The following is a 71,826-nucleotide window of genomic DNA, read 5'->3' on the forward strand; positions in this document are numbered from 1 at the left end:
AACCACAAAAAATATGAAAAGATACTATTAAAGGCTGCAATTATTTGGTTTTGCAAGACATAGAAAATCTCATATGTTGTTCAGCAAGTGCTAGTTTAGATTCTTAGTCATCAAGGACATTACAGTCACAAGTGGTTAAACAGAACATAATTAGACCTCTTTGCTTATTACTTGAAGATACTTCACCTCTCATCCAAAAGGCTTTCTCAGTTCTGAACATGTCTTTAAGCATGGAGAGGCAACATTAAAAATATACAATTAAGTAAGAGGAGGTCTTTAAGACTGCCATTAAATTGCATCTGCATTTTTAAGATGCAGCTGCAAGGCAACATCTAAACAAAGCAGTTGGTTCCTGTTGTATTTTTTTCTCTTTTATGTGTGCACCACCAAGTGAAATCCAGTGTCATGTCAGAGCACTTTACAACGCAAACAGGCCAATTCATATCCACACATAGAATCCAATTATAATTCAAATAATTTTCTGATACAGTTAAATTATAAAGTAATATTCATGTTGGTCCTGTTAAACAACACAATCAAATTTAGTTTATGTAACACCAAGTGGTCTGTCTAAAGAAGTCCAGCTGATTGCATTGATTCATTGACTTTTTTAGAGATTCCTTATCCTACATAACCCTTGCACAAAAGCACTGGTAGCTCCTTCAATAACATTATCTGGGAAAGAAGCACAGATAAGTACTGAACCTGTTGTACTTTTTGTGAAAAAAAAAAAATCATGGATGGAATAGCTAATTGTGGCAATATCTTGGTCAAAAGGTTTATCCAGAAATGAGACATGATTAACAAAAGCACTGGCCCCAGATTACTTTGTATCAGCAAGACAAATAAAGAGAATAAAGCAAATAATTCTATCAGTGATTCTGTAAAAAAAAAAGAAACAGCTTACTTCAGAATGACTGAGCTGGGAGTCTAGCAAGGACAATTAAAGCGAGGACACAGCTTATGGCAATAATATTTGTGCCAGTGACTCCATCCAGGAAAAAGACACAGCTAAACTCAGAAGCAATAAACCACGTGTACTTTCTATGGAAAAGAGAAAACCTTAATGCACATAATTCATGGCAGCAATAGCTCTCTCAATGTCTTCCATACAGGAAAGATTTAAAACAAAACACAGAAGCAATGTGCCAATCACACCTTCTATAAAAAGCACAATTAGCGAGAGAGCGCAAAGTTAATGTCTGCGATAATGGCATTGCAACAATTATTTATTAATTGTTGAATAGCTGCTTTGGGCTGAAAGGAAACCAATTGTTTCACTTCAGTATATATCTATATTATTATTATGGGTTTGTTTTACCCAGAAAAAGATCATACATTTATTGTTCAAAATCAATTTGCAGGGGCTGCACAGTGGCACAGTTGGTAGAGCTGTTGCCTTGCAGCAACACGCACACTCACAGCTTAGGTGTGAGTGTGCGTGTGCATGGTTGTGTGTCCTGTCTGTTTCTGTGTTGCCCTGCAACAGACTGGCGACCTGTCCAGTGTGTACCCCGCCTCTTGGCCGGAACGTTAGCTGGAGATACAGTAGGCACCAGCACCCCTCCTGAACCCACTAAGGGACAAAGGTGTACAGAAAATGAATGGATGGATGAATCAATTTGCTGACAAAATCCCAGGATTATCACTTTTTTGTGTGTTTATAATATAATAGCAAAAGAACGAAAGCTATTTAACCTGCTTCATTTCATGTAACTTTTTAATATACTTTATTAGAAAATATATGAGGGAAAAACAATGTAATCAAGCTCAGTTTTGCTATATTAATGTGTATGGCGCTGTAAAACAAAAGGATTTTCCCCTTTTATATTTTGCATGGGACATTTTTGCCTAACGTCTTTCTTATTGTTAAATTGTGAATAATGACATGAACCATTAAGGCACTGGGACATGCAGTGCTTTAAGTGATCTGTGATTTTTCATGACTCATTGATGCACTCTTAAAGTAATTTTGGTCAATTGCATTAGGGTTCAGAACTTTTCCTCGTTTTCTTCCTTTTGAACGATGACTGTGGTTCCACAGTCATTCACAGTCATCCGCAATCTCAGTAAATTACTCTGTAACCCCTTTGAGGCACATCAATTTCAACTGATTTGTTTCTCATCTGTTCTTGAACTTGTTGATATCAGGGCATCATGTTGTTTTGAGATCTTTTAGCATGCTTCATGTAGTCATACTGACCAAATGTCTGACATTTTGTCAGGCAGTAATCATCCTAGACTATAACTATTGAAACTTACCTTAACATGGAACCATTTATGTAGGCTTGTGTGTATTGGGTGGAGAGCTTGGTTAGTTACCTTAAGTAATATCATCATTTGAAAACTTCACTGACTCAGTTGACTAGGCAAGATTGTAAGATAGTAAGCAACACAGATCAACAGCTCCGTTTGTATTTACTCTGCTTATATGATTTTAAAATGTGGTTGAGAATTTCAAACATAAGTAAGTGTTCTGTAATGGGGTAAATACTTTTTTTATATGGCATTTTACTGCTTTCATTTGTGCTCCTTTGTAAAGAAATTAAGTTAACAGTTTGAACGTATTCGACTACCACCTTATAAAGATACAGGTTAAAAACTAACAGCGAGGCTAAAAAGGTTAAAAAGTTGGTTTAAAGCACAAATACAAGGGAAATTAGAAAACCCTCACTGAAATTCCTAAGTAACAATATAATCTTGCACCTTAGAACTTAGAGATATTCAAAGTAAATCAACACATTATCAAAATCATAGCTCACCTCGTTCGGTTAATTATTAAAGTATGAATGATAAACGATTAAATGGAAGCTTACTTTCTTGTTGTTCAAGTGGACAACTTTTCTTTGCTCCTATTGGTTTGAATTTATGGACAGTTGGCTTGACCAATTACTCTCTCTTCTGGCCAAAGCTTTCGCCCAATCACCGTGGAGCTATGCAAATTACGAAAGAGTTGCAGCAGTTTACAGTGACAGCATTGGAGCTATTTACATGTTTCGTTTTCACTTTTATCCAAACGACTTTGGGGTTGTGATAGCGTGGACTCGTCGGGAAGAAATGTATCCGCTGCAACGCATAGAAAGTTAAAGCTTGTAGTATGTTAATGACGTGAAGTTGCCTTTTTGCCGGTAGTTAAGTCTTGGAGCTAAACGCTAACAGCTAGCTAGACGTTGTCACCGGTACAGGCGGACCTCTTTGTCTGACAGGGGAAGGCGTGCTCTTTTGTTAGCTTTTTTCCCCCTTTGTCCGCTCGGGATAGAGGAACTGACGGGTCAGGATTTCATAGGCGCCCGTATTTTGGGAGTATTTAGAAAATGCAGGTCGCGAAAAAATACTTTACAGAAGGCCTAATTCAGTTGACTATCTTGCTCAGTTTGGTTGGAGTTCGAGTAGACATCGACAGCTACCTTACCGGCTACTATCCGCCACTCACTGAGATCAACTTGGGTCCAAGCTCAGCCTACATTCAGACACCCTTTCACGTTTTGAGAGACACACTTGACGGATACGGAGTGCATCCAAAATGCCCCGAGCTGGACTACTTCTTCGCCAGTCGTCGTCTGCTGGATGAGGTGAGGAACCTCGGCTCGCCGCGGTTCCACACGCAGCTGAACGCGTGGCTGGTGCACCAAGTTTCCTCCACGGGGCCTTCCACCAGCGACAACCCTGACGCCAGCGTAGGGTTAGAAAGCACTGACAATGAACCTGCAGATGCCGGTGAGCACCTGCTTGCCAGAGACCAAGAAGTGCACTGCCAGCCCAACTCTGAGCTGGGACAGGGGCCTTGTGGTGCTGGAGCCTTCCTGAATGTAAGTAATGTCTTATTACGTTGGGGGAATTGTTATTAATCAACAACATGTTTTGGGATAGGCTGGCTAACTGACAACAAACAAAGGGATCAACAAGGACTTAAAAACTTATGCCGTGACTAACCAGTGCCTCAGAAAGGGGGAATATCCACCCATGTAGTCAATTATTTTTATGTTTCCTTGTAAACCAGGAAGGAAACAACAGAATGTGATAAATCGTTGGCATAAGGAATAGAGTACATTCCTTTTCATTTGTTTGAGGCACTTCCAAACCTAAAGTGCTTTTCTGGAGTATACATACAGTTGTCGTCTGTGTGAAAGTCAAGAACTTGGGGTTTGCAGAGAAAATCAAGGATTGGGTTTGTATTTTAGTTAGAATTTCTCAAAAAGAAAGCATGAAATCTCACATAATATTTTGACATGCCGTTTAGAAAGTTGCTGATGAACCAGGCAGGTCTTGTAGCGTCAAAACAATGTCAGCTCCACTCCAGAAGCTTAATCCTGCCCTCTTTTTATCCATTTCAACACCAGTTTCAGTGTATGTTTCAAATTGTTATGACTACCCAGTAGTCTCCAAGTCCAGCCATCTGAACCAAACTGTTTCATATGTTTGGGAGCAACCAGAAAACCACCAAGATTTAAACCTTTCATAAACTGGAAGATGCTGGGGGACCGTTGTATTTATAGTGAAATTAAACTCAAAAACACAGCATCAATTGTCAAGCATGGTAGTGGTAGCGACATGATTAGAGCATTTTCTGCTACCACTGGTCCTGATGCACAAAAAGAGGATGGAGTAAGAGAGAGAAGGACTACCTCTGAATTCTTCAACTTGACTTCAAACCAACAGATAAATGTTCGAAACATGGACAAAACTAAATGTAGAGTGATTCCTGAAAAACATGCTGCTTTTGGAGTGGGTGTGGCAAGATTATATTAAGCTTCTGGAAAGATCTGACCTTAACCCTAAAAGAGGATGGCTACGTACATTGAAACAGGCCAATTCAAAAACAATTCTGCTGCCTTTGCTGAGAAGAGTGGGCAAATATTGGCCAGAATTAGACAAAGTTAATAGAGGGTTACAAAAAGCAAATGGATTCTCTGCAAGTTGCTAACTTGCTAAACACATTTAACCAAATACAGGTGATGGTGCATGTATTTTTATACTTGGGATGGTTTATATAATCTTTGACCATGTTTAAACCAGAGACGATGCAGCATATATTCATAACCTTTTTATTCTTGTTTTTAAATTTTACTTCACTCCAGCATGGAAAGGTGACAAGTTCATGTGCTTCATCAAAAGTCCGATATTTATGATATTCACACTGATGAGTATTTTAATTTTAGCAAGGGGTTTGCGATTGCTAGATCTTCCTTGGTAATGCAACTAGTCTAGTTAGTTAGATACTCATTAAAGGAGATAACATGACAGTCAGGCATCAAAAGTATGCAGAAAACCTTAGGCTGCTCCTGTCAGTTCTCACTAGGTGTTTTTGCCTTTAGTTGGAATTTGATACCTCTAAATAACACAACCAAGATAAAAATCTTGTTTTTAGTTTTCTCATTTATCATTCTGGGTTTCTGTTTGAGCGCTACATTCTAAGAAAATAAAAGAAAAGCACTGAACATTCTCCTTGTAGTCTCCCTGCTGTTAGCACATATTAATCATTTATATTAAAAGCAGAGGTGACGTCACACTGTGTGTGAGAAAGCAGCTGCTATAAAACATTGCATCACTGGCATTTTAAAACAACTGAATATTTACAGAGCTGATGTTTTATGTTAGTAATTAGCATGGTTAGCATTACTAAAACGATAATCTCTGTTAGGGACTTGCGATGTTTCGGCATCAACATCGATATCGGCCAATAACTTTTCCAAAATTAACAAGTATTTATTTCCTCTTTTTTTGCCATTTGTGTTTCAGGAGGGGTTTGGGAGTGGGTTGGCCATGTGGTATTTGTTTGATCATGTGATAGTGATGCAGCAAAGCATTATGGGCTGTTTAACTGAAGAAAAGAAGCAATGTAAGCGATGTGATTGCTTCAAACATTGGTTATTGGCAGTAATGGCAGTATTGATATCAGATATTGATGTCTGCCCAAAATGTTCATATCGGTGCCTGTCGTAAAGAATGTTGCTCTTTACTTTGGAGAATGCTAGAAGGCGGCCAAACTTTCCCAATCCATCATGTTCCATGATCAACTTTTCTATACCCCAGTCGCCATCCTGTTTTCTACCAATGGTCTTAGTCTCTCGCATCATCAGCATTGAGTCATCTTCACTCAATTACAAACTCCTCTCTAAAGAGCGTAGTTGCCTTTCTGACTTGTTTGTTCTTAATATGGTGGAACATATAGAAGAAGGGATCTGATTTATGCGTTTCCAAACAGCTAATCAGTGCCAACCAGCTGATTTCTTAGTGCATCTCATAGATTTTCTTCTTTTTGTAACGCAGATAAAACTCTCAACCCTCATGTTTAATTCCTCCCCCCATTAATTACGCTTTTCTAGCTCTTTCTAGTAGAAACAGCTGCTTGGTGTAGGTTATGTTCTGGCAACAGTTGATGTTACAAACAGTGTCGCCTTTCTTCAGGGTTAATCACCAGCTGTGGACCTGGAGAGGTGAAGGAGTGAGGATCAGATCCGCACCCTGTTTGCTTACAATAGCCGTGGTCTACTCTTGAACATTGTCCCTCCCATAGAGTTCCCTTGGAACTGCTAAATGCAATGTTGATGTCTTTATTTCTTTTATTTTACCTCCAAAGCTTTTTAAATTAGCTTTTGCTCTCTACTGTGTAAAGAAGAACGCTTCAGCTGGGATTTTCATAGACTCCAGTCGGCAAGTGTCACAAAGCTATTTGAAGCAGAAGAAGTGACCGAGTAGGGAGTCAGCAAGTTCAGGCAGAGCAGAAATAGGCTGCTTTCTTTTTGCTTTTAGCAAGGACGCAGAAAGTTAAATAGTAATCATTATCCTTTTACATCCAATCCCACTGCACATGGAAAACAACTATAGTGTGTGTGTGTGTGTGTGTGTGTAACAGCTGGTAACTCACATCACTGGCAGTGTATCAGGTCATCGCTGCCCTAACTTTTACAACTGCCTATTAAAACAGACCTTGACATCGTTAGAACGTTACATAACACAAGAACCGCATTCTGCTGTGGCTAAAACGGGATCAGGGAACCTGGAAATGCTGTGACCTCTGGCGGCTTATTGGGTCGCAGCAAACAAGATGTTTGCGTCTCTCTTTTCGAACACAAAGTTCAAAGTTTACAATTTCCTCATTGCTAATCTCTCTATCTATACTTATTCTCCCTACCAGGAGGATGAAGTTAAGATTAAAGAAGAGGAGGAAGCAGTTCCACTTACTCACCTGGCTCACAGTTCAACTCTAGAACAAGAGGTATGACAGTTCCTTTGTGATTTTTAATGCACTTTTTATTTTTTTTGAGCATATACCTTACAGTTCTTGTCTTAGTTTAAGTTCCTCCAGCTCAGTATCGTGCTATGTTGGATGTACTTGTGTAAAAGACGTCATATGGCAGTAATCTTTGAACAGATGTTCTAATTTTGTACAGCATATTTAAGCATATTTGGACTTTAGTGCAAAATTTGCAGGACATTTTGCACTAAAGTCCTGCAAAATGTAAGGTAAAGTAACACCTTAAGGCAAAGAACTCTCATAAAATTGTATGGCATTAATAGGTTCATTTCACTGAAAACCAGTAACAATCCTAGATTTTGAGATTACATGTCTTGTGGTTTGCTCTGTTTCGCTTCATTGCCCACAGAGTTTACCCAGTTGTTCCAGTTTCTTTTAGTCTTCCAAACTTCTATTTTCACGTGATTCATAAACAGGAGCTTCTAGTTCATATAAAACTTAGCAAAAGAGCCTCTCCCATTTTCGCCTAATAGCACTGATTATGTTCATGTTGTTACCTAACGTAGGTGTGGGAGTGTTTCAGTTAGGAAAATGGGTCAGATTTCTCCGCTGTTCCTGTGCTTCCTGCCTGACTCATCTGCTTTGAGGCGACTCTGCTCACTTCCCGTTAAAACAGTACTGGACGTGTTGTCTAAGGCTCCTCTGAAACCCGCTGCAGGGCCCACGACAAAGTCGTAAAAAACAAGCAAATGCATACACATCTACAGGAAAATCATTTCCGTCTTGTTAAAGTGTTTTTACTTTAACCAAGAATCAAATGTAATGAGTCGGAAAAAAATACATTTGCTCAAAAGCACTACTAAAAACAATGTTCAGTAATTACATTGCACCACCATGGTTCCCCTGGTAAAGATATATAATTAAATTTTAAAGTCCAAACTTTTTTTTTATGTCAATTTTCAGTTTACAAAATCTCAAATATAAACTGAGCATATTCTATTATGTCAAAGTGTCAAGGAAAAGCTGACAAGCATGACTTTGTTTATTCCTGATGTATAATCTTATGACCAAAATGGACATAGGTGACTCATTATAAGGTCATAAATAAGAGGAAAGTAGACAAATGCTGATTTGAAAACGTCCGGAAAGTGCTACTTGAAAATAGCTGCTAGCCTAAACTTGCCCTCCAGGAAAGGCAATAATTAAAATGTTTAAAACAAGTGGAACTGTGACAAACAAGGATGGAAAAGGACCCAAGTAAATCTTTCTTTCACGCACAGAGAATAAGACATTGGGAGAGAAATTAAATAAAAAATATCCAACTGTTTCCTTATCACACATTTGATTCTATCCATACACCAGCAACTGCTTTCAGAGGCAGAGGAGGGACAATAGTTTTCTGCACTTTTGTCAAAAATGCAAATGTGTCGAAGTTGATAAATCCTACTTGAGTGTTTAACTGGAACAGGGTGGTTTGGTCAGATAACGCCATGATTAAGCCTTTCTGCAACGAACTGCAACAAAGGTACTGATTCAAACAAAGGGTGAATGTGCCTGTAAAGTATGATGGAAGATCTGTGATGCTGTGGGCATGGTTTTTCTCCAAAAGCCTTCTCTCAGTATGTCTTTTGTGATATGTTATAGAAGAAGACCAACTAGTTTTCTGTTGGCAAAAAGTACCATAATTGCTAATCCAGACAGCAGCAATTTTTGCTTCAAAAAAAAAAAATTTATTCAAAGGGATTTTACATCTACGGCAATGAAATATACCTCATTTGTGAAATTTGGTTTTTGTTTAGCCTTTCATGCCTGTTTTCCTTTTTTCTTTCAGAGTTTGCTTGAAGGCATCACTACGCTGCCTGAGCCGGTGCTTCACCATGTTCCTCCAGCTGCTGATATCGACTGGAACAATTTGCTTTCTGTTGCAGATCTTGATGTGAGTTTTCACAAAATACAAGTGCAAAACACAAGAGTTTGGTTTAAATTGATCTGTATGCTGTGGAAAGGAGTTTTAAAATTGAACAAGATTCCTGTGCAGTCCAGAAGAGAATGGAATTTGAATTGTGTATTTTCCAAATCTTGGTGTTTAGGGAAAAAAACAATTATATTTCCAGTGTTTTCTCTGTTGCTTAATCTCTCCATCCATCATTCAATTATCCCTCTGTTTTCCATCCATTTGTTCTATTTTGATTCGTTTTGTTTGACCTGAAAAGATGCAGGAACGCTGTGTAAACGACGTTGCTCTTTGCTCTTTCAAAACGCAGGATCTGGACTCTCTTGTCACCGATCGTCTCTCGGAGCTCGACTCGGACATCAGCAGCGCCATCAGCCAGGACGTCAGTTTGCATGATGCCATGGTGACCAGCGCCGGGGCGTTTGGACCGACAGACTCCCAGACGGTCAGCCAGCGGGATAGAAACCTCCTGCGACTGGAGTCCACAAACTCCTCGCTCTCTGACTCTTTGCCGGGCATGGCCGTGGGCCTCGCTGCGCTGCCCTTTGCCTCGGTGTGCAACTTAACTGGAAATCTGACATCGCAGAGCGCGCTCGGTAGCTGCCTAGATGAGGCTGTGTTTGAACAAATCAATCAGCTGGGTTTGGGCCTGGAGGCAATAGACAATCAGCTGAACTACCTCGAGTGCTTAGACTCTCGAGCGTTTGAGGACTTGGACTCCGATTCAGGACTCTCCTTGGAAAGCAGCTATGGATGTCCAGCCTCCCCTGGTTAGTAAAATTTTTTTTAGGTTACTAATATATTGCTAATATTTGTACCAACATTTATTTTATCCGCTCTCTTTTAGGTTCATCTGAGATGTCATCATCGACCAGCTCGTACTATGAAGAAGAGGGCGGCGCGACCGGCTACAGCAGCGAGGTGGACTCCAAGCCCCCTAAAGGCATACTGGACCACCGTGCCATGTGGCCACCTGTTGATCTGAGTGAGAGTGTGTGGCACGACCACAGCTACTCATCTCCCCCTCTCCTCAGCATGCCACCCCTAAGGCTGCCATGTAAAACCGAGGAGCTAGAGGAGGACGGCGGGTCCCGGCTGGAGGAACAGGAGCTGAGCCGCGACGAGCTGCGCGCCCGCGCCATGTTCATCCCCTTCTCCGTCCTGCAGATCGTCAACATGCCCGTGGAAGAGTTCATGGAGGTGCTGGACAGCCACAGCTTTTCCGCCGATCAGGTGACGCTCCTGAGGGACATCCGCAGGCGCGGGAAGAACAAGCTGGCGGCGCAAAACTGCCGCAAGCGTAAGCTGGACGCCATCACGGGGCTCCAGGAGGAGGTGGAGAGGCTGCAGGCCCAGAGAGACAGACTGCTGAGGGAAAAGCGGCTCACGGCCAAGACCATGGGCGCTGTGGCCCACCAGTTTAAGCAGCTGACCCGGGACGTCCTCTCTCGGGTGAGGGACGCGTCGGGGCGACCCCTGAACCCCGAGAGGTTTACCCTGCAGTGCGGTGCTAACGGGAGGGTTGCAGTTCAGCCCATCAGACAGCCCGCTGTCGCCACATCAGCTGGCAAAAAAACAGACAAGAGAAAGAAGGAGAAGAAGCAGTGAGATTGCTCACCGAGACTTGAGCTTTAGGGGGGTGTTTTGGATATTGCTGAACTTTACTAAACCTAGCATTGGGGTTTTACGTTTGTAAAGATTGCATTGGGAGCCTAAATTTTCACAAGCTGCAAAAACAAGAGAGACTCAGAGCATAAATTAATTAAAAAAAAAATATCTGTACTTATGGAAAAGAAAAGTAGCTTACACACTGGACTTTTGTTTGCTTGTTAAAGATGGGCAAAGCAGGGTTTAAGGGAACAGCTTAGCTGCTGGAAACAGCATCAATCTCTCTTTGTGCCTATTAAGATATGAACTCGGACATTTATTGCTAAGTATGGCAGATTCTGGTTAGAGCTCTAAGAAGAGGGTTGTTCTGTTTGTTTGCCTTGTACTTTGCCTATTTAGTAGAAGTAGGAGGGTAAAGATTGTATTTATAAATGGCTTGAGGTTCTTGAACTTGAAGTTCTTATATGCGTCATGAGACTTTTTTTTATATATATATATATATATAACTTAAAATGTAACTGATAAGAAAATTTAAATTCCACCAAATGTTTACAGCCAACATTTCAGACATCAGGGGGTAGGTAAGGTTAACCTTTTGAACTGAAATGGAAAAAATAATCAAGTAATTCTTTTCTACGATCTTTTTGATTACATAAAGCAAACCAATGATTAAAGAGGCCTTAATCTGCTTTTAAGAAAGTGTGATTTTTTTTTTTTGTTATGTTGGGTGTAAACATGTTTTAAGAGTTTTAAAGGTTTCTAGAACAAATAAAACATCTACATCAGTTGGAGATGAGGACACGTACGTTTGACCTTTTCAATTGCAACAATTTAAGTGCTGGCATAAAAATACTCAACCTCATCCCTAAAAAAAAAAACACGTCAATGTTGCTACAAGGTAAAAGAAAGTCTAAAATTGTCAACATCAACTTTTGGTCAAAAAACATAAAGTTTTGCTTTGACACATTTTACATATTACAGAAATAGTTGCTAGGGAATGCACTGATTAACATTCTGTGGAGGACTTTTAGATCTTTATTTGTACTTGCTGATACTGAATGCAGCTAATTCAAATTTCTCTTTAAGAATAGGCGAGACATATTCAAAGTTTGTTTTGTTTTTTTTCCCTCCAATGAATGTTCAACTATTAGCAGGGATGGAGTCAAAGAATATCCTTAGATTAGCGATTTCCAAAATACGAACAATACTTTAGGATCCACAACAGACTCGAACTCAAAAGGATGCAATAGATCAACCGTGTCTGTACTGTTTAATCTTCTGATTGTCTTCTGAAAGTCTGGCTCTTTCTTCCACCCTGAGTGAGCTGCAAATATGTCTCAAAATTGTATTAAATGCAGTTTATTTTTATAAATATCTGCTTACTTCACCGTCGTTCATCTGCAGTTTCAGGCACTTGTGCAGTAAATAGTTAACTTTGATTTGGTAACAGCATCCACACCCAAAAGTGTTTTTGCCAGTCATCCATCATGGTCTTATCTGTTAATTATTCATGTTGAAGTCGTTCTATTAAAAGGTTCTTCAGTTTATATTGTCACATAAGTGTGGAGGAGAAATGTATCATGTTTGGAGTAGTCTCTAATTTGGAAAATTGTCTTCCGTCAAAAATTCAGCTTTGTTGTTCTGAAGTTCTGTTAATATTAGATTTTACCTTATTTCTACTTTCTATTCTTTGATCAAACTGGTTTGGAGGAACCAAAAAGGGTGTTTTATTTTTTCTATTTCATGATCAGTGAGGTTGTGTCAAGTACTTACGAGGTGTTTTTGCACTCCTTCACTTTCCACTATATAGTATTTACCTTGGATCAAACACACTGACCCACTCTGGTAATGTTGTGGGCATTTTTTTTAACTCCGCTTGTCTGTCAGGAATCGTACCTGTTCTTTTCTACAAGTAATAAAGTGACCTATAAATAAGTACTGGGCACAACCCCACTTTAATTTATCATTTTGTCAAAGCCACGCAGCAAAATCACGAAATCTTGTCAATTATTTTTGGTCTAGTTTCTAGTGCAAATATCTGAAATGAAGCAAAACTATCTTATTAGTCACTTTTCAGCAGGATACAGGATCTTATTCTAAGTGAGCAATCCCTTAATATTGATGAAAAGGTACTTGTTTCATTGGCAGATTATTTCACATATAACATTGGGAAAATGTCTTGTTATAAGTGAAATAATCTGCCAATGGAACTAGAACTTTTTCATCAATATTAAGGGATAACCGAGTTAAAACAAGCTCTCATATCTTGCTGAAAAGTTACTTGCAAGTTAGTTTTGTCTTATTTCAGCTGTGCTAAGATATTTGCACTAGAAACTAGACCAAAATTGGCTAAGCTTTTGCGTTTTTGCAGTGCAACCAGACCAATTTTCTCCGTGCTCTTTATTATTGGGTGTTGATGTTGAGATTATCAGAGAACGAACTGAGATGTTGCCATTTATTGCATGAAAGTTGTTCTAGAAGACGCTAAAAAAAAAAAAAAGAAAAGTTGGAGTGCATAATGTCATTTGTTTTAAGTTGTGCTGTTTGTATGCCTTTTTTTTATAATTTGTTCTTTTTCTGAAAATCATATTTGCTAGACTTCAGAGTGATTGTTGAAAATAAGTGTGATTAAAAAGAAGAAAAACTTATTGTCTGATTGTTCTTAGCAAATCACAACAGCGATATACTTCAAAGTCAGTGCAACTGAAACTTTAAATACCAGCAACTGAAACCTTTTTAACGTTTTTTTAATTTTGGCAATAAAGGAGAAATACCCTGGACAGCTTGCTGGTGGGTCAGAGCAAGACCTGAGAAAGGCAGGACAAACGTGACTGCAATCAAGAGCAATGAGAAGAATGCAAAACCTGCACAAAGCTAACTTACTGTCCACTGATGTGACCTTTAAGTCTGACTGATATTGATCTATTTTGCAAAGAATAGGTTAAATTTCGAGGGACAAAGCTGGTAAAGTCAGATGTCAAAGAACTTTCAGCTGCAACCGGAGAAGCTGGTTTAACTAAGGGAGGAGAGTTGAATACAAATGAATGACCTAAATGTTGAAATTTTATTCATAAAAGTAAATATAAGAAGGAAATCGTGTAGAATTTTTTATCGAATCTCAAAAAGTCATTTGCTCTGTCTGCCTTATCCGACTAAAATGGAACGTCACAAAATGTTGAATGTTTTTCTACGTTTACTTTAATTTTTCCCCCACATAGAAGAAACACCTGTTTTCTAAAAACCTATAAAAGCTGCCGCTGTTAAAACTTGTCTCTTTCGGTTTTTAAACATACGTTAACCACGCAAAAAAAGAGAAAAGAAATAAACATAAAATGTTAATCCCAGTTCTGCTCAAAACAATAAAAAGTGGAGAACTCGAAAGGGGCTAAAATTCTCTCTTAGAAGGCGGAGCCTGAAAGCGAGCGTGTTTCCTTCCGGGTTGCCGTAGAGCAACTAAATCTGGCTTTTCGCGCTATAACTTGAGAGTTCGTTTAGTGGACCGCGTGTTTAGAAGATCTCCCCAAGTGGATAACTGGGTTTAAGGTCGGTGTGCATATTTCACTTATCTTCAAAAATAGCTCATATTCCCACTTTTCGTTTTAACTTGTCGCTTTACTAAAGCGAACTTACAGAATGCCTGCTGATTCTGTATGTTTGCATGTCTATTAATGACTCTTTAAGTGTTATTACTCAGCAAGGTTCGCTGCACTATTGTTGTATATTCGGCTAGCTAAAGAATAGACGTACCTTTTCGCAGGTACACTGTACTATCTTCCTTTGTGTGTTTTTAGCGCATCATTGCTATGATATTTATTGCATAGTATAGCAATGATTGAATTTTCCACTCGGATATAATGTTAAAGTTTATAACCTAACGGTAAATGTCAATTGGCGAAACGTGTAGCTAACTCAAGTTAGCACAGCGGCTTACCTTTGTAATGCTATCAAGAGTTCCCTGGCTAATGAGCTAACGCCGGATGCTAGCAAGTTTATTTCAACACGGAGAAGGCCTGACGATATCAACCAGATTTAGATTGTATTTGTTCCCCTTTTCAGCATCTGTGGCTGGCTACCAAAAAGCTAGTTGTTTTACATATATGTACATAAACGTATCAATCAAACCGACTTGATGCTAATAATGTGATGCTAATCCCTCCTCCTTGATTATAGAGCACAAAATGGGCAAGAAACAAAACACCAAAACTAAGAAGGAAGCGCAGACTCAGGAGGAGCCGGAGGAGTTTGTTGTGGAAAAAGTAATGGACCAGCGCATCGTCAATGGGAAAGTGGAGTTCTACCTGAAGTGGAAAGGATTTACTGAGTGAGTTTCCCCGTGACAACTTTCTCTTCTCTGGCTGAACTGAAAATGCTTTCCTGGTATGGGGTTGTGCTTGTACATTTGGATGCATGTTTGTGCTGTCGTTCTTTGGCCGTGGATGGATGAAGTTCGCTTTCAGGTTTCGGCACCTGTTCATGGAAGTTTGGAGTTGGGGGAAAAAAAAATGTCCTCCCCCTGCCTGTCTTTGTTCATTTAGTGCTGACAACACCTGGGAGCCTGAGGAGAACTTGGACTGCCCCGAGCTGATTTCAGCTTTTCTGGAGTCGCAGAAAAACATCAAGGAGAAGGCTATGGCTGTGAAGAGGAAAGCTTCCACAGAGAAGGGAGAAACTGATTCTGCAAAGAAAATTGAGGTTGGTTTAAAATAAAAATAGAAAATTCATTGTTTTAGCTGAGTTAGTGGTCATTGTGTAATGATCTACATTTATTGCTGGACTATGTGAAAGACTCATAACTTCATCATTACTATTTTCTTTTAAGATGTGAGTAGCAAGAAAATGTTCCATTCTCACGTTATGCTGTGGTTTTGTAGGCTGAGCAGCCACGTGGCTTTGCCAGAAACCTCAACCCAGAAAAAATAATTGGTGCCACGGATAGCAGTGGGGAGTTGATGTTCTTGATGAAATGGTAAGATATTAAGGATTCCTATAAATGTCAATAAGGACTGCTTGAAGACTTTTTTTTTTAGTTTTAATTTTTGCTCTCAAGCAAAGATGTTTGTATGGATGTAAAATGTTCAAATCTTCTAAAATACAATTGAGCTATTCTGAATCCAGGCTGTTTCCTGTAAGGGAGTGATGTCCAGAGTATTTCAAGAGCCAGAATTCTGCATGTTTTCATTCTTCCCTGGTTTATCGCACCTGAATCAAATGATGGTCCACTACTAGACCTCTGTAGAACATTGACATGCTGAGGAAATAGTTGAAAATATTTAGATGCTCAGAGATGCGAAAACTGACACTGGAGCAGGAAACTCCTTCTGCAAGGGATGACTGGTTATGATTTATATGGGGATCACTGTATTTCGTATATGTTGTAGAAAAGTTTTATTTTTCTTTAAATACGCTTTCCATTCAGTGCATCACAGTCCACTTTAGGCTTGGACATTTTCTAGATTCCTTAAAGGGTAACTTATTACTAGGCCTGTCACGATAGCAAATTTTGCTGAACGATTAATTGTCTCAAAAAATTATTGCGATAAACGATAATATTGTTTGAAGATCTTTTTACACTGATTTAATGAAAATGACGTAATAATGCATGTGATTTCCTGCCAAAGATAGATACACTTTATTTTCAAAAGAATATTTAACACTTGAGCTGATAAACAAAATAAACAAAACAACCAAAAACAAAAATAAAATGGATTCTCAGTCTCCATTAACAAAAAACGCACTTGAAAAAAAACTAAACACCATAAAGCCAAAGTCGAAATAAATACTGCATTCAATGAAAAGAGTGCAGATTATGAAGTCTGTATATTATGTTGCCCTTCAGTAATAATTAGATTTCAATAGAGAAAATGGGCACATCGACTACCTGATGCAATAGTTCACACTACATGATTTTTTGCTGCTATTTTTCCCCTTACGACAATCTTAAAACGTTGGTCTTTCTAAGATTGTGTGGTGTGTTACGGTAGATCTTCGTTGCAGCTCCGATCTAAATCAGGGGTTTTCCCCGACTGGGAGCTTTAACTCCACCTGTTGAATGTGACAGGTAGCCAATCCTCCGAGCTTTCTGAGGGGAAATTATGGAGGGGAATCCCAAACAGCTGACACGGCACAACCCGAAGTCCAGCGGACATTGGAGATGATATGTGGAAACAACATTAATGTTTATTCAACATGCAAAGAATATAGAAATGACAAGGGGAGGAGTTGGAGCGAAATTGCTACCGCAGTTGATAAACCCGGTAACTTTTCAGCTGTTCTTCGTTAACGTGACGTAAATAGGTTCTAATGATTTTCATTCAGTCAGGACTTTACGCTGACACTAGCCACATGCATTGCAGGTAGATTGTAGTAAAGCATTGATTAATGCCCGGTTTTAAAATTAGTTAACTGAACTTGTAGCCATTATTTTGTGCTCATTGTTGGACACCACATGGCAGGAACGAACCCGATCGAACCGTTATACCTAGGATTTCTGTCAGCTAATGTGAGGTCTGTCAGGTTTTGAAAATGGGCCTTTTTCCATTCAGTGTCATTAACAGAAAGAGAAAAAGGCCGGAAGAGACGATAATGCCCATTACTAAAATGACGTTGATAGTTTTAATTTATCATATGATTAATTGGTTTATCGCGACAGGCCTACGCAGCTCTTTTGTGTAGTGCTAAATCTGAAGCAACAAATCATGCCAGCCAGTGTACAATTATATTTTCTCAGTGTTTACCTTTTTCTTTCTTTCACTTTGTTTTTGTTTTTCCTATAAATATCAAAACGTTTTTGGGTTTTTTTTCAGTGCTTATGAGAATTGTTTTGCTAATGCAACCATTTACGATTAATAAGTGTGAAATAGTACAAACACAGTTCAAGATGCTTTAGATTAATTCTTGATAACAAACATCAAGCTTCCTTCTAAATTTGATTTCTAGCCTTGAAAAATCATCTGCAGTAAGAGCTCTAAAGTGTTATTGCGTGATATTAGTGACTTTTGTTAACTGTGTGACAAAGAATTGTATCTGTCTCTGCTTTTATTATTAGTGGAAATTTTCTCCACTGACTAACTTTAATGTTTTGGGGTTTTTTTCTCTCTCCTTATCTGCTTTCTCAGGAAAGACTCAGATGAAGCAGATTTAGTCCCAGCCCGCGAGGCTAACACACGCTGCCCTCAGGTCGTCATAGCTTTTTATGAGGAGCGACTGACATGGCATTCATGTCCAGAGGATGAAGCTCAATAATTCTTCCCTCTGGTTTCTACTGTTTATGTTTTGTATTTTTTTTTTTCTCTCTCTCCATAAAACCTGGACTCCTCCTCCTGGTCTGCCTCTTAATTTTAGCTACTTTTAGACTGTTTTGTAGAGTTTTCTACATTTGTACTTTGTTTGGCAGCAGAGGAGAGCTTTATGGCTGTGTGAAGTAACCGAGCAGCTGATGTGTGCGACAGAGTTCATCCAAATGTCATGTTGCGACGGAGCTACCTTGCATCTCATGCCTGCTCTCAAATGTTTTTTCTGACTACTTGAAAAATGTTAAAAGCTGTTAGTTGAGCTTGTTTTTGTTGTTGTTTTATCCTGCAAGTTGTTCTGAAATTCCATTTTGTTTATGGGGTGTAAATACTATCCCAGGCTCCAATTAAAACTTTTATGTACATATTTATAGCTCTGTTTATTTTTGACCCCTTCTATCTATGCATACATGACAAGAAAATAAATTGCCAATCTTTATGCCTTTTTGTAATTTCCTCTAGTTGTGACCTTTTCTTACAGGGCAGCTTGTGTGTATTAAATCCAAACCGGCATTAAGAGGCGTAAGAGATGAACTTTAGACTTTTGAGCATATTGTTGGGCCTTCTGTGGCAACACCTTGTGTAATGTTGTGCAAACTTTTATAACTTTGCATTAAGGCCAGTTAAAACTCCATCACTTTTACAGTCTTTTTGGGATTCTTGTGGTGTTCTTAAATTAGGTAATTTCTTACTAAGACTTTGTGCTTTTACTGCTAAAGAAACACATTAGATCATTTGAAAACAACCTGAGTTCAGAAAGGGGTATTTAAGTGACTTGGAATGTGACATGGTTAAATGCGCAAGGTGTACTGGCGTAAGCATTTGACCCACTAAAATGTTTTCAAAGCTTTTAACATAACCACCTTGATTTAAAAAAAAACGAACAAAGAAAATGGCATTATATTGGGGGACATGAAACTGAATTGATGAGTTATAGTAGCTCAAATAACCCCATCATAACAATCAAGGTATTTGGAATACCTTTTCTAAGAGCATTTAGCATTGAAATGTTGAAGCAGATGTCCCATAGCAGTCCTACTGGGTAAAAACAGGAAGCTGAGGCTACGACTGTAGCATTCACATGATAGTCAGAATTTGATTTTTTTTTTTTAAAAGGGGGGGGATTTGATTACTTTGGGCTTTTTAGCACCAATTGAATACTGTTTAAATGACAGCCTACTTAATTTTCCCTGTCCATTCCTTTATGATTGTAGTGTACTCATTTGTTGACAGCAGTTTCCTCCAATCACTTTATCACAGAGCTCAAATCGTCTAAACTTGTTTTTTTTTCTTTTTTTAGTTTACTTCAAAGGACTTCAGGGTTACCAGATCTCTTCCAATAGTGTATCTCTTAAAATGTGTCTTGAGTTGTAGATTCATGTCATAAGTGTGTAACCTGACAAATCTAACAATCAAGATGGATCAAAGTCTGGACATTTGGGATTTTACCACTTTTTTGCATCTGGATCACACTAGAACTGCTCCAGTCCCTAAAATACAACTCATAGACTCTTCAAACTTGGACTAGATTATTCTGCTCCAATAGCAGAATATTTAGAACCATGTTTGTGATTTGTGAAAATTAAAAAAAGGGTGATTTAGAATAGAATAGATAGAATAGAATAGATAGCATTTATTGTCATTGAACAGAATTCAACGAAATTTCCATTGCAGCTCCATTTCACCACGTTTTTTTATCTTGGTCACACAAGAACTGCTCTAATTTCAAATCTACAACACCTGGACTCTTCAAACCTAGATGAAATTATTCTCAACTAATAGCAGAATATTTAAAATATTTAAAATCCCATGTTTGGGATTCGTGAAACTTTTTTTCTGATTTGTGAAACTTCACTTAACAGACCGCTGCAGACGATCTTTCCTTCCAACAGCCATCACCATAATAACGTTTTGAAGAATTAATGAGTTACACCAACATTTAATTTTCCATTGGGATTAATAAAGTGGTTTTGAATTAGAATTGAATTTGAATTTAAAAAAAAAACACCATGGAACAAGTGTGAATAGTAATCTAAACTTTAGTGAAGTTTCACAAATCACGTAAGAGTTTCACAAATCCCAAACATGGACTAAAATATTCTGCTATTAGAGCAGAATAATCTAGTCCAGGTTTTGAAGTGTCTAGGACTCTAGGTGTTGTGGTTTTGGAATTAGAGCAGTTCTAATATGAGCTAGATGCAAAAAAAGAGTAAAAAATTGCATGTTTTGAAGTTTCACAAATCAGAACAAGGTTTCACAAATCCCAAACACGGTTCTAAATATTCTGCTATTAAAGCAGAATAATCCAGTCCAGGTTTGAAGAGTCTAGGTGTTGTAGTTTTTAAACTAGAGTCGATTAAAGATGCGGAAGGTAGTGAAAAATTAGGTGGAATCGCCCTTTAGCCATTTCCCGAATCGGAAACCAACTTCAGCTTCGTTCCCACCAGGCTGATTACGGGACAAATGGGTGTGCTGGTGTACAAATTATCCCCTCCTATCGACAGAGGTCGTCACTACTTTTCCCCATATCCCCGGCTTGTGGGAAATAAAAGTTCAGAGAAAAGGAAAGTGGTTTGTTGATTCTCTGAAGCATCGTGTGCTTCAGAGAAGCAGGTCTCACCGAGCTGTTAGTGGTTAACAGCCGAGCTGCAGTCCAGGCGGGGCAGAGCTGCAAGCCAGAGCCCTGAGCCACCTGGGTCCCGGTTGTTCACAAACACCGGATTAAGTCTCTGAAATTGAAGAGAACGAAGGTAGGAATTGTTTAACTGCATAAGGTCTATGTAATTTCGAATTTTGAACTCTGAAATATTAATATTTTGTTTTATCAACTCCGAATAATCGGCTTATACCGCGAGGCGCTGAGTCTTTAATTAGTTTTAACTGGCAGGTTTGACTCAGGACCCTATATCTTGAAGCAGTGCAACGTTTATATCTTACATTGACTTTAGTTTTGGTTGTGGTCTTCTGACTAAAATTTAAATTGGATAGTCTAATCAACTGTTTGTTCCTTTATTTACTTATTTATTTTTTTTATATAAATTAATCAAATTCTTGAAGAAAATTCTGATCTGGATGTGTTGCCAAAATGTTTGACTGTACACATGAAGTTGTTGCAAACGTGTATTAATAATTAATTTGGTAAATCCCTCTGATTCCTCAACCTGCTTATGCAACATGGTTAAGTTTTATGTTTTAATAGCTCGGTTACTGTGGTAAAGCAACTTCTGATTTACTTTGCAAAACGAGTACTACTAAAGATGTCCGATGTAACAGTGGTACTTGTACAAAGTCTGAAACCATGGCTTTAGAGGGGGACAATGTTTTGCAGTCTGAAGATGGATAGTCTTTTCTTGTCCTTAGTCAACTTCTGTTTTTTCTTTCAAATTGGACTTCCTGTTAAGAGATTCAGTGTTTTCATAACTATAGCACATAAAAATGACGCCGGAGTCTTCTAGGTTTTAATTGGGTTGTAATTTTGAATATTGCAAGGTTAGCTCTGTTTTTTTGTTTGTTTGGTTTTTTTTTTAAATTAAACTCAAATGGCATCAAAATAAATGTTCCTGGTTTGTCACCGTTATGCAAGACAATCGACTGTCCCAACAAAGAGCTGTTTTTCCTCAACGTGAAGAAATTGTGCCATGAACTGACAATTAACTCAACATGAGGACAGTAATGCTGTCCTGCAGAAAGATTACTGGATCGGTTTGTGACTTCATGCGGTAGTTTTGCAGAGCACATCTACAGATTAGACATGGACTGACAATGTTTGGTTCTATTGATCAGTTCTGCTTGAGGCATGCCTCAAGTAATGTGTCTAAAAACACATGTTGGCAATGTGCAGAGGCCTGTATATGTGACTGGCCATGTGATGGGAGCAGTTGTGCAACAAATAGACCCACACACCCCGTCCTTAAGGGGTAGGCTACTCTTGGAGATATTCAAAGATCTTTAAAGTGAGTCTCTAAAGGGATTTAGTTTATCCTAGGAACGTGAAGCTAATGGCTTGGTCAAGATGAGATAAGTGGACTTCTGTCTATAGCTCCGTTCTCAAACATCACTTCACTCCTTCTTCCAACGCTAGGTTCACATTTGGATTAGTTTAAACCAAAGCCCTCGATTATTTACACAGCAAAAGGAGGTGGCTGGGAAGTGACTTTCATGTGTGAAACCCATACTGGATGTTTCTTTAGAGTAACTGCTGGATATTAAAGTAAAAAAAAAAAATTGTATAAAGTGTTTTGAAGGAATGTTATTACTGGTCTTCTACTTGGAAGAAAAGTTGGATTTGCAATATAATTTTTTTTTTTTTACCTTCTATACAGAACTTGTACCAGTAATGGACAGTATTCTGGATAATTTCTCAAAAACTGTAAGTATTCAAATGTATTCTTCAAATCTTCAGAATCAGATTGAACTGAAGTACTGAAAATGGCCCCAGATGAAACCCCCCTATACCACCCTCTTTTTTTTTTTTTCCTTTCTTTTTTTTTTAACTTGGTGAGAAATTTGGATTCTCATTTTCCCACTGACTTTTTCAGGAATTTGTTAGCGTTTGTGTTCGAGATCCTAGACTCCACAAAGTTGACCCTTGGCACACTCATGTCGACTACGAGATCTGTTTACAAGCAAGTGTTTTTGACATAATATTGACCTGTGCTTTATTTTTGTCAGTAAGCCTGTTCGATCAGATAAGTGAACAAATATTTCTCTTTCAGACCAACAGCATGTGTTTTCGAAAGAACACTTCCTATGTGAGACGGCGTTACAGTGATTTCGTTTGGCTGCGTCACTGTCTGAAGGGGAATGCTCTGATCATGTACGTTTAAACTGAAGAATCTTGTATAAACTTGTATAAACTTCTAGATGCATGTAAAAATATTTCGTTTTCTGTGCAGAGAATTGCCCAAGTTGCCACCCTGGAATCCCTTCTTTAGTTTGAAGAACACAGAGCAAGTATCCAAAAGAATGAAGGGCCTGCAGGAGTTTCTAGAAAAGTTAGTAGTTCTATAAAAGTATTGTTTTTTTATGCTAACTGAGATGTTTCAATGCAGTTTTCTTTTTCCAGTGTTTTTCAGAGTCCCTTATTGTTATCAGATAGTCGGCTCCATCTTTTCCTCCAGTCAGAACTCGGTATCAGAAGGATTGAAAGGTGTGCTCTTGGTAAGACCAGGTACACTGTAGCTGAAGCTATTCAACAGTCCAGAAGCAGTTCAGAGGACAAGAGTTCTTCTGACTCGGACTGTGAGAGGTGAGATGTTCACAGTGGCTTACAAAAGTAATATGCTTTTTTTTTTTTTTTTTTTGACCTTGAGATTTTCTTTAATATTTAATACTTAAATGGGCTGTTAATGAAAAAGTAAGTCACTTAAGATTATGTGAATTACACAAAAGATGATTAGGACCATTAATAAATTACTTTCTTCAGATTTCTGCCTTGTTTTTTTTTTTTTCAATTTTCAATGTTTATTAAATCCTTCAACAATTAAGCATACAGTGAAACCGATGTTGACAATATCGGTATTGTAAAGTACCGTATACAACATTAAGTAGTTATACAGAGAAGTATCTGAGTTTTAACATTTTCCCCGCTGAACTCCCCCGTTCCTCCCGTACTTCCCCCACCCCAGCCAACAAAAGGAGCTAAAGCAAAAGAAAATATATAAAAATAAAATAAAATAATGTAAACAAAAAGTTCAAACACACTGTTTCTTTTATCCTGGACCAATAGTGTTTGAGCCTTATCTCTCTGGTTTTAAGAATGGTTCCCACGTACTCTGATACGCCTCAATCTGACCGTTTATCTTGTGGATGAGTCGTTCGTAAGAGGCGGTTTCTAAAAGTGCCGCATACCATTCTGTATAGGTAGGGATATTTTGACCTTTCTAGTGTCTTAATATAACTCGCTTTGCTGTGGTGAGGGCAATTTTTAACCATTTTGCTTCCTTTGTTCCTATTCCGACCTTATAATCTAAGAAGTTAAGAAGTCCCAATGTAGGTGTCAAGAATAAGTTGGAGTTAAGTGTGCTGTTAATTTTTCCCATAACCTCCTGCCAATAAGAGATTAGATTCGGACACATAAGGAACATATGAAGCATGTCTCCCGGACTTTGTTTACATCGCCAGCAAATATCAGAGTTACTTATTCTAGCTCTAAATAATTTAACTGGTGTCCAATATAATCGATTCAAAATTTTGAACTGTTTGAATTTGGAGCGCGCATCTCTCATGGGTTTTAACATTTGTTTGACTGTTGCACCCCTCTGTTCCTCTGTGAACTTTTTGTTTCATTCTGATTCCCATAGCTTTTTAAGTCCTGTATTAATGTTACAAGTGTTCTCAATCAGATAGTTATAAATATGACTTACTCGTCTTGGGGAATCTTTCGTTTTATTAAACATAGCGTATATTGGTGATTCCGTGGGTATGGTTCCCTCAGGATTCTTTAATTTTGTGAGGCAGTCCCTAATTTGTAGGAACTTCCAGAAATCTTTGTGGTTTAGATTGTATAATTCTTGAAGTTGTTGAAATGACAGTAAGCTACCATTTTGGCAGAAGCAGTTTATACTGTCAGTCCCTTTTGTATGCCAATTCCTCCAAAAGATCATTTTTCCCTCTATTTTTATTTTTGGCTTATTCCACACTGAGGCTGTTCCTTGAGTGAAGGGACAGGTGTTTGCTTTTTTATGTAAATGCTACCAAACGTTTTTAGTGTGGTTGACAATTGGATTGGATTTAACTCCATCATTTGGATGTTGGGATAGATAATCAAAAGCTTTAAATGGAGCATTTATTTCACTTTCCAAGTTCACCCAGGTCGGATTATTGTGGTTGTTTAACATAAGTGATGTTATTTGTGCGCTTATAAAAGCTTCCTGATAAAGTTGCATGTTGGGTAGTCGTAATCCTCCATATTCTATTTTAGTTTGGAGTTTTAGGGCAGACATTTTAGTTTTCCCCCTCCCAAATAAAGCTGTTTATCATTTTGTCCAGGGTTTTAAATATAGAGTGTGGGATTTTAAGAGGTAGTAAACTGAATAGGTAATTTAATTTCGGTGTAATAATCATTTTAATGACCTGGACTCTGCCCCACAGCGATATTTGTAAAAGTAATATGCTTTGAACTTTTTTTATATTCACATCAGTCACAACGTTCAATGTGCAGTTGTCGTTTGGATTGTGGTGGACGAATGTAAAATATCACACAGTTGTTGAAATTGAATGTGGTTTTATTTATTGAACAGTCTGTATTTTTCTGTGCAGAATTCAGTCTTGAAGACAAATATTTTAAATGTTAAAGTTGAATCTTGTGACGGTGCTCTGGTTTAAACATCAGTGTCCTCTCTGACCTTTCTACTGTCACTTGGTCTTCATGATGCCTGTTCAGTTTTCTATGAAGTCTCTGAGGTATTTACAGAACAGCCAGATTTATACTCTGCTTAATTTGTACTGTTACTATTTCTATAGATCCAGCAGGCATCTGTTTGCACTGGCTTTTATTTAGTGGGGAGAGAGGAGTTGTGTACACTTGAAGTTCATTCTTTGTAGTTGTAACATGACTAAATCTAAAGAATCAAATACATTTGACTAAACTTTGTAGCTTGTGCAATTTAGATGCTAATTTTGCAATTTTTTTCATTGTCCAGCTCTGCATCTTCAGATCTGGGATTGAGCATCGATGCTATGGCTCGAGACAGTCCGGTCCCTTTTCATCATTCAAATGAAAGAGACCCCTAATTGAGGATTCTCCTTTCCATATCATGCACAGTAGTTGTATTAAAACCTGCATTACCTTCCCTCAGATTATAAATTGGTGTAACTGCCTGTTGGCGATAGTCTTTGAAGTCTTGGTATGTTTGACCAGAAAAGTGCAAAAAAAAATTTTATGTTCAGTGTCCTGCTTGGACCATTTTATTTTACCTCATTGTACTCAAAGACCTTTGTCACTTAAATGGTATGTTTGCGAGGAGGAAGTTTGATATACATTTTTTTAAAAACTATATAACATGTATGTTACGGAGAACTCTTAAAAATTTCAGATGCATTTTGTTATTGCTTCAGTGTTGCACTGTATAGTAAGCAAGATTTGAATTGTTTTAATATTTGAATTGTATTATTAATGCAATATATTAATAATACAATATATAAAATATGTTTTAACCAATCAGATGTTATGGTTAAAGAATAAACAAATTGTCTTTGAAAAATTGTTGTGGATTTTTATATGCATATTCTTTTTTTACTTGCCAAAGTTTAGATTTGCTTTTCGCAAGACGATGGTACATGTTTGCATTGTGCCAACACTCCAGTAGAGGGAGTGTAGACAGCATCTTAAACTGAAACAGTTGGCTGTTCAGAAATGAAGGCCATATGCATTGCAGAACATTAACATCCTCTCGCCCTCTATGTAAGGGAATATTTCTGCAGTTTTAGGAAAACTTGGTGGCCTTATACCTAAATAATTTGATTGGAAGACGGACTTAAAATAGCCAGAGTATGCGTGCACATATTAAAGTTTGATTTGAGATTTTCATCTCCAGTTATGTAGCCTGAACCCCAAGATGCAAGTTTGAGCAGCAGTTCTTGCATGTATTGCTTTTACATCCTCCTATGTGGCTATAAGATAAAAAATTATGTCCAGACCTCTGGGCAGTGGTGAGAAATGGCCCTGACAAATCTGATTTCTAGCCTAGCAATTATTTGAAGTTACTGAAACTCCACTGAGAAAGTAAAATGCATCTAAAAGGTTCAGTAATACTTGTGTCATTTGTGATACATTAATGTCTTGAAGGTTTCCTGACATTAATGTTAGAACATTTCTAACATTTTCAGTGTGGGGTTGATGCTTCAATAAAATTTAGGACATTTTGCACATTAACATTTGTCAGCACTTGTGTACTTGGTCACGTTGTTGTATGCCTGTCCAATTTCTGGCTGTTGAAAGGAGATGTTTGTTACATTTCAAATATTCTAGATGAGATCGGTCGAACTAGTCAAGACTACTTTTGAACTTCAAACTTTCCCAGGATGCAACAGTACCTGACACCCTTTTTAAATTGGAGGAACCAATTGCTCATTACAGAAGACAGCAGCTGCCCCCACCAACCAACCACTGGACAGGACATGAGGATGCTCCCCCCACCTACATTAAACCTGGCCCGTCCTGTCTCTGTTCTTCTTTCCTCTGGATCACACCATCTCCCTGTGCGCACAGGCCATAATGAAGCTGTCAGCGACTTCACACACCAGCCGCTGAGCTGTTTTTCACACTGCAAACACTGTTGCGTACGTACGCGCAACACTGACAGTTGTGAAAGCACACGAGCGAAAGCTGTGCATGAGTGAACATTTTCTCTCCTCTCCTCATCTTGTTGTCATCCGCCCCCCGCTCCAGTCCCACTGGTTTGTGTTTGGAGCTCTCAATCTGTTTGCTGTTAAGGCTGACCTTATCAGTGTACACCCCTTGACAAGCATACAGTTATGACACACACAGTTTGGTTCAGAGCGGGTCAATTTTTCTGCAAAAATGAAATGCAGCTGAAAGCGTTTGCATCTGGTGTGTGTGTGGGGGGGTGTGCGTGTGGGTGTGTGTGTGGGTGTGTGTGTGTGTGCACATCTGCAGTTTTGAAGGAAGGGAGTATGGAGGAAGGGGGAGCGGGGGGGACCAACCAGCATTTGGATATTGAGTATTCACGGTACATGTCTATTTCAGCTTGGTAATTTATAACTCAATTTCCAGTGTGCATTGATGCGCTTCATACCTCAAAAACACCAAACAAAGCCCAAACCCAATTGTATTTGAAAGCAATTAGGGTGTCCACTGGGTTGTGAACGGTCCACGTTGCGATGGCTCTGGGCCCGTGTGATATTTAATTGTTAATTTTCTATCACATTAGTCAACTTCAGTGCGTTTGGACAGGTGACCAAGAGTCTTGTACGTAACACACTCGCTGCTTTTTAATGGCGGGGATACTTCTGTGCGTAGGAGGGGAAAGGTGATGTATGTGCAGAGTTAAATGACAGGACTGGTATATCATATTTACAGCTGCTTTACTGTCACAAAACTCTTAATGCTTTTCAATATACGTGGGTGACCGTCAATATTGGTTTAAGTTTATGAGTGTAAATTATTAGCTCATTTAGTCTCTCACCTGACGGCGCCACAGGGGAATGGACTCACCTCCTTGACCGTACAAAAGCCAACAATGGTAAAATCCATACCAGCAATTAGCCTGCGTAGCTCTCACCCTGCCCCTGCACTCACTTCCACACCCATTTTTCTACTTCTCTCACTTTTTCCCTCTGTTCTCCTCATCATCTCCCTGTAGGCCACAAGTTAATTACCTGTACTCTTTTGTAGTTGGGAGGCTATTTTTTATTTATTTATTTTTTTTGCTCTTTTTTCTGCTGATGCTGCACACCCTGACTCCCTGTGCGTCAGATGTTGGGCTGTTGAGAAAGTACGTAGGCTTCTGTCTAGAGCTTGAGGATTTCTATGGGCTTTTTTTTTTTGTATGGCCAAAGAAGCAATCCTCCATAATTTATCATAAACAATCTGAAGGATGAATCTCACACTCTAAAGGGAATATCGTATTACCCAGCTGTAGTTCAGCTGGGGAAGTCATCATCAGATTTAAACTTATACTCAAGTACAATAAAACAAAATTAGGTTCAGTGTCTGGATATTCGAATTTGAGAAAGATTGTAAATACACATATATATAAAAAACTAAAATGTATTGTATTATTGACCCAAAATCTATTTCCTCTTTACAATTTTTTTCTATTATCAGAGAAAAAAATGTAAAGATCCTGAAACAGACTGCTGCTTTCATACAAAAACATATATCATCTAATGTTTTGTAACCTATAATAGTTTGAAAAAATAAAATGTGTTGCATTTAACAGTTATCTAATTCAGCAATCAACTTTCTGACCAGTGTATGATGACCACAGTATATAGAGATTTCTGTGATGAACTGGCAAAATTAAGAAACACTCAGTCAGTAAATTAATAAATCTTCATTTGTAGAGCAGTTCTCACACACAATCACGCACGCACGCACACACCCCTACACACAAAGGTAAAATCAGCACAAAAGAAAGTTTTTAATCCAAAAAAGGAGCCACTTGTGTGTCCCCTCCCACTTCTGAAATCAAAATCCCATTTTATTTCTTAAAGACCCAGCATTTTGTTTATGTAACGGTGTGACCGAATTTAGTTTTTTCTACTTAAGCATAAATTTAAATCTGCTGATGACTTCCCCAGCTGAACTACAGCTGGGTAATAAGATATTCCCTCTAGTGTGAGAATTACATGTGCTGATCTCTATGTCCGGTTCCCAGAGATACAACTAGTGTAAGGAATGTTAGCACTTTTATTGTGGTTCAGAGGTGATGTATTAAAGAGATGTATCAAGAGTTCAATCTTCTCCCTTAGCTCCCAGCGAGCCTCTGTGGAGAGACTGACTGCTCCTTCCATACAAAACACATACATTATCAAATGTTTTGGAACCGTCTTACCCTGAAAACTTAGTACAGTTTGAAAAAATAAATTGTATTCCACTTAATACAATAGGAGAACCTTCCAGAAGGACAACCATCTCTGCAGCAATCCACCAATCAGGCCTCTATAGGATAGTGACAAGACGAAAGCCACTCCTTAATAAAAGACACATGGCAGCCAGAGTCTAGACTTGAATACAGGTGAACATCTAAAAGGTGAGAAATCTGAAAATGGCTGCATGGAGGTCTCCCATCCAACCTGATGGGGCTGGAGAAGTACTGGAAAGAGTGGGCCAAACTGCCTAGAGATTGGTGAGCAAAGCCTGTGACATCACATTCAAAAGGACTTTGGATTGTAAAAGCTGCCAAATACGTATAAACACGGTATCAAGCAAAGGCTGCGAATACTTGCTTGAATGTGATGTCTTGGTTTTCTATTTCTAATTCATTTGCAAAACACAAACATTTTCCAACATTGTCATAATGGTGTATACTGTATTTGAAGAAAGAGATTAATTTAATCCAATTTGGAGTAAGGCTGGGACATAGTAAAATGGGAAAGACATTGACTAGTTCTAGAAGGCCATGGGAAAAAAATAGCTTTGTAGGGTAAAGTTCAAATCAGGAGAAAGGCACCTGTGTGTGCACTGTGCAGTTATGTGTTGTTTTGGGGTCAAAAGTCATCAAGTCTATTGTCTTTTGGATAATTCCGTCTTAAGTGTAATTGCACAAGCTATCATTTAAAGTCAATGGGTCTCCCTCCACAAACACCGCCACCACATGCCTAAAACATACACATGCCAAGGTTTTGCACTCACTCCGCACATCACAGACCGTTTAGCAGCTAAAATATGACCCATGCACAGATAAATGTCAGCGGGCCATCTATCTGAGAGTGTTAAAAGTCGGCTAATGGAGATGACATATTAGCGGCCCAAATGACTGCCATAAAAAGAAGCGCCCTCCATACCTCGCGGCTGTGCCTGGCCACTGTGACGGCAGTCAGACGCAGCAGCGGTCTGTTCGGAGTGGAGGGTGAGCTCATATCTGGATCTTTTGATTCAATAAATTGTGTGGGTTCGGCTGTGAGGCTCTGTGATTGGGAGATGGATGTGACATATTTAATTGAGGGCTCCCACTTTCACGTTGTATTACACATTTCCCATATAAAACTCTCACTGTAATCCCAATAACCTCTCACCTTTGACTCTTCACCCAGAAATTATTAGCCGGGCTGGCTTTACTGTTGCCATTTGAGTCAGTGGCAAGACTTGCTTTCAAATCAATATCCCCCTCTTCAACCTCGACTTGAAGATCCTCCACAGGTACGCGATTGCCCTCTGATACTTCACCCCCCAACCCCCCTTTCCATCTCTTTATTAATTACCCCTCTCCAGCCATGCGTGTCTTTCTCTCTCTGAGTGAATGGAGCAGTTGTAATTGCTTCTCTCTGGAGCAGTTAGAAGCGACACAAAGGAACCGTATAGAAAACCACATTTGCATTCGAGATGAGCCGAGATGGAGAGAAGGGGAGGGAGTGCTGCCCTCCTGCCCCACACCGAACGGCTCCTCTTACGCTCTACCTTTTCCCCCCTTTTTTCCTCTCCATCCCTTGCTCCTCTCATCTATTGTCTCCCTCCCTTCCCTTCCATCTTATCAACTCCCACCACCACCTCCCCCGGCCTCCTCCCTTGCGCAGCATGCCTCCCCTTGCATTGTCTTTCCAGAGAGTTCCAAGGTCGACGGGAGCTTGCTCATCAGAGCAGGGTTTTGTAGGGCTCAGTGTTGGTACGGGTGAGCTAATTTCTGTAGGGGTGTGCGTGCGTGTGCATGATTCTCCTCATGTGTACATGTGTTTGTCTACATTCCGAGGCATGCAGGAGTGTGCTTCTGTGTATAAAAAAAGAAAATTGTGGTTGTATTTCTAATGGCTGTTAAAGAAGACGTAGGGGTAAGGGTGGCTGTAATTAATAACTCAAAACCTCAGAATTGCACTTTTTTACAACCACCAATATCTCACAACCTCTCAGCCCTCCGACATCACTCTCACTCACTCCTGTGGAGGACGCACATACACAAGACGTAAACAAACACACAACTCCTGAGGGCTCTTCTTTTCCAGCTTGATAAGCATTTCTCGCTTGTTTCAGCGTTTTGATCAATACACTTAAAAACGCCAAAGCTAGCATAATTAGGCCTGAGATGGCTCCCGCCGTGACTGAATGGGCTCCACCTGGGGAGGCGCTCACCATTATCATCATCGCCCCGTGGATGCGTGCGCGCATGTGTGCTCATTCCCCGCTCTCAGTGTGATCTAATAGAATTGACAAAGTGCGCATCAGGACGTAGATTAAAGTAGAACTCGGAGCTATAGGTTAATTTTAGCAGGTGATGGAGTTCCCCCATCCACTGCGCTCTCCCTCACCTCCATCTTCGTTCACCATAATCATTTGGAACAACTTTAACAATGCATCTCTGCCAGTGTGTGGCTCATTTCAATATGTTGTAGGCCACCTCAATCATTTTTTATTGGTTTATTTACTCAGAACGATACATGGATGGGGGCCAGAGTGATCATAAATTGCCCACAATTGCCATTATGCACACAGAAGTGGCTCTCCTTTGTGCTACAATTCAGGGTCAAGATCTTTGTAAAATCCATCTTAGACAGTAAAGAAAGCTTTTAGGTACTTGGTGAAGGCTCACTCTCCGACTGATGTTCCATTTTTGATCTTCATCCCCACAATAAATCTATCAGGGGTAACGATGTCCATTTCATAGGTTATTCTCCCCCCCCTTGTTGCTTATCTACATTAAACCTAGATGTAATGAAGTAGTGTAAGGTTCCATGTGACATTTCAGTTATTCTGTATACTTTAATTCCCTGTTAAAGGATTCGTAATCCTTGAACTTTTTCATATTTTGCTATATTGAAACTTTCAATTTTTTTAGTGGAATTGTAGGAGACAGAATAGCACAAAGTAACTCGCATCTACCTTGAGAAAGCGTGTAGCTAACAAGCTGTGTGTAATTTAGCTTTAAATATAAATACGAAACTTCTGAGTAGGTCTAGGAAGTTTGTGAGAGAGCATTAGTGAGCAATCACGTAGACAGAAAAATAAAGCAGACAGGTCGGAGGATGAAGTTGTGAAGGTGAAAGCAAGGTTGGGTTATAAAATATAAAACAATATCCCAGACTCTTCACTGAGCACTGTTTCCTCTATCATACAGAGTGAAAGAGTGTTTGCAGTACAACAACAAACCTACCAAGACATCGATGCCCACCTAAACAGATAGGCCTTGCAGAGATCAGGTAGGAGAATCTGTTGTCAGGACAACTACTACTTGAGCACTCAACAAATTTGGTCTCTAAGGAAAGAACAAAAATGAAGTCATTATGAAGAGAAAACTATATAAAAAAATTCTGTTTAACGTTTAAAAGTGCTCCTATCATAAAACCCAAACTGAGTTTTTTAGCCTGTATGCAATATACCATGTACAACAGGAAAATAACACCACCCATCACCCTCAACACACCACCCCTACTGTTAAACACAGAGGCAACAGTATCATGCTGTGGAAGGGCTTTTATTCAGCATAGATTGCCAGAATCGACTGAAAGATGGATGAAAAAAAAAAACTCTTGTGGTGGCAAAGGAGTTAAGTCTTATGCAGAGGTTCACCATCCAGCAGTGAACATACAGACCCATTCAATAATATAGAACTTTATTGACAAAACAATTTATTTAGGAGCTTTATCACAAAACGAAACACATTATGGAGATCAATTACACACAGATGGATGTTTTGAGTCCGTTAATTGTGATGATTTTGTGCCGACACTTAATGAAAACACAACATATAAAATTTGAATATTACATCAGACCAATAAAAGAACAACTTTTAAAAACAGAAACGTGGGTTTAATGAAAAGTATGTTTAATAGCTGCTTAATTGATGTTATTTTCAAAAGGTACTGACAAAAGGTACTGATATTCTGAAAAGTGAGACTCACCAGCATGTAGATTCTAATTTATTGAATGTGACTGCAGCCAGAGTCTGTTCAAGGCACATTCATGCATTAGAATGGCCCAGTCAAAGTCCAGACCACGATGCAATCGAGTTTCTGTGTTGCAAGGATCGACAGATACGATGTATCCAGATTTTCCAGAGAACGAATGGGCAGCATTATCTGAAAAACAGGTGCACTCCCGCACCAAAAGACTTGTAACTATAATTGCAGAGAACGCTGATTCCCCAAAGTATTGACTTGGGCCAGGGCCGCTTGGTGCGGGGAGCTCAATACAAATGCATACTGTATTTGCATTTGCAGAATTTTCAAATTTTTATCACAGATCACATGAAATCCTGATAGAGCGCACATAAAAAAATGTGACAAAGTCGAAATGGTATGAATACTTTCTTGAAGCGCTACATTTCTTTCAGTCTTTCAGTTTGCGAAACCGATGAAAGAATGATGGAACGGATGACAGAAGCAGGGCTACAGTGTTAGCCTGGCTCTCCCTTTAAAGACCAAACACAGAAAGGAGACGTCTCAATTCTGATCACAGCCAACAAAGAGCTTTACATGATATGTGGCTGAGAGGGGATGTGTGTTAGGAGGATTGTACAGGTGTCCGTGGGGGGGGGAGAGAGAGAGAGAGCCATCCAAACTACTGCTGTTTGGGAGTGGAGGGAGGTGAAGAGGGGCTACACACCGTGCAAGTGTCCACAAGCAATTTGTGTGCGTTTGTGTGTCCGTGTGTGTGTGTGTGTGCACGAAGCAGTGTGGGAGGAGGATTTAGACCCATCATAAAGGAATTCTCCCCCCTCCCCTCCCTCCAGCCCGTAGCTCATCCCGACACTTTTATGCCTTTTTATTTTCAGGCCCATTGCAGCCAAGCCCGGAGATGTGATTTATACTGGCTGGCAGCATGGGCACTGCAGCAAGAAAGACAGATGGAAGGAGGGAGCTGAGGAGGAGGCGGTGGTGGCGGTGGTGGGGAAGGGAGTGGAAGAGAAGAGGGTTATAGGGAGCTGCTGAGGGAAAGAGGGGATAGAGGGGATGTAACGGTGTGTGCGTGAGGGGTGGTTTGTTATTAAAAAAGAGATATGAGGAGGATAGGGAAAAGAAAAAGAAGACAGAGAGAGGGGGGGAAGAGGAGCAGAAAGTAGGAAAAGACGAGGAGAAGCTTTCCTCACGTCTCCCTCACCTCCTGTCACATCCTAACCTCTACATTTCTCTCCCTCTAATGAGTTATTGGCCCTGTCGGACTCAGGAAGAGAAGCCCCATCTCTCCACCACACTGGCGCCCTGACAGCGATAATCCCCTCCATTCCCCCTCTATCCTATTCTTCAACTACCTGCCCCGCACCCCACACACACACTCTACCCCAGGAACCAGGACACACCTCCGCCCCCCCCACTTCCCTCGTTTCTGCCTAAGGTATGTGAAATATTCATGACACTCCTATTGATTGGGATGGGAAATATTGGGAGGAGGCAAAAAAAAAAAAGAATGGGGTAGGGGGCTCGGGGGGATCATTTGACAGGCTCAGGTCTGAGGCATCGAACGAGACGAGGAGGCCGCCGCCCACAAAGAGACAGCTCACTTACAGGGAACATGGGCCGAGTGGAGACGGGGAGGAGGACGAGAGACAGGTAGACAGAGGTGGCGGACAGAGGTGGCAGGGTTGTGAAATGGGGGGCAGGAGAGAGCCTAGGAGGTGGAGCTTTGGTTGGGGTGCCTTGATACCACATACAGGTGAATGCTTCGGGTGTGTGTGTGGGGGTGTGGGGGTGTGTGCGTGTGTGCGTGCGTGCGTGAGTGAGACACCTGCCTCCCTGGCTGTGTGGCAGTTGTACAGTCTGTACGCTGTAACATCTCTCTCTGTCACCCAGCCGCCTGAGAGGAGATGAGCTGCCATGCCGACTGTCGTTCATCCATCACAAAAGACAGCACACACACACACACCCATTCACCGGTTCACCCCAACACACAGTCGCATTCTTTCAAGAAAACACAGCCACTTATTTTGCCCCCATCTACATTTCCACTTAGGCAAAACATCCTTGTGGTCTCTGCAGATACATTTTTCTCTCTTAATGACTCATTTGCCTCGATTCATGCCCTTAATAGGCAAAAGAGGCTGTTTAGCAGGGGCGCTGTCACAAATTAAACCAAGACACTCTGGGGCACAATATCTGAATGCAAAAAGAAAAGGCCAGCCCAAACTGACCATTTTATAGTTTAAACTGGAAGTTTAAAAAAGACATGACTTTTTCTTAGGACACGTTAAATCAAACTTAACTTTTCTTGTTTTAGACTAGTTAGAATTACCAGAATGATTTCCGTTTGGTAAATACCAGAACAATGGGAGAATTTAAACTTTTTTCTTTTTAAGTTCAAAAGAAGTTCACATCTATTTCCCACTATCTTATGTTGGGTCATGCGCTTTCATCATTGTTCAACAAGCTTCTCCCAGCAGTTTGCTGGAATTTTGACCAATTTCTCCAGACAAAACTGCTTTGACTTTGTCAGATTTGTTGTTCACTTTGCACACAGCTTTTCAGATCTGCCTACAACTTTTCTCCAAGTCGTGGCTTTGTGATGCCCTCTCCAAAAACAACATTTCTTGTCTTTTAAACAATGTAAAACTGATTTAGGCCAATGTAGAAGACCCACTTGTGTTTTGAGGTTTAACTTCCGGCGTCTTGAGATGCCGCTTTAACATTTCAACAAAAGTTTCTTTCTTTGTGATGCTTCCTCTGCTTTGTGAAGTGCACCAGCCCCTTCGCCCATAAAACATCTAATCAACACAATAAATCACATCTAGTCCATTTCGAATTTGCCCCAATCCATGTCAGACCTGTCTAACTTGAGGCATCCTGCATAAAATCAGAATAAAACCAAAATGTTATCTCAAGCACTTTTCCACATTGCTGTAATCTGCTCCCTCAACGAGGGTCAGTTGTAACATCAGTGGAGGTTAATTATAACAATAATAAAAAGTGCTCATTTTCTAATTAAATGCTAATTACTTTTGTCATCAACTTTAATGGGGTCATTTGTAATGTCTCAACAACAAAAGCATGCGTGCTGCATGCCTCCGTGAGCGCCGGAAAAACAGGGCACACGTGACAGCCGTGCTTGTGTGTATTTAACCACAGTGCAAATAAAAACAGCATGACTCAAATTAGAATTGCGGGTAACTGGTGTATCCTTTAAATGCGGTGGCAGGGGAAATGACGATTCATCTAAATACGCTCTCTGCACAAACATGGCAGCCTATAGCAAACATTTACGGGAGAGTTTCTTAATTAAGAAATATCCCTGCCTTTTAGAGCAGCTTCCTAAATTTGCTTGAAAGAGGGACTGATTTACTAAAAAAAAAAAGATTTTCCTTTATATAAAAAAGAAACTGGATTAACTGTATTCAACTTATTTAGGGTTCCTGAGAGATACACTTCCACCACAGTCTGGAGTCTTTTACAGCCTTTAACAGGTTTTCCTCCAGGACAACCTTTCTTTACCTCCCTCTGTTCCCCCCATCAGATGTGGGTTTCCAGCGCCCATGTGCATCTTGAAGAAAAGCACCACCATGCGTCATTCCTTCACCCCCTTTGGGAGCCTCCCGTTGAGCTGGAGGAGATAGCTGAGGAGGGAAGGAAGGGAGGAAAAATGTCGAGAGTACCAAAGATCCAGCTTTCAGCACGGCTTACTTTCCGCTGCCTGATATCTACAAACAACTTTTACGCTAGAAAATAAATACTGGCAAATAAACCTGTCAGTACTTCCCTGCGCTGCCTCCATTTATTAATGGTATATTACCATAGCCCATAGCATTGAAAAATATCACTGATAATATCCGAGCTGTACAGAGGTTATAGTGCATGTCTTGAAACTGAACCACATTAACGTCGACAACTAACAGCCCAAAAATTATGAACAAAACATAAAGGTTTGGAGATGGCGTCTCTTTTTGACCCGCCCAAGCTATCATGAGCTTCCTCAAATAAATTAGTTTTCCAAATAACAATAAGTTAATCAATTAATGATCTTTTCAGCTGCGTTTTTCCACTTTCACTTTTTTAATGCCTCCTGTGCGGTAGCCATTAAAGCCATAGCATGTAATATAATTTGGTGAACAAATCAGTCTAAGTTATTATGCCACTCGTCACACTTCCTTTAAAAAATGAGTCATCCCAGTTGTAAAACACTGTCTTCCTCCTTCAGGCATTAGCTTAGCACTTTGTTTCTTTGTGGATGTCTTTGATTAACAATTTATTTTGTTCCTATGGTGACAGTACACCTCCAGTTACTGTCAAGTCCTGGAAACTCAGAACTTGTTTGTGTGTCTTACCTTTTTGTCTGCTCTTCTAAACGGACTGCTGACGGTTTTTCCTGTTTTCCCCCTGGCTTTAATTTTTGGAACTTTTCTTATCTTTGTTTCTCATATCTCGACCTGTTTCCTTGACAATTCACATCAGCAACAGTACACTCAGTGAATTTATTTATTTATTTTTTATTTGTGACTTTTTTTTGGCTTGTGGTAAAACCCATATAAAGTCAGTAGAGTCAGTTCAGACATTTAGTGTTCAGATGTGTTTTTCTCCTAGATTACATAACAGAAATAGCTTATCTAGGTAGGAATCAAACATCAGGTTCTGCCACCAGCTTCTTCCTGATAAATTGAGATTTCCTTTCCACTATCATCACAGGCATTCTCAGTATGAGCAATCACTGTGAAGTTAATAACGTAATGCTGTCAAATGTGGTCTATTGAAAAATACGTGTTCAGACAAAGGTATTGCTTTGTGAAGTATTCCACAGATAGAAACATTTTATAACTTGGGTTGAATTTGACCATATGCAACTGATTTTAAATGAGTTTATATAAGGGAAAATAATTGACTTTAGATCTGTGTATATAGACTGGATCTGTTTGTTTCTTTTCTTTTTTTTGAGTGCCTTGAGATAACACATGTTGCAAATTGGTGCTATATAGCTAAACTGAATATAGCAAGACTTGAAATTATAAAGTATTTACAAGCTTCTTTTGTGTGGTAGCAAAAACAATGATGAAGTGTAACATTTTTAATGAAAAGGAATATGTACCTCTTGATTGGATCGGAGATGCCATTTCCAGTCAAGAACATGGATGCACTAAATAGAAAATTTAAAATTTGCTTCCATCAACTTCAGGCAAAACTTGAGCAATTTAATTAACAAACATGACCAATTTTTGTCTTTGCTTGAATTAGCTGCAGAAGACAGAAGCCTTTAAATCAGCGACTTGAAGACGTATTCTTTGCACTACAAAAACTGGCAGCCTGCTAAAGTTAAATGCACTGGTTAAACTTAACTTGTTAAAATACAGATTTTGCGCAGAACATGAATTTATGAGTTTTCCATTAATTGTAAATGGACTTGACTGTTTTTGAACTTGTCAGCATTGATTTAACTCATGTCTGGAAGTTGGACTGATTCATAGTTTCAAAGCAGCTTTTAAAGAATTTAAAATTTATCATAGAATACCCTCTGAGTAAAACAGCGACTCAAAGAGTTGGAGAAAAATCCTACTACTTGGCCTGGTAGACTTTGGTTTATTCAACCACCAGTCTGATTTGATTTGAACCTCATTGAATTTTTAAAAAACTAATTGGTGATTGGTATAAGCAAAAGCCAATAAAACCTAGAGATACGACAGCTTCATCGATGCATCTCTAATTCTAACCATAAACATGCCCTTAAACTGCATTGTTTACAACCCATTACATGCATTGAGTTTTATTCTGTTAAGAGCAAATTGGCCCAGATTTGGAATATTTGTGCTTGTCTAATAGCCCTCCGCTCCCATCATGCACCGGCGTTTGTTTGAATGAACAAACACGTGCTGCGTTGTTTCTCCAGCCACTCATCGTCGTAGTTCCTAAAAGCCCTTATACTGCCACGATGAATTTGATAAATCCCCTTATCGCCCCGGGAGACAATTAAAGCGCATGTGACAGGGGTCCCTATCTCCGCTCTCCTCCTGTAGCGCTTCATTTAGAAGCCATTTGTCTCCGCTATGGATTTCCTATTTTTAATGGCGTGCGTATGCAGGCATCGGGGCCGTGCTGAATAATAGATGTCTTTCGCTTCCTATCGCTCCCTTTCATCCCCTCAGCCTCCCCATCTCTCCTTCTCCTCGTTCGCTTCTTCGTAGCAAGGGGCCCTGGGGGAAAGAGTCGGTGTCACTCTGGCAACCCAAGTTTGCGTTGCCTTTCGTGCTCTCCGGAATCTGGCAGGAGGCTATTTAATAACGCAGACAGGGCTTTTGGTGTACGCCAGCAGCAGACAGTAAACTGATATCAACGGGCACACGTTAACCCTCAGCAGCCGCCCCTTCCTCCCCTCCTCCCCGGTAAGAGACGTTTATCACAGAGAGCTGGGCCGCGGCTCGCTGAGGTGATATATCGCCCTGGCCGAGCGCGAATGAATAGACTAGTAATTATCCCGTTAAAAGGGTGGCCAGACAAAGAGGGAGCCTCGCTATAATTTAAATTGTTTTGTTTCCCCCTGCAGTCGAAGCCTGGCTCCCTGACTGACACGGCGGAATGGAAAAAGTGAGCCTATTTATAGCCTGAGACGCACAGCTAATTGTGGAATTTAATAAGGTTTCTGGAAGAGTGGATTGTGTAAAAGCCCAAAGGCTTGCACCTTCTTGCTTCTCTGCCCTCCTATCTCCTTCACATCTTCTTTCAGCACTCCAGCTTTGCGCTCATATTTCTCCACCTTGTCCTGTCCTCCCACCTTACCTTCTTTTGTTCCACCTTCTCTTCTTCTTCTCCTCCTTTTTTTTTGTATCCTCCTGACCTCCATGTCAATTTTTCTCCCCCTCCCTCCCCCAGTTAGCTTCTATCACGTGAAATCTACCTTAGACTAATACTCCTCTCAGTCCGACTGCGTGCCGCTGATTGTGTGATTCTCGACATGTCACAGTGGTTTAAGGTGTGCAAGGACCGTTGTGTGTGCGTGTACGTGCATGATTACAAGCTACGATACGTCCAAGTTGTGTGTGCTTGTGTGTGTGTTCACGTCTGGTCTCGTCTGGTGAGTGTAAGACAGGGGTAATTGAGCTCAGAGGGTTTTCTGTCTTTGGTGGCAGAGGGGAAATTGGAATCTTCAGAATCCATTAGAGAGGCCCTCTCACAGTAGGTGTGTACGTGTTTTGTGTGTCTGTTGCATCTTTGTGTATGTTGCACGTCCGCGCGTTTAGTGACAAAGAGACGCGGATGAAAAGCGGCAAGCATCTTGAGGGATAACACAAGAAGTGGAACAATGCCGGTTGACGGAAAAAATATATATGAAATTTAAAGTCGCAAATTATCTGGAAATGTCTTGCTTCCGTGCTCTATAGTGTGTGTGTCTCTGTGTGTGTTGAGTCCCAAGTGTGCATGCACAGGGTCTCTGCTTCTAACTGACTGAGTATCTTTATACACTGCAGGAGAAATGGGGAGGAAAAAAAAATGAAAGAAAAGGAAAGTAGGTGCAGAAAGAGAGAGGGGTAGGGGGGAACAGCAGGTAGCCAACAGCAGATGGTCTCTCGCTTCCTCCCTACAGAGCTATCACTCTCCTTCTCCTTCTCTCTGCTCTTCTGGCTTGTGCCGTTTCCTGCATCACATGTCATATAATGTATCATTTCACCTCGGCGTCCTTGGTCACGCACAGTATTTACTGTCTTGCGCTTACCACATTGCTAAACAGCCTTCTGTCGCTAAGGTTTATGGTTAATTGGTACAGGAAGGGTGTCCTAGGATAATAAACAAAGCCTGCATTTTTAATCAATATAATATCCGATTAAAATAAATAAGAGAATTTTGCCTTCAGAACCTGCTCTTACTTTTTCTATGGATCGCTGATGTACCGAAAAAAGTTCTAGTAGGTCAAGTTCTCTGATGACTGTAATGCTGTAATGATTTCACTGCTGTGTTTTTTTTGTTTTTTTTTTAAAGTATGGAGCTCCATTTAAAATAAGAATTTTATTGGGGTATTGTACCTGTAATGAAATTGTGTTCTCATTACGTTGAACAAGCCATTTAAATGCAAAGAGTCCCTGGTTGGTTGTGCTGTGCTGTCACGCAGTTATTGTACAGTAGTTCTCACACGGTGGGGCATACGGGACTCATTTTTAGTCTTCCGTTGCTGCAACTCTGACAGTTCTTTTGCACTGATCAGGCAGGACATTACGATCACTCGCTTGATAGTGCATTTGTTTGCCTTTTGCAGCTAAAAGAAAATTCCCTGACTCATCAAGAGATGGATGCCACGTCAAGATATGGATTCCACTCCAGCAGAACCGCATGTTCTCAAATTAAGAGAAGTTTCCCTTTAGTTGGCAAATCGTTGGATGTGTGAAATTGTCCCAAAAAAATCTTGGTATGCTGAAGTGTTAGGAGTTCCTTTCAGTGGAATTAAGAGACTAAGTCTAACCCCTGACAAACAGTTTCGCAACATAAACCCAGCTGGAAGAAATTTTATGACTACAATTTTACTGAGCTCCTCAAAGTGACCCATTCTTTCACAAATATTTATAGCAAAAGTGTGCATGTAGCATTGAAAGTGACTGAAACGACTTTCTTCGATGATATGAATTGGCGAGTAACTACTTTTGGCAATAAAGTCTTGCAGATATTCTTTGACTTATAGAGGTCAACGCACATCTTACCTTACTTTAAGTGGCATGTTCTCTTCTATTTACAAATTTAAAACTGTGGGCCAGCGAAATGACCCTTTGTGTCATATTTTATTTATACCACAGAGAAACAGGAAGTTATGAATTACTAATGAAAAGTTCCTAGACACTGATTCATAAAAAAATAAATAATTAAAATAAACAGTAAATTTGTGGTATTTGCAGCGATACGGACCACAATAGTTGAAGCAGTGGCGCAAAAAGTGGGTATGCAGGGTATGCAACGCATAGGGGCGCTGCACTAGAGGGGGCGCCAAAACCCCGTCTCGAAAAATGTTTTTTTCTTGTTGGCATTTTCTATAATTAACAGAATGAAATGATCAATAACAGGGGAACAGCACTGATTAGGCGCCCCTCTGCTCCTTCACCTCCCCTCCTGTCGCTCTCCCTTCCCATGCAGGTGGCTGTGCACGCGCCCCTAAGAGTACGCAGGCGCGTTTTTTTTTTTTTTTTAATTTTAGACTACCACTCGTAGTGCACTTGACAAAATGGAGCGGCAGAAAATAAAGCTGTCCGGGGCTCAAAACAGAAAAAGGAAAAGGGAGAAGGATAAAGATGTTGGCGGGATGAAAAAAAGCCTTTCAATGTGGTTGAAAGATAGTAGGTAAGTACCGTCCGTGTATTAGCAGGACAGGAGGGTTGTAAATAATCAAGTTAGCTAAAGCTAGCAGCTAGCCTAATACGGAATCGTCCCATATTTGCTGTTAAAAGTTGCCTCCCCTATTAAACCATTAAGGGACGCGATTTGTTTTGTATTTCTATGAATATCTGATACATAAACCTGTCACAGACACATAACCGCGCACTAAGTAAGAATGACCGAAATAAAACTCAGGAAATATTAACACAGGAAAGCTAAAGCTGTTGTGGCGGCAGTGCCCAGCTATGGTCCAACACTTAGCCCTCCTGGGTGCATTTTTTTCACTCATATGTATTATGGATTCTTTAATTAAAGATGAGTTGTTCAAGTTCATGTGTGTATCAGACAAATTAGTCATCAGAGTCACTAAAGCCCTTAAACTCAAAAAGGTTGGTGACCTATTTTACCAACCTTTTTGGCAGGGGGACACTTGAGTTTAAATGTCTTATTCAATACCACTACAGTGGTGTTGTGATGTATCTGATAAGTCAGATCAGATGTAATGTCCAATCAGTAACTGTTATCCAACAAGGAGATGATTTAAATTAAAGTTTAATTTCTATTGTAGTTTGACTGCTGTATTTTTTAAGCCTATTTAACACAAAATTTATGTCATTCAGCTGTGGTGGTGGAGAGAAAGAAGAGAAGATGATGAAAGAGGAAGAATCAGGACAGACAGGGGAAGGCAACAGGTTGGTCTAATGCAGGTGGAAGTGAGGGAGCAACTAGTCCATCTCAAGCACAAATTTTTAAACATTATTTTTAAAAACGGTAAGATCTGTAATTTTTACAACTAATAATGCTTTTTTGACCACATGACTTAGTGGAGAACACCACAGACAAGGGATGAAGGAGACAGACATGAGGTCAGTGATAGAGGAGACAAGTGATGAGATCAGGTAGGCATTAGGAAAGCAACAAAAACCTATATACCATGATGGTTTGAGTTTCTGATGACCATCTTTGATTGTGTTCTTTTTTTGGGAAAATTAGTGCAGGCAGTCATGGTGAGTCAACCACGAGAAAGGAGAATGAGAAACAGAAAGGTGCAGATGAGGGAGAGGAAGAGCAGAGAGGACTAGATGATGAAGAGAGAGAGAAGCACAGAGCTGCGGAGGAGAGAGCCGAGACAAGGCTTTATTCAGAAGAACCATCTGAATGGCCTTTACCACACAAAATGGGGGACACATTTAGGCAGTACATGGTTGTAAATGGCCCACAGAAAGTTTCTGATGGTCCATATCCAAGATCAGAGAAGAATAAGAGGTGTTTTTCCAAAGCATACTGTTTTCGTTTACTGTCTAATGGAGAGAAAGTTGAACGAGATTGGTTACTGTATTCTAAAAATACTAACAGAGTCTATTGTTTTGCATGTAAGCTTTTTGGTGAAGCTAAAGTTCTTGACACATGCCTTGTGGAGGGGTATAATAACTGGCGATGTCTTTCAAAAACACTGAAGCACCATGAAACCAGTAGTTCTCACATAAATGCTTATCTGACGTGGAAAGAAATGGCATCTCGCTTACGCCTAGGTAAGACTATTGATAGTGAACTGCAGAAAACCATGGTAGCTGAAAAAGCACACTGGAGAAGTGTGTTGACTAGAGTTATCGACTGCATACTTTTCCTTGCAGAGAGAAACTTGCCACTAAGGGGGAAAAATTCTCAGTTAGGAAATCCTAAAAATGGAAATTTTCTGGGAATCCTTGAGCTCATAGCACGATATGATGTAACACTGGCAGAGCATCTTAGAAAGGCTGCCTCCAAACAAACCACTGGATATCTGACATGGTGCACTCAGAATGAATTTTTAGATTCAATATCAGAGTGTGTTTTGAGTAAAATATCTGCCAAGATCAAGTCCTCTAAGTACTTTGCAGTGGAACTGGACTGCACACCTGATATTTCAAAGCAAGAGCAGGCCTCAGTCATCATTCGATATATGGGGGGGCGCCGAAGATATGTTCGCATCCACCTCAAAAATATGGAGTTGCGCCCCTGAGTTGAAGGCTATGAATATTTTAGATCTCTAAAAATCATGTTTATCTCCCTGTTCAAACAGTTCAGACACAAAATACACCTTAAATGCACAGTGGAAACCATCTGAGCACTACCACAGAAGCTAACATCAGACTTCCTTATCTCCGCTCTTGAGGGTACAGCCAGTAAGCACCAAGGGAAATAAATGGCGCTCCTGGATTGGCTGCTTTGCAATTGCCAGTCAATGGTGTGTCAGGTAGCTGAAGTATTTCAGCTTACCAATCTGAATTTTTGTTGAAATATTCAAGATATGCTCTGGAGAAAAATTTGCAGTTACATTTCATAAAATAATTCAACAGATATGTGAATCCTTAAATACGGAACTGGGAATTGTTGGAGGGCCACTGTATAAATAACAAAAGCGTCCAATCAAATGTTAGGAATGCTAATAAGTGAGGCACCAGTGATATTTTTTGCCCTTTTGCCTCACAGGAAGTATCTGATTAAGCATTTTTTTTTTTTTTAAGTTGGGTTACATTAGATTTCATCCCTGTACTTGAGCAGTCATCCTTAGGGCAGAATCCTGGTCTTTACAACTTATTCATGATGTACTCCCTCCTGTCATCGCCTTTTGACTGACTATCTTTCAGTCTTCATGTATTGGTGATTATCCCGCCACATAAATCTCTGCCATTTTTGCACCATTCTTATGAAATCATCATTATTGTTTTTTTTTTTTATTTAGATCTGGTCATTTAAACAACATCTGACATCATTTTGTGTATAAATGCATTGTCTATGAAGCAGATTTTTAGGTTTACTTTTTCAATAAATTGAACAAATTACACAACTGCATTGGCACATATTCAGATCAATCACCATCTATTTGATTTTTACAGGATTTTCAAAGCAAACTGATGAAAAGTGAACAACATGTAAAGTGCTACTTTCTTGTCAATTAAAGTGATAAGTGTGGTGTTTTCTTTCAGAGCACGCTGTGTTGTTGTTGAGGGAAGCCGCCTCAGATCGATACAGTCACACTGTTAGCACTTTGGTTGTGCCTTTTCTTAATGGGAGGGTGTGTAGTGTGCATCTGTGTGTCTGTGTGTTGTCAGGTCCGTCATGTCCGTAAAGTCATGCTCATGCTAATAACGGTGCTGATATGAAAGTGTGTTGCGCAGCAGGGATGTGTGCACTGCTCTGTACTTGAGTGTGTGTATGAATGCACGCAGTCGGTGTGTGCGTGTGTTTGTTTGTGTGTGTGCGCGAGGTAATGATTAGCCTTCTCTTAATGGGAAAATAACGTCAGAGCCACTGGGACGTTTAATCCATCTGAGCTGATTCTGTTTCCATCACAGCTATTGATCAACTCCAGTGACAAATCAACAGGGGGGTTACTAGTGTGTGTTTCTGTATGTGTGCAGAGAGCATCTTACACAGCGTTTTACTATGTCACAACTTGAACCCCTAATGCAACAGTAGACTCCAGTATTGTACGTTCCTATTTTTTTGTTCCCCTTTTTGTTCTCTCCTTTATTTGTTTTTTTTTGTCCTTGTTTTGTCTGGTCTTTAGAGCCAACCTTCTACCATCCTTCCAATCTGCACCCTCCTCCCTATCCTCTATCTCTCAAGTCTTTAAGTGGTATTGGCTTTAAAGGGGCAGCAAATCAGTTGCTGATTAATACGGAATTTTGGTGGCCATTTGTCTGCACCGCTGCCCCTGTCTATGTCAAACCGCCCCCCCACCCCACTCCTTTCTCTGCTTCTCTTGCTCTACCGCTCCTCTTGTTCTCCTTCCCAAGGCGGTGATGAATGACCAGCCGATTGCCCAGGGATTAGAGTCGTCACGGTTACCTGTGCCTTGACAAAGTGGTCCTGATTGGTGACCAAGGAACTCCATGGGGGTGGGGGGGTCATATCTCAGAATGGACTAGCGTGGGGTTATTTGTGTGTGTTCAGTTTCATTTGAACTTATGTGTGGTCTGTATGTATCAGGAAGGGTTAGGACACACACTTTATCAGATTTGTTGCCGTGATTAGGTTGCAGGCCTCTGTTGCATTTGTGTCTTGGAAGGGGCAAGGGTGACCTCCCTCTCCCTCGGACGTTGATACTGCCCGACAGAGATTGGCGAGGTCCCGGCAGCAATGTGACCACGCTGACACCGGAGAACCCGCTAAACAGGTGCTGGTGGACACTGATGAATCGGCGGTCGGGGGAATCGAACACGGGCCTAATCAGTGCATGGATCTCTCTGCAGCAACATTTTTCAGTTTTGTCTTGCCTTATCGGGTGAAGGCCATCAGGAACGTCAGATCCCATTTTTCCAACCCCTCTGTCACTCACACTTGTTAGTGATTAGGTACATTACAGAGTATCAGAGGAAGGCTTTGAATTCTGAGATAGCCTTGCTTGTACTTACAGGTCCAACTCTGCACAACCAGTACTTTTCTCAAATAAATTGCTGACATTCAGGGGTGGGCTAATATCATATACAGAGTAAAATCATATTTTCATTCACATTCTCATTTATTAACTGCATTACAATACTTTCCAGAAGCCTAGTTCCTTGCCTATGAAAGGAACTAGGAAATGGTAAATGGTGTGCATTTGTATAGCACTTTATCAAATCCAAGGACTCCAAAATGCTTTACACTACAATCAGTCATTCACCCATTCATTCACACATTAACAGCTGGATGGTGGTAAGCTACACCGTAGCCAAAGCTGTCCTGAGGCAGACAGAGAGAAGCGAGGCTGCCGTTCGATTGGCTCCACTGGCCCTCTGACCAGCAGCAGACAAGGAGAGTGAAGTGTCTCACAACATGACAGAGATAGACAGAGTGCTAGATTGAACTGGAAACCCAACAGTTACAGGACCAACCTTTAGCCCCTGAGTCACCATCATCCTCAACAGGAAGCTGGTAAAGATGATGAGAGGCATGTTTTGATGGAAATTCATCGTTTAGTGCATTAACAGAATAGTTAGTTAAAATGACTAACTATTGCAAACTCTCTATGTCTCGATATTTAACACTTTTAATGCAATAATATTGCGAAACTGGCTTTTTGTGTCAGGATCTGTGTTTTTCTGTGTTTATTTAGAGTTTTCTGTGTCCTTAGTCTCTTCGTTGTCCTGTCCTCCCCTTGATTGTTCCCAGGTGTGTCTCGTTTCTGTGATTACCCTCCCATGTATTTAACTCCACCTGTGTTCCTTGTTCCTCGTCGGGTCCTCGTCAACGTCACGTCAATGTCCAGTCTAGTCGTCCTCAGTGTTTCCTTGTGCCTGCTGTTCGTTGTTGGACTTATTTATCATTAAAAACATCATATTCATCATACCTGGGTCCGCTGCATCTGCCTCACCACCAACACCACCGCACTTCATGACATTTTGTGAATGGGACAGCATTTAGTTTCCTATAACGTCCCTCAAGGTTGGAGTAAACAGATGGTTATTTGACCATTCCTTTTCACATATTATCTCTATATCGTCTAGAGTCCTTGGTCCTCTCTTATGCTATCTTCTATTTAGTTCACACAATGGAATTAATCTAAATAGCACTTTCCTAGTCATAGCAACCACTCAAACAGGTTTCAAAGTCATGCAACACACAGAATCAGTAGACAAATTCAGCTTTAGTGTGTTGCCCAAGGACACTTTAACACTTGATGAAGGGAAATTGGAATTAAACTCGCAATCTTCTGATTCCTGCTGGGTCTAGACTACCTTTGCGCCAAACTTAACAGAACATACCAACGATTTCCCGTATGACTACATGCACCATTACACACCTACTGACTAGTCTGCCTATCAGCAGAGGTCTGGCCGGCTAACACTGTTTATATCAATCAAATGTGCCAGACTTTGCAAAAAAATGTGTTGTTTGTGAAGAGCAAGTTTTTTTAATATATTGAATTTGAGATTTGGTAGAAAAAGAAATACAGTCTGCAATTGGAAGAGCTCTAGGTTAAATAGAAGAATTAGGTAAATTGTTCTGTAGTTAGGTTGAGCACATAAAGCCTTGAAAGTGAGAAAGTTGAACTTTAAGTTGAGAGAATGGACTCGTACCTCAATATAATGTAAAGAAAGTTAGCAAGCTGGCCTGTGTTAAAGTGACCTGATGTGGAAAAAGAAATTTCAAATTTTAAAACTTACTCATAAACTCCTGTGCAGATAGGGCGAATGACCCTGAAGATGACTCAACTCCTTGTGTGGTTTCAGGATTTCCTGAGATAGATGACAGGGACTTTCTTGGGTTGGGGGATCCTTTGAGGAGGGGGAGAAGATCTCTTCTGTCCCTTCAGGCTACAGGGGGATGAAGAATGGAGAGATGGAGATGCAAAAAGGATGTATAGTTTGGATGGAAGATGATTATATCAGGGCAGTAAAGGTTGAAGAAGAGCCTTGACTAATTATAGTCATCTATTACAGACACAATTAAAATCCAGCTAATTTACTGCAGCTCGACGCTCACACACCCAGCTGATTTATATTAGAGTTCAATGACACCCAAAGGACAGAATCACTCTCTCTCTCACACACACATGCACTTGTAGGAATTAAAAATGCATACTTCATTTTTCTTTTATTCTATTAACATTATCCAGATGCTGGATGGCACAAAAGTCCAAAGACCAACTTTAAAAGTAAACATTTTTAAAGCAGTCATTCTCACCAGTCCTTGTTTGACTAGCTCATCAATGTCTCCACATATTTTTGTGAACATAAACAAAGTTTTGCAATTTACTTTTTTAATTATGTTCAGTTTGAGAGTAAATTATTGTAAGTTGGAACGTTTGCAAAAGCTACTTCCAATAAAAATGTTAGTCCCTGCATGCAACCAGTAGCAATAACAGCCAAGATTATGTGGTTCAATATTGTTCATGCCAAGAGGGAAAGACTGTGAGCTTCTATAGTAAACAACTACATGTAAATTAACGCTGATGTAACTTGAACTGGTCCTGCTCCATGTCATTACCTCTGCAATGAAGAGATAATACTAAACAGGTTTATTATAATAATATGCCCTGGGACAGAAACTGTAACTAACCGGTCCCTTGGACTCAATTTCATTTTTACCCTCACTGTTTTACTTTAACAATGAATGGAAACTTAGCCTGTTGCACTTTTAGCTTTGGCCATACATATTGAGATAGGATCAATAGGATCATAGTTTTCATCTGTTAGATCAGAGCCAGAGAAGTAATGCGGCTCCAGAGCTGTAAGTGACTCTTTGGCTCTGTGGCTTACTTAATACCTTAAGGCTGAAACATGCTTCTTTAGAGTGACTGAGTTCAACCGCAGAGATAGGGTGAGGAGTTGAATGGCTGCTCTTCCTCATCAAATGAAGCAGTTTGAGCATCTGATAAGAAGTTCCTTTGGAGGTTCTCGGAGTATGTTTAGTTTATGAAGTTAGTTGTCTTCAACTGAAGCAAGTCTCAAAGAGGTCATAACAACAAATGGAAAACGAAAAGAAAAGAAAGTTTCATGGATTTGTGTTTTTATCTCCAGTAATGTGTGGCACATTATGTCATATTTTGACTTACATTGGGACTTTGGGCAGACGCATCTTCTGCGTCATGCATTTCATCCATATTAAGATTTCCAGTCTCCGTTCTGCACAGCAGGTCTTCACACTATGAGAACCATCATTATAAATTATTTTTTTTCATTTCACAGCTTTATTTTATATTTTTTATAGATTTTAACATAAGAAAACCTACAGCTGTGTGGCAAGAAATAAGCTTAGTAAAGGCAAAAAGAGAGGAGGAGAGAGAGATGGGGGAGAGAAAGAGAGAGCAATTTGTCAGCAATATTCTTGATTGTTCAATCGCTTGTCAAGGTGTTGGGTTGCTGCAGCAACGTGGCTCCACCTCCATTTGGGATGGGCCACGACCGCCTTCATCTGTTCCGCCCCTTTAATTTATCAATTGAGCCAAAACTCTGGACAGGAGACCCTCCCACTCTAGCTGAGTCCACCAATGGGAAGCTCTCCCTCTCTCTTTTGCTTTCCTCCACCTCTCTCTCTCTCTCTCTCTCTCCCTCTCTCTCTCTAATAGCAGCCCTCAGGTGATGCAGCACTTTAAGGGTTAAGTCGGCAGCATGCTGGATCTCTGCAGAGGTGACAGATGCTTCCTATCCCACCCAGCACCACAGGGGAACCGGAGACGCTCAGCATACCAATGAGCCACCGTCTGACACACACATGCACATGCCCGCACACACATGCATGCACTTTTCCATACAAGCATGCACAAGCATAAATATGCATATGTGAACACATGCACACGCTCACTTGCACACACAGTTCACCTTCTGGGCTATATAAAAGATGTCATATTTATGGAAATCAGCTGTATGAGCATCATTTATACATCTTCCTGATTTGTATGAGCATACTAAAACAAATAGATGTGCATGACTTCCCTTCCAGCAGGAGTCAGACAGATGTGATCTTTTGTCTCAACACATGACCTTTTATAGAGGGCCGCCGCACACGGCTGTGCGATAGCAGGCGGGCACAGTCACATAAATACAGATACTCTCAAGCATATGGCCCAAACACAGTATATGCACACAGGCAGAGACATACACAGGCAATAAAAGTGACAGCTGTCGTCATGATGGAGCACCCGGAGAAGGGGAAGTGAAGGCTTAGGCACCGCGCAACATGGTGTCGAGAAGACCCGCTATTCATTTTCAGCTTAATATGTTCCAGCCCATTGGAAAAACATTGCAGCATATAATGTAAGCAATTTCATATGCGCACACAGCTCCCACACAGCTTTCCTCTCCGAAGCACCGGGCGAAATGAAGAGACCAGATTAAGATGATGGTTGACTGACTTCAAAAATAACACTGAGCCTGAACAGGGTGGGGAGATGTCCACTGGTGTGAAGCTGAAGGAAAACATCTAAACTTTTATATAGATGTGTGTGTGTGTATTTTGTGTCTCTGTGTGTGTGTGTGTTAATTAATCTGGTCCCATCAGTGTCTCTGTTCTGCACCTCTGAACATTCGCTCTCCATCGCCTGGTGTGGTGTTTATCCAGCAAAGTGGAAAAGATCATCAGCAGGGGAACCGATGGCTCTTCCAACGCAAATGCAAAGACGTGGCACACGAAGAGTTTCCTCAGAAGTGCTCGGCCAATACTGACTTTCTTTGAGGTCTGGCCCACCAGTTCTAATTTTGACCAATTTTCTTTTTATTAGGATCACAACACACAAATGTGCCCGATTCTACATGAAAACAAAAACAATAACAATTACAAGATTATCCCCATTTATGCATCAAAGCACATGCAATTCTTCAGATTTTTATTGTCATTAAATCACAGACACATGCTGTTAAACGATGCAATTGTAGACCAAAATGATGGGAGTTCTCACGCTGCAGTCACGTTGTTTTCTATCTGCAACGTGTGCAAGCATATGAAAAAGGTCTGACATGGGTCTAAGTGTGGGAAAAGAGAACAGATTTATGTTGAACATCCATTCAACATAAGCGTTTGAATTATGTCTCTTATTTTTGATGGTGCTACTGTTCTGAATAGTGCATGTGCATAGGCACCCAAGGTGTGGAATTCACTGTTTACTTCCCAGGTATGTATTTAAGGATCAACTGACCATCTGAGAAAGAAATGTCAATGCTCCACAAACCCCTCCGGGTGGTGATCACATACATGTTAGCTGAATTACTGAGAATGTAGGTCAGACTGTCAGTAACACTTTCTACTTGAAGCAACCTGCATGCCGAACTGAGTTAGCTTTTACACATTGCATTGCTTAATGTGAGATTGCCAAATGTTAAGGTTGGTTCAGTGCTCCAATGGCCAAGTCGCAGTTTCATTAATTTCGATGTGCAGCATGCATGATGTGTGGTATGCAGTGTGACAGCATGCTACCATGTCAAATGTGTAGCAAGGTGATGCCAGAGCATTATTTTCTTATCCTGTTGAAACTAAAGGCAGGGACACAGTTGTGTGGCAGCAGGGAATTAGTGCTTATGTGTTTACTGAAGAGGGGGAAAAAAATAAATAAAATATATATATATACTTATATATATATAAACATCCAATGACATCTGTTATGATGTTTTTTTCTCTCTGCGGCATAAATTCTAAGGCACACAGATCCATATACAAACAAGGCGGCGAGGCTCAGCCAGTCCCCTAGCATCTTTATAAGGGTAAATAAATGGTGGGCTTGGCAGTGGGTAAATGCATGCGCTCTCAGCCTGCGGGGCCCAGATGGCATCCCAGTCGTTTGCTTTACCTTGTTTTGTTTAATTACTACAATCTACTCTCTATTTCCAAAATTAATCACCACCAACCTGTTCCATTAGTCTCTCTCTCACCCTCTTTAGCTTACACATATCACAGCCACAAATCAAATATTGAAAAATGGCAAATACCACACACATTAATGCATTACAGAGGCAGGGAAGGCAGCACTGACTTGGCTGTTTTTTTTTTTTTTTTTTTTAAATAAAATAAAATAAAATAAGACTATTTTCAATGTTAACTTATGAAGAGGAAACAAAAAAAAGGGGGGGGGGGGGGGGGGAGAACACAGTTCTAGAGAAGGAGCTGGAGAGAAGAGTGGGGGGAGGAGTGGAGCGTCAAGGCTGACAGCAGTCGGGCATATATGAGAATAACGGGGCGGAAAGCACTTCATTACGTCCCTTTTATTCCGTTATAATCACCGCACGGCCATCACTCCTGGGCGACACCGGGGCCCAGGCACTGACACGAGGATTGATGCACCGGAAACGTGGGGCTCCTGCAACACAATAAACAACACCATTAACCAACGTGCTCCCCCCACGAAGCCCCCCGTGGTTCCCCACCTCCTTCACCCTCTCCCCCTCCTCTCTCTCCTCTCGGCGCTGTAAACAGTTCATAATTATGGTCTGCCTGATACGCGCCTGCACGTTGCATTTAATCTGCACTAATTTGACGACAGTCGAGAAGATTGTCAATTATAGTTTTATGTGCAGATGATCACGGATGCAGGTTTAGCTGCTTGTAATGGAATTAGATGGAAATCAATTTGAGGCGGCGGAGGGAGACAGATATGAATTGATATACAGGCGAGCCCATGTAATTTAATGATAAGCCAGAGGGTTAAATTTACATACCTGATTCTTAATGGCCCTACACACCTCAGAAAAAAAAAAAAAAGTTTTACTATTTATTAACTAAATGCGTTTTTTAAAAAAAAAAATATATATATATATTTAAATGTTTATTTGGGATTCATAATCAGCATCTTATTCGGGCTATCCAAACATACTGTAACAACATGACATGTTCACTCAAAGTGAAACTTTCCCAAATGTCAGCACCCGGTTAGTGTGTTAGGAACCCAAAGTAGCTGACACTTTGTAACAGACACCAATTTGCCAGATGGTTGAGTCCTGCAGCCACTCTTTGTCTTCTACTGCCATCTAGAGGTCAAATTGCAGCATAGCGCCTACAGGTTAGGCTATACAATCTTTTGTTTGGTCTTTTGTCACCTGTTCTTTTCTTTTTCTTTGTTTCTCATTTCAGATCTAACACAACTTCCCCTGCTATTTCCATCTAACGTCTGACAACAGTTTACAATTTACAAATATGTTTACCCCTTTAATTGGGTTTGATGGATTTTCAGTAATTGCCAATAAACTTTTATTTTAAGATTACTGCCACAACAATTTAGATTACAGAAACAAAACCGATAAAGATGCGGAAAAGGGAAGAAAACGAGCAGTTAGCTATGAGATGTCCTGACCTGCATTGCGATTTAGAGAAGAAAACGTTGTAAATTCCTGTTAAAATGAACGACACCTCATTTTAAAAAGGAAGCTTCTGAATGTGGTTCAGATAAAATGACGCTGGTAAACATTTTATATTCCCACCCATGAGAAATGCCCTGTGGAAATGAATCACACTTCTGCTTCCAGGGCGTTGACACGGATGTTTACTCTTCATGTAAACTGCTGTGTGACAGCAAGACAGTTCCTGCTCTGAGAACCAAACAGTGAAACATCCTTGTTTCTGTTATGTTTTTCTTCTGCAAAGTAGCTGATGCTTAGCTGGTTCTACGGTTAATAAAAAACTATAAGGAAAAATAAGGTGTTATTTTCTGAAATAATATTGAAGCCTGGCATTTTGTAGAAAAACCGACCCGAAGCAATATTCAGATGATGATGATGATAATAATAATAATAATAATAATAATAATAATAATAATAATAATAATAATAAAATCCAAGTGTACATTTTCAGAAACATAAAGCCATAGAGTGCTTTGCTAAAGTATTGAGACCCCTCAAATTTTTCACATTTTGTCACATTGCACATAGCTATGAACTTTGATGGATTTGATCATGATTTTATGTGATGTGCAAGGTTTTAGGAATTTTTTTCTGTCTGCAAACTTTGCTTTCCTATAGGCTGCAATTTTTCAAGTTCGGTGCGGTTGGACATGATGTGTGCGTGAACAGCAATTCTCCTACATTGGATTCATGATTGCATCTGATTGCAGCTTAGACTAGATCAGCACGTGGATAAGTTATGATCTAAGCCATTCATTTGTAGCCCTAGCTGTATTGTTTGGGTTGTTCTGTGACACTCTGAACAGGTCCTCTTCCAGGATTTCGCAGTATTTCGATTTTTGTTTTTAATGCAAGGTACAGTCAAACAATTGATCACAACCGACCACACACTATGCTACCACCCAGACGTATGTCACCAACTTTACTGCAGAAATACATCATTACCGAACAATGCAATTATTATTTATTTATTCATCTTTTGTCAAAGTTTTGTTGTCCGTCAGATGAGCTGAACAAGTGTGGGGACATTTTTGTTTACTTCTCTACAAACAAGAGATACGAATAACCAAATAACTGAATGTCAGATGTAGCTGAGGCCAGCCAGGGAAGCACTGCCGTCACAGATGTGTAAAAAAAAGAAAACTGCAGTTCTTCCCTGTGAAGAATATATTCAAACTAATCAAAGCAACAACAATGGCAGCTTACATAAGCGGTGCTCCAGGTGAGCACTTACCCCTCTTTGTTTTTATGAAAGAATAAGGACTTCACACTATAACTGTTTAGAATAATTCAATTCTAGTTTCCTGAGTCTATGTGTTGTAATTTTCATGTTTGATTAAGCTCAAAAGGGATCCTATTGATGGAGACCACCCACAATACAGACTTTTGTGCCTTTAAGACAGTAAAAGAAAAAAAGGGTTTCATAAACGTTAAACCTAGCGCCCTGGTTCAGTCTAAGTAATACTGGGCTCAGGTTTGTATTATTTAGTCAGATTTCCAACTAGAGCTGGGCTTTGATATATTTCCAAATTGAAATCTTGAATGAGATAAACTTCGTAAAGGCAGTTCAGTAAAAAGTCAATTTCTCTTCCGTCTGCTCCTCTTGTTCTTTTGATACAATGCAACAATATTCTGGGAGTATTTAACAAAATTTGTAGTACTTTAAATGCATACTGTACCGATTTCTTAAACCCAAAATGTATTTTTTTTATATTGCTGTAATTGCTTACAGGACAAAAAAAAAAAAGTAAACAGTGGGGTATTTAAGTTTAAAGCTGTTTCTAGTCAATGCTTTAAATATACAGTACTGTTTTGCTGTTTTTTTAATATTACTGTAATTCCTATAGGAACATAAAAATATCTAAATATTATATAGGTGATGCAACACAGTCCTAGTTTTCGAGGCGTCGTTGCGTGTTTCCGTCGGTAGATGGCAGCCTTGAACGTGTAATGCTTTCCGAGGCAGACGCGCGCTCCTGTGGCTTCAGCGAACGCGCACAGCTGCACTGAGTTAGCTAGCTCCTTCCTGTTTGTGGATAAACCCCGCCTCCTCCGCGCGGCGTCTCGACGCGGTGCCGTCACTGTCGTGCCCGGGTGAAGAGTTCACGGCGCGGACTTGTCGGTGAATGGTGCTGAGCCCGTGTCACAGCCTAATCTCGTTGTACATCGCGGTGAGTGTTATATTACTGGAATCAGTGAAGGCGGAGGGAGGTCCTATGGAGAAGCATGCCAATAAACAAAAGTAATGTCCCTCTTCTCATTTATAACTATTAGGAACACTTAACCTTCTGGTCAGAATATGCTTATGGATAAATCCACCACCCATTTACTGCTGTGGTTTATTGAGAGGAGAGATACTGCATCATCACTATTAGATTTTAAAAAAATAACAGATATTTTATTGAGTCTATTTGCATCTTTTACTGCCTGCTGCAGCTTTTTGATAAAATTGACTTACTTTGCTCTCATGGCTCCACAAAAACGCACACAAATACACACGTACATAGACAACGCCGCCTTATCTGCTCTGTTTATATGACACTGTGCAGACAGCTGTGCACCTGTTCTCTGAGCCTTCCAGTTAAAAACGCTGTATTATATCTCCGTTTTACTCACACACTGACACACACTCCAAGCCACAAATAGTTCCACAGCTCTGCACCGGCTTTGCCGTGTCCTTCGGTGTGAAGATGCACTTGAATGATAATGGCTCTGCAGAGATCTCCCTTTGCAATCAAAGTGATGGTTTTTTCCCCCCACAATGAGTTATATCCATATTTGTCCATATTTATCATTTGCAATCATTTTATTAGAGGAAATCTACCCATATGTTACAGATATTTTTTGTATACCTTGTTTTCGACGATGTGTATGTGTTTAATGATAAAATCTCGTTAGTTGCAGTGCTTTGCAAAAGTAATCATACAATTTGAACTTTTTTTTTAGTTGGATATCAGTTGGATTTGAATTAACAGACCAACACAATAGATGTGAAGTGGCATGAGGCTGATAAATGGTTTCTATTTGTTATTATTTAACCCTATTTTACCAGTAAGTCCCTGGAGATAAAAACTATGTTTTGAGGGAGAACTGGTCAAGAGGCACACTGGTATACAGTATACAAAACAAAATAATAACAAAAAAAACATTTCTAGGAAGATTTAGAAATTAAAAAAACATGGTGTGCATTTGTATGTAAGCCCCCTTTTTCAAATAGCCCTAAATAAAATTCAGCAGTATACTTCTGTGAATGCCTCGGGTTTGTGAGGGCAGCATTAATTAGCAAAGACTTTCATGAAGAAAAAGGAACGCAAGAGATGGAAAAGCCATAACCCAAGCTTAAAACATCTGTTGGAGCACTGCTCAGTTCATCACCCCAAAACGTAAAGAATATGGTACGGCTGGAAACCTTCCAAAATAAGACTGAGCACTGTAGCTAAAATGGAAGGCGAGGAGAGCGCTGATCGGAGAAGCTGCCAGGAGAACCATGGTAACTTCTTCTACCACAGTTTAGGTAGAAGAAGGTTTTGACTGGACAACTGTTAAACATGCATTGTGCAAGTCTGTGTTAAAAGAAAGTCATAAAAAGTTCAGCTTAAAGTAGTAGTGCCAATTTCCTTAATTTTGTGTGATAGCCGATCATCCGATACATGAGAAACTGACCTTATCAACAGATCTCATCATACCTCCACAGAAGTCTGAAAATCAGCCACTGTCCCCTTTTGCTCTGCTGCTGTGAGAGAGGACTAGCAATTGATAGACCCACCCACCAGGTTAACAATAGTCACCCCATTGCTGCCAACTTAGCAACTTTGTTGCTATGTTTAGCTCAAAAGATAAATTGGAATCGGCAGGTCAGGCTTTTTAAAGGTCGGTGATCTGTCAGAAAACCGCAATCAGTACACCCGTGGTTTAAAGCCACACAGGTGACACAGGAAATATGTGTAACAAGATGGTTGGGTCAGATAAGACCAATTAAGTTTTTTTTGTCCACATGCAAATTATTATATGTGCGGAGATAAACTAACACTGCACAGCCCCACAGTGAAACATGGGGATAGAATGATGCTGTAGGCCTTCAGCATCAATAATGAGTTTTGAAGAACTTTCCCTTGGGAGTGGAAGTATTTTTAGATTTGAATTGAACTGACAAGCTGGTCGGCATTGACAAAAGAAGACAAATGCAGCTAAATACATGGCTATCCTGGAAGAAAACTTGTTTCAGACCACAATAGACCTGACTCTAGGGTGGAGCGTCGCCTTCCAGTTTGACTGTGGTATTAAACATACAGCCAGCAGAGCATAAGAGGGCTTAATGCAAATGCATGCTACACTTTTATTTTGTAAACAAATTTGAAGACCACGAATCGTTTTTCTACTCTTTACTACTATGCGTTGGTATACAGCACAAAGAGCTTGTATATAAAAAAGACAGCATATTAACTGATTTATCTCTTTCACTGTGCTGTACAAATATTTATTTCCATCACACAAAAAAGGAAACTGTAAACCTTCAGTTTTCTAAGAACTACCGGTATGAAAGGAATATAGTGTTCTGAATTATGTGATAAATAGGAGGAGCATTTCCTTTAATCTAACCATTTTTTTCATAATATGCAAAAAATTAATTGATTTAGTCACAAATTTCAAGAAATCCAGCATCTTTTGCATCTACAGCAAATGATGTGAGTGGTTTGTGAGAGGAGGATCATCTACTCCAAGTTATTGCAAGTTCCTGCAGTTCATTTGTTTCTCCAGTAGTTGGCAGTAGAGGACTAAAGCTGCTGAGACTCACTTGTTCTCTCCAGATATGCTGGAGTCTTGCATTCAGATTAGTTATGGTAAAGTTAACTCAACGAATTAAACAGAAGAGGCAGCGACAATGATGGTGGCTAAAACATTTTATTGCCAGCCGGTTAGAAATGGAATATTTGAAAAAAAAAAAAAATAGTTGGTTTTTTTTGTTAAAATTTGATTTTTTGTCTTTTTGTCTCATAAAGAGCATTTGAGAAAGGCTGTGCTGTATGTGTCACCAGTATGACCCAGACTGCACTTCCTGCTCACCAGACAACTATCGTGACACACACACACACACACACACACACCCACGCCCCCACACACAGAGGGACTGTGGTAGGAGAGCCGACACCAGATGGAGGTGCTGACACAGACAGAGCTGATAACGGGGTTACCCTCATCATTCCCACTTTACACCCTAACAGCCGCAACTCTCTCTCCTACACACACACACACACGAGGACACACACTCTCTGGTGGAGTGCGTGCTATCTGCGGTCATCGCACTCTCGGCTCACGTCACACCCCTGTCACCTTATCAGTGCCTCTCTGCCCTGAGCTGTAATGTTCTCCCTCCTCAGAGGGGCGAAGGGACTACTGAGACAGCTTAAACGTCTCCAGCATACGTGTGCGAGTGTGTGTCTGGAGAAGAGACTGAGGGAGGAAGTGTGGAGATAGCGTGGGTGCAGAGGGCAGCCGGCAGACACACAGCCTGGCACGGGGACGCCGAGTGAAACTGCAGAGGATGTGCGGTGTGACTCCTGAGGTGAAAGTGTTGCCAGCCACATGTGCTGCACCTCCCTACCTTTCCCTCACTCCTCCTGCTCTAATTGTGTCTCCCTGCAGCAGTCTGTTTTCCCACCCGCTCTGACTCCTGGCCCTTTGCTCGACTGTGTCCTTCCTGCTACGGGTCCCCTCCATTTCTTCACTCCCTCCCTTGTCATCATCTGGCGTCTGCATCCCACTAAAGTTATCTGCAGTTCTGAGGATTTCAATGTTCTTTTCTCCCTGGCTGATGCAAACACATGAACTTCTTGTTTGATAGCCAATGATTTAGAGGGTTTGTTGTTATTTTTACATGCTGTAAATGCTTTTATATTGCCTTGCAAAAATATTCATAGAACTCAAACGTTTTCACACTTTTGCCACATTATAGCTATATACATTATATTTTATTGGGATTTTATGAGATATCAACAAAAAAGTAGTGCATAATTGTCAGATTGAAGAAAATAATACATAATCATGGGCATTTTTTTTGCAAATAAAAATCTGAAATTTGTGGCATGCAAAGCCTCCTTGAATCAATAATTTGTAGAACCACCATTTACAGCAATTCCTGCTCCAAGCATTTGAACTTATAGCGACTCAACTTATTTGTAAAAATAAATAAATAAATAAATTTAAAAATATCCAAAATTGGATAGAGCAAACATCAGTTCTCAAGTTTAGACTTTGCCTGGGCCATTCTCACAAGAATATTATTTGATCTAAACCATCCCAATGTATATTTAGTGTTGTTGTTCTGCTAGTGGGTCAACCTCTGCTCCAATTAATGTGCATAGTTCCATCTACACCATATCATAATTTTTATGCATATTCTCTTACTCAAGAAACAAAAGACATAAACTAACTGTCAAGAAATGTGAGAATAATCCAGTTCTGTCATTTTCCATAACCTCAACCTACCTGGAACACACAAAAGTAAAATATCTTCACCTCTCAGAGACATGGCCAAGGTAAGGAAGGCTGAAACCCGACCATGATGGAACAATAGACACAAGCTGAAACGTCTGGACTGGGCCAAGAAATATCTGAAGACAGAATTGTCAAGGGTTTTATGGACGGATGAAAAGAAAGGTGACTCTTGACAGACCAGATGGATGGAGCCATGGCTGAATCAGAAATGGACACAGAGCTTCACTTTAGAGTCGGATGACATCAGGGTGGAGATGGGTTGCTGGTATAGGCTGGTATTACTAAAAATCAGCTGACCGGATATTTTCGGATTGAAGATGAGCTCAAAATCAACTCCCAGTTTCTAGAAGACACTTTCTTCAAGAAGTGGAACAGGAAGAAGACAAAAAGAAAGACAATGCACCATCACAAGCATCCTCTTGGATTCAGTTGCAACCTAACAATTTTGTGCAACAGATTTATATTATATTGTTAAAGGATTTGGATATTTAAGAAGAAACCTGAATTTGGAGCAGACTTATGGCAAACTCTTCTGCTCTGAGTTTTCTTCCTTGCTTTTCTGTTTTTTTGCTGCATGTTGAATGAAGGAACAAGTGTGTTCATTCACTGTGACAGTAACACAGGCGAGCTGTTAATGATGTTCAGAACATGCCGCATCAACATACATCTGCATTAGCACAACTGGGACAATGAAATGAGGCAGCACCGCCTTAAACCAGGCTTTTTTTTATTTATAAGCAGAAGCAGAAAAATTGAGCTTTATGCATCTTCATCCTTTATGTTTTGCCACTACCTCAGGCTGGTCTGGGGAAGTTATGAGTCGCCTGAGCATGTACAATGCAGATCTTTGTCTTTCATCTCTTTAGAGCTGGCCCTCCACCTCCCACTTCTCTCTGACCATTTAGCTCTAACAAGTGCTCTCATGGTTAATGAAATTTCCCTGTCTTTGCTCAAATTTCTGCGATTAATCTTACTGTCTCCTCTCCCACTTTTCTTCCTCTCACCTCTTAATAACGCCTCCCTCCCCTCATCTCTGCAGAGAAACAAGGCTTCCTGGCTGGGTACTTTTTTCTTTTTCCTCCTCCACTAGCAGCGTCCTCCGCGCTCTTCTCCAGCCCCTCATTCCTCCCCGCGTTTTAATCGTATGCGAGAAGGACAAGCAGAAGGGAGAGGATGAGGAAAGCTCGGCCAACATTTGCCTAAGGCTCTGCAGCCCTGATCGATAAGTGGTCTTAAGTTTATCTGATTTTTATCAGTGGAGCCGACAGGGGGGTAGGTCAATGGGCTGTGCCCACGTCAAGTTGACCTTTTCAGGGACGATGGTGAGAGACCTCCCCCCGAGACCTCCACGGTCCCCTGTCACCACCTGACTGGCACAAGTCTGTTGCGCTCAACGACAAAGTCTGCAGAGACGTCTATATCAGCGCTTGGTCCAGCTGACAGGGCCTGGCTGTTGTATTTATAAACTGTCCTTTGGCCGTGACACTTTGCCAATGATCGGCTTCTAATTTATGCAGGCAAATCTCCTCGGTGCAAAAATGAAAGCTAATAGAGTCATTAGCCACTAATTCGTGCTGGGATACCTTGTATAAATTGGCTTACTTTGTAAAGCCCTCCCCAGATAATACCCCCACACCACACCTCTCTCTCGCTCTCTATCCGTCTCCCCTTTTCTTTCATTCCTCACTCGGACCTCAGCATAACATCATACACAGTCTTAGCACACAACATTATTTCACTGCCTAAATGGTCGATGGTGTGTGTTTGTTTAATGGTGTGTGAGGGAAGACATTTACCATGTGTGTAGAGCTGAGGCTTTCTCCACATATGTGACCGACTTACACAAACAATCAATGTGGCGGGGATGCAGCGCCACAGAACGTTACTCCCCTTTTTGCATCTGCGCTCCAACATGCGTCCCAGCACCTTGCTGTCTGTGCCCCATGCTGTTAGTGCTGTTGTGCTAGTGCAGCCGCTGCTTGATGGCTGATTATGACATTAAATGTTCATGAGCATTGATCAGCGATATCCCCAATGTGCGAGCCATTTCATATCCTTACTGGCCACTGCTTAGCGGCGTACTGATGGATGCACAATGATCTCCGATACGACACAACTGGGAGACCTACACACACAAAGACAGAGGAGGACAGTCAAAACCTCACAAGAGCACAGGGATCAAGCGGGCCCATGTCGTTATGGGTACATTAACGGGTCTGGTTTTGTTGTATGGTATTTGTGTAGTGATTATGAGGACACAATTGGTGTTTGGAAAACAATCTGACTAAACTGGATGTAACAATTCAGAAAGACCGAAAAACATTCTACTGATTATGAAATAATTGTATGATCTTGTGCTAAAAATTGAAGTCTTAAGGTCAAAGCCCATAACTTGAAAATTTGCATTAAGAATTTAATTTTACTGCGTGTTCCTTACTTTACAGTAAGCTGCACATTAAATCTATTATTTTATGAAATAACCATCAAGACTCTTACACTCGTCACTGTATTGTGATTTAATTTCCAAAAAATGTTAAGAAGTGATATTAAGAGGTAGGTAATATAAGAAGCTAACCAAAACAATGTAAAATTGTGTAAGGCTAAACACTTGCCAGTGTTCAAATGCAAAAAAGAAAAACATAAATCCTCTTTAGGGAAGCCCTAAATGTATATATCATTTGCCATTCGTCTCAGTTGCCCTTCTCTCTTGTTCTGCCTCCAACCACCCATCTGCTGGAGAGAGGTTCTATATCTGACTCTGTCAGAGTCGGTTGTTCTCTCAAAGCAAATCGATTGAACTTTCATCCGTTTTATTGTATAAAACAGTTCTAAAACATGGTTTTTGTGCATTTAAGTCAAGAAGAAATAATGTCATATTTCCATAATCATCATCCTGTCGAGTCACAGTTCATTGACTTTACTTTGACCTGATAAACTAAACCAGGCCCATATCATAATACTACCATGGGTTGGCTTGTAGGCACTATGAATTACAAGCTCATAACTTTTTCATTTTCTCTTTGTCCTGATGAACTACTCTTGACTCTGGAACAGGGTAAATATGGATTCAGCAGGCCACATTACCATTACCATTAGTAGATTGTTATAGAATCCAATCTATTAACTCACTCAGAAATGTACCCTTTCTTTTTGTTTTTAATAGCCTCACTGATGAGTGGTTTTCTTAATACACCACAGCGAATCCCTTGAGCTCTCTTCAGATCAGAAGTTTAAAGGTTTTCTTGCTTTCATTATGGTGCGGTAATGGATTTCATTTTTAGCTGGATTTTACCAAGCATTTAACTTTTGCCTGAAAATAAACAATTCAGATTAAGTGCTAATCAAATTTCTTGTTCAACCAAGATGAGTTCACCACTAATTTCCATAAAACCTCGGAGAGTTCTTAACCTCCTGTTAAATTAAACAGTTTCAGTGGTCTCCTTAGTTGCTTAACTCAATACGTGCCAATAATTTAACTAATCTAAAACAGAATAGTGTCTTTTATACAACCACAAGATGTTTTTTTATGGGATGGTCAAATTGGTGTAAATGTGAACCAAATTTAATAATTGGCAACACAGGTATCTTGTATATTAGAAGGGAATAATACAATTTTTAAGAATGTTTGAAAATAAATGTATTTGTTCATCTCATAGAAATACCACCCTCCTGTCCGTGCATATGTAAACATTTCTATTTTATTCAGTTTGTTGAAGGGACGTAACATGGTTCACTGCTGTTGATTATCCCTTTTCTTTGCTCTTTTTAATAAAAACTGCAGTATGTAACTTTTAGAAACAATATTTTTTTAACGTATTGGTTAAAACTGTCACTATATCATGACAGAATAACATGAGACAGATAATCTGAAAACAATTGAGCTTCTTTGCTTCCTCCCTGTGGTTATATTGTCATCTGCAGAAATACACTGTTCAGTCAGACACAACCAATCAGAGCCAGGAGGAGGGTCTAATCCTCAATCAAGCTTGTGTATGCACTGCTCACGCCATCCCTCTTGCTGCTGTGAACGAGCAGCCTAGTAAGTATAGCCACCGCTAACGGCATTAGCACCCTTTAAGGACATACACAGGCATGATTGACAGCACTAATACCCTCCTGGCTCTAACTGTTTTTTTCTGACTGGGAGTGAGTGGTGCATGTCTACAGATGCCAGTAGGAGCACTGGGAGGAGGCAGAGGAGCTCGATAATTTTCGAGTCTCATAGTCACGAAACAAATATATACATATATATATAAAGTCTGATTATCTATAAATGTCACATACTGCTTCCTTAATCAGTGGTGAATCAGTAAGTTGATTGTTACCTTGTATTTATCTAATAATTTTTAGTTGAAGTGTGATTATCTTTTGTGTATCTAAATAAATCCTAATCCCGAAGAAACTTACAGAAAGTTCCTGCTTTCTAATATAACAGATCACTCAGTGGAAAGGTTGGATTCTTCCTAACCCAAAAATGGAGTCGTTTTGTGCCAGTGTTTTGTTTTTTTTTTCTGCTGGCTATAATTGTTTTTGGTGTAATTCTGTGAGATCTGTTGTTGAGTGGTAGTGGCAGGCATGTTGGTGTTGCAGGACGTAGCCGGAAAAAGAACATGCAAACTCAGCAAAGTACCAGCCGCGTTTAAAAGAAAGAGCAGATGTAATGAAAACAAACAAAAAAGGTTTTATGACGTCAGTTGTGTAGAACTTAAATGTCAGGGCAGAGGCTGGGAAATTGTTAATAGATGCAGGAGAAGAGCATTGGTTTTCAGCTTGCAGACATGTTGTCATTGGTGTTGTATGTCATTAGCAAAATCCAGCTGCCATCTGACATTAAGCAGATGTAAAGCTAACGTTTGCTAGAGTTGGCCAAAAACAGAACCGGCCTATCATTCTTTTGTAATGCAATTTATGGTACATTTGAGTTGGTTTTTCCATTGGCGCCACTTTTTAGTTAAAGTTCTGATGCCAGGCATGACACATGCTGACGCTTTTTAAAAGAAGATCCAAGAGCACTGCATGACTGCCATGGAAAAGCTCAGAGTCCTCACAGCATGTCCAAAGAAATAGCCACCCCCCCCCCAAACACACACACACGCACACACACCCCCAACAGCAGGCGGCAGATGGAAAATACCAAGTGGAATCACAACATTTATTTCCAGATGTACTGTGCATATGTGGAAATAGGATCTCAGATTTTCTCCATAGTAGGACAGCTTACAATTATAATTTATATTATTAAAATAAAGAAATTTATTGGGTTTAAAATTATGTTCTCATGGACATTAAATGTAGGAGAAAATCATGCCGCCACATTTCATCCTCTGATGAAAGCTGCTTTCCGTCACCTTGGAAACATTTTAGAAAAGTGAAAAGGAATATTTGACTTTATTTTTCCAAATGTTTAAAGTGTGTTTTGACTGTGCTACCTTGAACCTTCATCCACTGAAACTCAATTTCCCTGAAACCTTAATCTTTCCTGAGCTGTTTGTTTTCTTTCTTTGCTATTCCATGTTTTGTATGTGTATTACTCCACCGGTGCTGAGGCTGTTGCTCCTCCTGCTGTCTGCAGGAGTCTTCCTGCTTCAGACAAGTGTTAATTTTTGCCGAGTAAAACTGTCAAAAACATTTTATTAATTCACTAGAGCGGGTTCCGTCCAGCCTGAGGTTGCATGTGTTCATGTAGGTCACGTGTGTTCCCACAGTTTGCAGAGGACCGTTCTTTGAGCTTTGCAGAAAAGTTGACACAGAACAGAAAGAGAAGACATTTTTGGAGAACTTTGCAATGCGAAGCACTAGTAACTGACAAAAACAAGACAAACCTGAAAAGTAATCTGGAAGCAGGCTGTCTCGGGATCAGTGTGATGGAAATCATGCTTCAACTAATGTCATGCAAGTTGAGTACCTACTGGGATGTTTACAAGACTACAAACTGAAAGACTGATCGAATGCTATGTAAATTATAATTAGCAAAATTGCAGGAAGCTATCTGAGGCTGGCCTGCCTTGGAGCTTAAACTGTCCAATCTTTCCAGAACTCGAGACCCTGGGTTTCTTCACGGTGCTAACTTTTCATGATAAGCACTCTTCTCCATTTCACATTTGCTATCAGCTTCAGACACTTCAGCTGTCAGGAGAGTAACTGGTGGCAGCCAGCTGCATGTGGTCTTTTAGTAACATCAGTGCAGTGTGAGGTCCCAGCGGTTATTCCAAAACAAAACCTAACTCAAACTGCCCATTGACTGCACATGCTTAAAAGAAATTGAAAAGTTTGAGAGCAGATAAGGTATGTATTTTTGTCTGTTGTGCATGCAACCTTCTTTCTAATGTTGCCATAGAAAACAAAATAAAAGATAAAAATATATATAAAAGAGTAAAAAACTACTCAACAATGTTTAAAAATGACTGAAATTATTTAAGGATTGTCGTAGATGATAATACACTGATTAAAATAAACATTTTACACATTATTTTTCTCAGTTTAAATATTTCTAAAGTGGCCATTGACATGTAATCAACATCAAATGTTGGCAACATCTCTCTACTCATAAAAAGAAATCAAAGCAGATTACTCCTCAGATAAAGTTATGATTAAGAAACTGATACGAGAAAGGGAAGAGTACTGAACACAAAGAGATGGATGGACAAAAGGGCATAAAAAACCAAGAAACAAGCAGAACTTCTGTCAGCTCTTCTGTGCTGTTTGTGCATCAGCATCAGCTGGTTTAAAATTTACCAATGACACATAAAAGAATTATTCTTACCAAGCACATTTTATTCCTAAAAACAACTAGACCTTCACAAAAAGTCTTACTGATTCAAAACTTACTAACGGCAATAGTAGCAGCGGCATTTTTAAACTTCTTAATGTTCCATTGAACACTGATTGACCAATCGTTTAGAAGTGGAATGAACAACATTTGAAAATATACCAGCCACAGACATGCCTTACACATGATTTCTGAGATATGAGTCAAATTTAATAAAGAGTTACTAAACTGAGACATACAAAGCGTTTAAAAGTCCTGGAAAAAGGAGTACAGTTTCCCCATGAAAACAAAAAGTGACACTGCGCCATATTCCACTGTTGAAGAAAAATTAATGTTAAATCATGTTTAGAGTTTGCATTAAAATGTTTGGATAAGTGTCAATATTTCATCTGAAATATTTTTGCAGCAACCTGCTACTTGCAGATATGATGATAAATCATTTCATATATGCATTTATTACTCTATTTCAGCAGATCCAATGGTAATGTTGCATTATGTACTTATTTATCTGAGAAGTTTAGATTGAAATAAAGGCACTGGCTAACTTGAACTTTCAGATTGTCGGTCAGGAAAGGAGAGTTATATGTGTATATAGAGGTGGAACATTTTCAACTTCAAAATATGTGCAAATGTACATATTTGCACAAACTTAGAATCAAAACGTATCCCACCTCATTGCACTCCGACTTGAATATGCAACATGAGCTTTCCCAATAATTGGACGATTAAGAAATAAATAATTAAGGCAATCAAATTGCTTAATAAATTTTTCTTTAATCACAAGCTCACAAACTTCTTTTTGCCTCCATTCGTCATCCGGCTCAATGGCTTCATTACGGATCAATGTGGAGCTGTCCCCATCAAGAGCCACGCTGTCATCATGGAGATTAATCCGCCTGCATGCAGAGTGCACCTTCAAGACGTTTCTGTAGTAACCAGTGTGTGGCACTGGACGCAAATAAAAAGTGCCGTAAGATGATGCAATGGCTAAAGGTTTTTCAGCACAACAAATTCACATACTCACATTTCCTTTCACCTTAAAAGACTGCTCTGTAAATAAAACTGAATCCAGGGATTTCCATTACATGGCTCTGAAAAGACACTGAAAACGAATGTGGAAAAAATGCGATCTTAGGTTATTTTGAAGAGATCATTTAGCATGTACATTTCCAATTGCGTGGGCAGGAGGGGGTTATTCCATTTAAAAGATGTTTGCTCGTGATGATTGTCCTGTTGAAACAAATGCCTTAGCATCATCTATGTAGCTGCTGATTTTGTATACAAATTTCGAGACCGTCATTTCTCCTCATTATTTTGTCTGATTTTGCAACGCCCAACTACCTCAGTGAGTTAAACAAACCTACATTGTGATGCTGCCACCACCAAGCTTGAACTCAGTACAGTGTTCTTAGGTTTGAAAGCCTCGGCTTGATTTCTTTAAACATTATTCTTGTCATTTTGGGCAAATATCGCAATCTCAGTCTAGTGTAAACATAAAAGAATTTGCCAGATGTTATCAGGCTCAGTTCTATTTTGGTTGGTACCATATAAGCACCTCGATGTCAAGCACACTTCACTGTGGACAGTGTTTTCAGGAGTTACTTCATCTCAATAGAGAGGCTCAATAGAATGCTTGAGCCTTGATGATTACTTGGTTTTTCTTCCAACGCCCTGACCAATTTCTTTTCATCCGAAGATGACAGAAATGCCCAGACTGTTGATACTTGGACATAACTCTGAATTGAAACAGCACAATTATGTCAAAGTAGCTTGAGAATTGATATGTAAGGTACTAGGTGTTTTACAAATAAGAAAACCACTTTAAATGAACATTAAACCAGGATCAGACCTTTCTGATGGCTAAAAAACATGTGAGGTTGAGATGCAGCTTGTTAATGAGACATTAACCAAATAGTCGGTGTATATATGTATTAGAGCCTGTAAGCATAATTCAGACCCTGTGCGGATTAGCAAAGTTCCTCATCAAATCCAAACATGTGCCTTGAACCTTGAAATTAATATGGTGGTTTCCCTCATAATGACTGCATGTAAACTTGCAAATGAAACTGTACATGGTCATCAATAGGCAAAAAATGTAAAAACAAGAAAGACTGAAAGGGTAAATTGATTTCTTAAAACTTGCTTTACAGAGATATATGAATAATACAGCAAGTAGCTATGAAGTTTAATTGTATAAGAACAGGCCAAAAGTGCAAAAGCACAGAAATAAAATTAAAAAAAACAGTGAACCTAGTTTTTAAACACCTATTTATAAGTTACGGGTATATGTATATGAATTTAAAAAAGTGATCCTCTCCTCCTTGGCTGGGAGATTGGTGCTACTTGACATATTAGCTGGTTGAAAAGTGGATCTTTGCAGCAACGAGCAGTAATGGTCTTTGCAGCACTGAGCCGAACACAACATAAACCGAAAGCTCATCAGTCATGCTACGATTTTCATGCTGGTTAATATTTCAAAGTTGCAGCTGTTATTATAAATGAAATCTGCTGAGAGAGTAGCCTCGTATCTGTGTTACGTTTGACAGGACTTATGGGAAATAAATCGCTTCACTAACAATTTGGCATAAACATTTAAACATTGAAATAGATTTTGGGGCTTTTATTTTTAGTCTGGGTGCACAGAGGCTTCTGGTCCAGAGGATAAAATAGAAAGGCCTGTTGGTGACAAATATATAACTCTGTAATAGGTCTCACTGAAGCTTCGCTGGTCTTTGCTTCAACACTCATGACTGCGCAGTTTGTTGCTGTCCTCACTGTAAGCACGTGTTCACTTTTGCAATGCTTGAGCTTTTTATTTGAGCGCCTTGGAGAGCAGACAGGGGGCACAAACACAGCAGCTGGGTGACAAGTACGAAAACCAGGTATGAAGACATCTCCCCTGTTTTAGTCTGAATTCCTTGCTTATTTGTTTGATTAATTTGCGCGACGGCGTGCCGTAACCCCGTTCTGTCACACGCCTCCTTCACAGGGGTTTTATTTTAGCGGGGCGGTAAGTGGCCCCATAATGTCAATGTAATACTGGGTCAGGCCTTTTTTTTTCTTCTTTTTTTTTCCCCGAACGAAGGGATGAGAAAGGCGGGGGCTCGTAGTGGATAGACAGAGTGGGGAAAAGTGTGGGATGAGAGGAGGAGGAAAACGTCCCTCGTTCATCTTCTGAAAGTGTGTGTTAAAATAACACCTGGCCTGACTGGATTCACTGTGGGTGTGCTGGAAGCATCTCGCAGCAATTGTCAGTGGAGATGCTCTTGCAGACTCAGTGAGTGGAAACACAGGGGAGAGCTGGATCTTATGTTTGATAATAAAGAGCAGATTGCTTTATTAACATTTGTGAGAACCTGCAAGCCTTAAGCGGTCAATAAGTTGGTGGGTCAATATGTTTGGTATAAACTTATGAGTTTTTCTATTTTTATTTATTTTTTTTTAGGGGGATGGGTGATATGACAGTTAGATGGTAGAGTTAAGAGGGATGGAGGTAGAGACATCTTGCATATTCAACGCTCTGTCGCCCGGCTGTCATTGGCCAACTGAGCTTTGAGGAGATTGCGAACTAGTCGAATTACCGGCCGTGCTCGACTCTGTCTCCTGCTCTGACAAGCCTGTCAGAAATGGGATTTAATCTCTTAATAACGCACTGAGCTGAGATGTTTTTTCCCCTTCCACACACCCCCAAACTCTCCCCCTCTTGCTCTATCCTTTTCTCTCTCGCCATCCTCTGATCATATCTGCTCATGCCGACAAATCGGGTATATATTTAAACGTGAAATATCCATGTCTGAATATCTCACATCCCCTTCTGGCTTTTCTATCAGTATCTTTCC

The 71,826-nt window shown here is 40.0% G+C and overlaps 3 protein-coding genes across 4 annotated transcripts; all 3 read left to right on the top strand.

Moving 5' to 3' along the window:
* The first annotated feature begins 2,946 nt into the window (after positions 1–2,946).
* On the top strand, positions 2,947–12,880 carry nfe2l3 (nfe2 like bZIP transcription factor 3). Its single transcript, XM_032581273.1, has 5 exons — positions 2,947–3,809; positions 7,139–7,219; positions 9,030–9,134; positions 9,463–9,922; positions 10,000–12,880. Exons 1-5 carry the CDS (start codon positions 3,315–3,317, stop codon positions 10,758–10,760), a joined length of 1,902 nt encoding a protein of 633 aa, XP_032437164.1. The 5' UTR covers positions 2,947–3,314; the 3' UTR covers positions 10,761–12,880.
* Positions 12,881–14,172: 1,292 nt separating this feature from the next.
* On the top strand, positions 14,173–18,505 carry cbx3a (chromobox homolog 3a (HP1 gamma homolog, Drosophila)). Its single transcript, XM_032581909.1, has 5 exons — positions 14,173–14,303; positions 14,931–15,081; positions 15,296–15,452; positions 15,632–15,726; positions 17,876–18,505. The coding sequence occupies exons 2-5, from the start codon at positions 14,939–14,941 to the stop codon at positions 18,000–18,002; spliced, it is 522 nt and encodes a 173-aa protein (XP_032437800.1). The 5' UTR covers positions 14,173–14,303; positions 14,931–14,938; the 3' UTR covers positions 18,003–18,505.
* A 1,889-nt stretch (positions 18,506–20,394) lies between these two features.
* Positions 20,395–42,470, top strand: snx10a (sorting nexin 10a). 2 transcript variants are annotated; one of them, XM_032579808.1, is made up of 7 exons: positions 20,395–20,799; positions 22,372–22,418; positions 22,588–22,674; positions 22,765–22,865; positions 22,945–23,043; positions 23,115–23,297; positions 41,823–42,470. In XM_032579808.1, the coding sequence occupies exons 2-7, from the start codon at positions 22,386–22,388 to the stop codon at positions 41,824–41,826; spliced, it is 507 nt and encodes a 168-aa protein (XP_032435699.1). In that variant the 5' UTR covers positions 20,395–20,799; positions 22,372–22,385; the 3' UTR covers positions 41,827–42,470. The 2 variants fall into 2 exon arrangements, with proteins under 2 accessions (XP_032435699.1, XP_032435698.1); XM_032579807.1 differs by lacking the exon at positions 41,823–42,470 and adding an exon at positions 25,693–26,036 and having other exon boundaries at positions 20,396–20,799.
* The last annotated feature ends 29,356 nt before the right edge of the window (positions 42,471–71,826 follow it).

The sequence above is a fragment of the Xiphophorus hellerii genome, chromosome 13 (assembly GCF_003331165.1).
Source record: "Xiphophorus hellerii strain 12219 chromosome 13, Xiphophorus_hellerii-4.1, whole genome shotgun sequence".
In the NCBI taxonomy this organism is placed as follows: domain Eukaryota; kingdom Metazoa; phylum Chordata; class Actinopteri; order Cyprinodontiformes; family Poeciliidae; genus Xiphophorus; species Xiphophorus hellerii.

Excerpts from the sequence above, each read along its gene's own strand:
- snx10a (XM_032579807.1), top strand. The coding sequence starts at position 22,386 with ATGGACAGTATTCTGGATAATTTCTCAAAAACT. Across the intron at positions 22,419-22,587 it reads TGGATAATTTCTCAAAAACT|GAATTTGTTAGCGTTTGTGT; the intron begins GTAAGTATTCAA and ends TGACTTTTTCAG. Across the intron at positions 22,675-22,764 it reads ACTACGAGATCTGTTTACAA|ACCAACAGCATGTGTTTTCG; the intron begins GCAAGTGTTTTT and ends TTTCTCTTTCAG.
- cbx3a (XM_032581909.1), top strand. The coding sequence starts at position 14,939 with ATGGGCAAGAAACAAAACACCAAAACTAAGAAGGAAGCGCAGACTCAG. Across the intron at positions 15,082-15,295 it reads AAGTGGAAAGGATTTACTGA|TGCTGACAACACCTGGGAGC; the intron begins GTGAGTTTCCCC and ends TTGTTCATTTAG. Across the intron at positions 15,453-15,631 it reads ATTCTGCAAAGAAAATTGAG|GCTGAGCAGCCACGTGGCTT; the intron begins GTTGGTTTAAAA and ends GTGGTTTTGTAG.
- nfe2l3 (XM_032581273.1), top strand. The coding sequence starts at position 3,315 with ATGCAGGTCGCGAAAAAATACTTTACAGAAGGCCTAATTCAGTTGACT. Across the intron at positions 3,810-7,138 it reads GTGCTGGAGCCTTCCTGAAT|GAGGATGAAGTTAAGATTAA; the intron begins GTAAGTAATGTC and ends TCTCCCTACCAG. Across the intron at positions 7,220-9,029 it reads GTTCAACTCTAGAACAAGAG|AGTTTGCTTGAAGGCATCAC; the intron begins GTATGACAGTTC and ends TTTTTCTTTCAG.